At 38.5% G+C, this 72,089-nt stretch overlaps 2 protein-coding genes, 1 long non-coding RNA gene and 1 pseudogene across 6 annotated transcripts; 1 reads left to right on the plus strand and 3 right to left on the minus strand.

The window, feature by feature from the left end:
- Positions 1-32,267: 32,267 nt before the first annotated feature.
- LOC149218528 (alpha-galactosidase 3-like) lies at positions 32,268-37,476 on the minus strand. Of its 4 annotated transcripts, XM_089384084.1 has the most exons (6): positions 37,348-37,476; positions 37,195-37,260; positions 36,971-37,054; positions 35,401-35,483; positions 35,001-35,314; positions 34,643-34,876 (listed from the first exon to the last, which is right to left on the minus strand). In XM_089384084.1, the coding sequence occupies exons 1-4, from the start codon at positions 37,419-37,421 to the stop codon at positions 35,438-35,440; spliced, it is 270 nt and encodes an 89-aa protein (XP_089240210.1). In that variant the 5' UTR covers positions 37,422-37,476; the 3' UTR covers positions 34,643-34,876; positions 35,001-35,314; positions 35,401-35,437. The 4 variants fall into 4 exon arrangements, with proteins under 4 accessions (XP_089240209.1, XP_089240208.1, XP_089240207.1 ...); XM_089384083.1 differs by lacking the exons at positions 36,971-37,054; positions 37,195-37,260; positions 37,348-37,476 and adding exons at positions 32,268-33,807; positions 35,952-36,006 and having other exon boundaries at positions 34,600-34,876; positions 35,001-35,483; XM_089384082.1 differs by lacking the exons at positions 36,971-37,054; positions 37,195-37,260; positions 37,348-37,476 and adding an exon at positions 32,268-33,807 and having other exon boundaries at positions 34,600-34,876; positions 35,401-35,943.
- Positions 37,477-37,518: 42 nt separating this feature from the next.
- LOC149218529 (uncharacterized) lies at positions 37,519-38,949 on the minus strand. Its single transcript, XR_016249180.1, has 3 exons — positions 38,243-38,949; positions 37,718-37,821; positions 37,519-37,576 (listed from the first exon to the last, which is right to left on the minus strand). It is a non-coding gene; the product is annotated as an uncharacterized LOC149218529 (long non-coding RNA).
- Positions 38,950-47,056: 8,107 nt separating this feature from the next.
- On the minus strand, positions 47,057-47,782 carry LOC149218530 (deoxyuridine 5'-triphosphate nucleotidohydrolase pseudogene; annotated as a pseudogene).
- Positions 47,783-51,808: 4,026 nt separating this feature from the next.
- Positions 51,809-55,767, plus strand: LOC149218531 (mannitol dehydrogenase-like). Its single transcript, XM_089382408.1, has 5 exons — positions 51,809-52,040; positions 53,938-54,051; positions 54,163-54,393; positions 54,828-55,267; positions 55,462-55,767. Exons 1-5 carry the CDS (start codon positions 51,952-51,954, stop codon positions 55,677-55,679), a joined length of 1,092 nt encoding a protein of 363 aa, XP_089238534.1. The 5' UTR covers positions 51,809-51,951; the 3' UTR covers positions 55,680-55,767.
- The last annotated feature ends 16,322 nt before the right edge of the window (positions 55,768-72,089 follow it).

The raw sequence follows: 72,089 nt of genomic DNA on the forward strand, positions 1-72,089 counted from the left end.
TCACTAAGCTCCATCATCTTGTTGCAATCTCAACACTCCCTCTCGACAAGATATGGATTATCAGCAACCCCTATCCTACCTCGGTGGTACTCGAATTTGCTCCTGGTGTGAGCCTTCATCAGAATATCAGCATCCTGATCCTCCGTTGGAATGTACGAAAGTAACATGATCCTCCGCTGCACACAATCTCTGATATGATGGTACCTGATGTCAATATGTTTAGATCTATCATGAAATACAGGATTAGCCGAGAGTTTAATGCAACTCTGGTTATCACAGTAAATCACAGTAGGATCCAAATGAGAACCGAACAAACTAACTAGGATCTTCCTCATCCATATAGCCTCGCATGCAGCCAAACTTGCTGCCATATACTCGGCCTCCGCTGAACTAAGTGCCACGGATCTCTGTTTCCTGCTGTACCAAGAAACTGTTGTCGATCCAATACTGAAGACCCCTCCTGATGTGCTCTTTCTGTCTGTTGGGCTCCCTGCCCAATCTGCATCCGTGAAGCCACATAGCTTCACCTCATCCTCCTGTCTGTACCACAAACCATATCCCGATGTGCCTCTCAAGTAGCACAATACATGCTTGCCCGCCTTCCAGAAGAGCTTGGTAGGCTTAACCATAGCTTGTGAAAGCTGGTTAACTGCATAGCATATATCAGGTCGTGTATTGACCAAATACATCAGCGACCCCACCAACTGTCGATAAACAGTGGCATTCACTTCTTCTCCCGAAGTGGCATCCTCCTTCCTCCAACCTCCAGGAAGAGGAGTATCAACAGGCTTGCAGCCATGCATGTTGAACTTCTCCAGTATCTCACGAGTATACTTTCCCTGAGAAACAAACAGTCCACCACTGCGCTGCCATATTTCCAATCCCAGGAAATAGTGAAGGAGGCCCAAATCCTTCATCTCAAACTCTGTAGCAAGATCCTTCTTGCATGACAGTATCAACAGCTCATCACCCGTTAGAATCAAATCATCAACATACAGTACATTGATAAGCAACTTACCCTCCACCACAATCTGGTATAGGTTCGGATCCGCCTCGCTCTTGGAGAATCCAAGTCCTGTGAAATAGCTGTCTATCCGTGTGTACCAAGCACGTGGTGCTTGCTTCAACCCATACAACGCTCTCTTGAGCCTGCACACATGCGACTCGCTGCTGAAGACTTCAAAGCCTTCGGGTTGCTCAATGTACACCTCCTCCTCAATGACTCCGTTGAGGAACACAATCTTCAAATCCATCTGATGAATGTGCCATCCCATCTGCGCTGAGAGAGCAAGAATCGTCCGTATGGAAGAATACCTTGCGACAGGTGCAAAGGTCTCCTCATAATCGATCCCCTCAATCTGTGAAAAGCCTCGGGCAACAAATCTTGCCTTGTACTTCTCCACACTCCCGTCAACTGCCTGCTTAACTTTGTAGATCCATCTCGAACCCACCACTGATTTCCCTTCCGGTCTAGGAACAATCTCCCATGCACTGTTTCTGACAATAGAATCATACTCTTCCACCATGGCGTCTACCCATGCGGGATCCTCCACAGCTTCCTCAAAAGAGGATGGCTCAGTCACAACAGACTTGCTCATAAGAGCCATGTATCCAGTGTACCGATCAGGTGACTGTCTCTGCCTGCGTTGGGCTGTAGGTGGTCCTACAATTTTCTCTGCATCTTGAGCCAGTCGCTCAGCTTCTGTCAAGCACTTTCGCCCTCTGATGGTTGGCGCTGCATGAGTGGTCTCTTCCACTTCATGAACCTCGTCCTGTGGCTGATCCACGTCCTGAAGCTCATCCTTAGGAACTAATAGCTCCTCATCTGCATGCAAGTGTAGCTCCCTCTCAAGCGAACACTTCATGGCTTTCTCCTCCTGAAATTTTATATCCCGTCGCACAACAGTTTTACCACTGTCTGGAAAATACACACGATAGTTGTGGGGCGTATCAGTGTACCCCACAAATATCCCAACCTCTATGGTCGGCTCCAACTTCTTCCTGGCATCCTTCGTCACATGCATGTAAATGTTAGCACCAAAAATCCTCAAATGAGAAAGATCAGGCTTCTTACCAGAATAAGTCTCCTCAGGTGTACTCATGCCAAGTATCCTATGAGGACAATGGTTCTGCACATAAACTGTTGTATTGCATGCTTCCGCCCACAAGTGAAGGGGTAGGCCCTGATCATGCAACATTGCCCGTGCAGCACCCACAATCGTTCTGTTCTTTCGCTCAGCTACCTCGTTCTGCTGTGGGTTATGGGGAGCTATGAGCTCTCTACGAATCCCTTCTGTCTTGCAAAAATCCTTGAACTCGTCCGAGATGTATTCACCACCATTATCGCTCCTAAGAGCCTTCACCTTCTTCCCCGACTCCTTCTCGACCAGTGCTTTGAATTCACAGAACTTTGAATATGTCTCGCTCTTCTTCTGCATGAAGAAGATCCAGCACTTACGAGAGAAATCATCAACAAAAATCACATAAGACCTGTGTTTTGTTGTCGAAGCAACTGAGAAAGGTCCACACACGTCTGTGTGAATTCTCTCAAGGATCGTCGTGGCGCGACTATCCTTCTCGTGAAAGGTGGCTTTCACAAACTTCCCCAAAGTACACCCCTTGCACTGATCTGACTGCGCAAGTGTGCCTTTAGGAAGCCCTGTAGTGATCTGCTGCAGTATCTTCAAGGCTCCATGGTGAAGGTGACCCAATCTCCTGTGCCACAACTCGCCATCATCCCGGCTCACCAATCCTTCTGCCTTGCTTGCCATTGCTGCGCATCCATCTACATGCAACTGATAAAGGTTCCTCACTCGAACCCCTATCTTCCCGGTCTCACCAGTTGTCTTGCTGCGCAGGAAGGCCTTTCCCTCGCTGAAAACAACATCATACCCCTTGTCTTCTAACATCGCCACTGAGATGAGATTCTTCTTCAATCCTGGAACATGCATGACTTCCTTCAATACAAAGGGTTTACCAGACTCCCTCTCAAAGGAAATGGTACCGATACCGGTCGCACTGTATCTACCATTATCGCCCATCTCGATGTGCACTCCAAGATCTTTGTCCTCCAGATCAGAGAACAAATCTCTATCTCCCATCATGTGAAAAGACGCACCACTGTCCAAGAACCACACTGATCCCATCACACTTGAAACCAAGCATGCGATCAATGAAAAATCAAGCTCAAACTGAGAAGCTAAGGCCTCTCCCCCTGCAGATCCAGCAGCTTGCTTGTTCTTCTTCTTCTGCGGACAATTTGTGGCATAATGTCCGTGCTGGTGACAGTGAAAACACTTCACCTTGGACATATCCTGCTTCTTGCCTTTCGCACCAGACTGAGAATCTTTCTTGCTCTTCCCTTTCTTTGCTTTGGTAGCCAAAGCACAATTCTCTTCATCAGCTACCTTAGATGAAGATCCATTCTCACCTTTATTGTTTCTGAGTTTATCCTTGAGCGCCAGGTCGCTCTTGCTTTGGAATAACATTTGCAATCCGTTGAAAGACATTGCTGTGTTGTCACCAAGAAAACACTGCTGCAAATTCGAATTCCACCAGCAACCAACTCAACTGCTTCCGATCTAGAATTCGTGAGAACAAAATATTTCTCGTACAGAGATTGACTGTATGGGCTTTTACCGGATATCTCACCTTCCAAAGGAAGGATGAATCCAGAGGTTACCTGGCCTGATTACAGACTCTGCTTGAAGAAATAGAATGTAAACACTTCCTGAATAGTAGATCTGATGATCAATCCTCGCTTGATATCCTGTAAAAATATCTTCTACAAATCAAGCAGCTCTGATACCATGTAGAAACTTTTTCTACAATTATCTAGCTTGCTCTGATACCATGTAGAAATTTTGAATAATTTAACACATATTCAACAGAGATTATCCTGATCATGTACTATTGCGGAAAACATACACAATACATAAGCTCCTCTACGTTGATCATCAATATAGCAGCATCAATAACAATAAAACATCAAGAGCATTCACACATTAACACAGTATGTATCCCGGGGAAAGCATCTCGCTAAAAACCCCAACTATATGTATATTAATGATTGAGTCATCTAACATTACACAGCATAATACTTCTCACAAGTATCTCCACCTCTGTTACACACAATACAGCTCAGATCTGATCTCCAAATCTCTTCCACTGCTTGCCTGCCTCCACTGCTCAATACCTGCTCAAGAACTGATGAGAATGGTTCACCAAACTCGTTTTTCACCTGCAAAATAGTCACTCACACTTTTTTGGACGTGAGCACAAGCTATAATGTGGGCAAATACGTGAGCAAACTCATTGGCATACTCAATCCCTTGATTGTGCAAGATCTAGTGCACAACTATAGTCACAACTTATAGCAATCTGATTCTCTACCACCTGTCCCTGTTGAACTGAACATGCACTGACATGCAACTGAGTTAACTGATGTATTCATTAGTTGTATTATGAGTTAATAACTTATGAATTAATTAATAACTAATTCACCCAACTCATCTCTAGTCTATTTGCCAGTTAGACTAAATACAACCAGTTTAACAAAGCTAAACTGAACACAACTCCATCAACTCCACAATCAACTCCACCAAACTCAACTGATTGAGTTCTAACTGAAGTCATGCATGCAACAACTCAACTGACTCATAAGAAAAGCGTATTTCCTTCTGACAGCTGCATGTGCCACCTCTGTAGCTCAAACTGAAGTGCTCCAAGAGAATAAGATTAAGTTTATAGTCCAAATATTATTGTGAGATAATAATATTTGACTTTTCTATTTTTGACAGCCAGTCTAAAAATAGACTTTGATCACTCACACTGTGATCACTCACACTTTCATCAAAAATAGAAGTCCATCTATTTTTTCCCAACTTGATCAATCATCCATAAACAGCAACCTGCAATCCATAGACATGATCCATATGTCTAAAAATAGACATAGTCTAAAAATAGACTTGCGCCAAAAATAGCCTGCGGGCCCACTTAGTGAAGGCGACTCTTTTCACTAAGCTCCATCATCTTGTTGCAATCTCAACATAGTGAGGGTGGGAGGATGTGATAGTTGAATAGACGTGTGTGCATGTTCTTCCATATCCCTCTGCAATGGTGGAGGAATTTGATGAGGGGAAGACAGACAATCACTTGTGATAGTGACTGTGTCCGCTTGTGATTTTGCAGCTCCATCACCGAAGTATGCCGAGCGAGGTTTTAACTTCAACTTCATCTTGGGACAAAGTGATTTGGTAAGGCAATATTCAAATATATCCATGAGATGGTGGAATTTCATCTAACTTTTTGGAGCTTCAAACATGAATAGACGGAAGCATTACGAAAAATCCATAGACGATTCATGCAGGGCCTTCCGTTGTTTTAACAATTTTTTATCAAGTGCTTCAAGATCAAATGGTGAAAAATAGATTCAATCAGATCATTGAACTGCTTGAATGAGTGCACAAAGTTATCAGGTAGTATGCTACATCATCACAATGGGTGGTCGCGAAGTGTGTGTGCGAGTAGTGAAAAAACCTTTGTTTCATTAAAACCTTCCACATTCTCCATGAGTGCATGGAAGTCATCTAAGTGCTTAGTCCAGGCCACTTCACCTTCACCATCATACGTGATTTGTGACAAGTAATCCCAGAACTCCCTCTCAACGTGAAAGATATGTCCATTGGATAGACATTTTGGAGGGTGAACTATAACAAACTCCATGATAGATGTGTGAAGATTCAACACATAGCGTGAGGACTTAACTTGTCATTTGGCCCTCCTTCTAGTGCCAAAATGTTGACGGTGTTGGACCCACCAACATTAGGGGATCTCCTCGGTATGAAGTCCCAACTAGACCTCACACCATTTGGTGTAGGAGTCCCATCCGGTACGATGGCCCAGTTGCCATTATCTTAAAGATATGCCTTAGCTCTTACTTGTCATCACGTGAGAGTGGTCTGCTTTGTCTTTGAAACAACAAGGTTTGCGTGCTTGGTGAATTCTAGTGTTACTTCTGTCAAGGTTCTTTCACCGCAGAGAGAGAGGGTGGGAGTGAGTCTCCAGTCGAGAGGGAGGAAGTCCCAACTCTGTCGGAGACACACAACACAACAGGACATGCACAACTTCCAGAGCAGCATTCCACACGGATGTGGCAGTCACAACACACAAGGGAAGATAGCACGTATAATACCGAGTGGGACAACCCGCACGAGTGCGACACTCATTATAACAAGTTTACGTGAAAGGTTATGTCTAATGTCAGAGAGATAACCAACATGGGTAGGACAATGTTAACAACTTATACAACACATTTTCATAAATATATGCCTTAGAATAACAAAATGAGTTCAATTGTTTAACACAGGTTAAAGAAACATGTATTACAAGTGTTCAAGGTTAATCTTGCAAATAGTTACAACACATGTGTGAAAATGTGTTGGCTTGTTATCAGGCTTCTGAACTAAGTGACAGTTTCAAGACACATCGATACACCATACATCACTAACCCCGTAGGCGAGGCGTTGGAGCCACTGTTCACTCTTGAAAGAAAATATTACAAACTCTCAAGGCTTTGTGGGAGGAGCCAACGTGAAAATTCCTTTGCATGTACAAATGAGGGGGTATTTATAGCCAAGGGTAAAGCTAGCCCTTATGATTGTGCAACTTCCCTCGTGACTATTTGACTTATTTGATTGTTTAGCTTTACATGACCCTTCGTATGGCAAGTGGGTCTCTTGGACTTTCACATTACATTACATTAATTTACAAAAGTATGGCCCACAGTAGTGATGTGGCCGACACGAATTGACATGACAGTGCTCATACGTTCATGCTGGTGGTGGTGTGCATGTCGAGCTACATTGCTGCAGAGTGATGGATGTCCTCTTCGTATATCACAGCTTCACCTCCACATGGAAAGGTGTGAGGAGTCCTCGATGGTCATTAGGTTCGCTTGATATTGCATGTCAATGTTGCTTCTTGCTTTTACCTTCGCATGCTTGACATGTTCATTCGTTCGCGAAAATATCTCCTTGCATGTTCATTCGTTCGTCTGTCCATGAACACGTCCTCGCATGTTCATCCATTCATCCATTCGCGAACAAATCTTCGCATGTTCTTCCATTCGTGAAAATTTATTCTTGCATGTTCGTTCCTTCGCTCATCCGTGAACACATCTCCTTGCATGCATTGTTCATTCATCCATTCGCAAACACGTCCTTTTGCATGTACTCTCCTTGTTCATCCCATATGTCGTCATGTCATGTTTATTCATGTACCTATGTCTGCAATCACTCATGATGAGACGACGTCAAATCCATAAACCTCCTAGTCTACCATGATGCATAGTCGTTGTCTTTCAGACGCAGGTGACCAAGAGAAAGGACAAGGCTACAAAAATGTGCGAGGCAAGTTTCAAGCTGGGATGCGAGTTTCAGGCACTGCTGGTGAAAATTGCGCAGAGGTCACTAGGAGACTAAAAAGGACAATCTAGATCAGCAGTGACTGTCTGCGAGAACTAGCTCTGCTGGAGGACAGATCTGCGCAATTTTTGGAGGGAAGCAGTGCAGGCAGCAGAGGGCCTTCGCAGAAAAATATGCACAATTTCTAGAGGGAGATGGCTACCAGCTGCAGGAGGCTTGGTAGAAAAAACTGTGCAATTCCTAAAGGGAGCTAGCAGTGGGTTGTGGGATTGCTGGAGACAAAAACTACGCAATTGCTGGTAGGCTGACTTGGTGAACACCTCTATGCAATTTCTGAGTTGAGCAGGATGTTGGGTAGCTGAGGGGCTTGCTCACGAAATCTGCACAGTTTTCTGGGTGAGCAACCAACCGACTGTTTGGGTGGTTGGCTGGAAAAACTGCATAATTTCTAGAGGGAGATTGGGATGGGCACTAGGTGTCTGTCTGACTTATCTGCACAATTTTCTGATTCAGCAGAGCGAGCAAGGTCTACAGCTTCTGCGCAATTTTTTAGGGGAGTAATTCGTGGGCTGACTTCCCAGTTAATCTCTTTGGTTGACCAGTAGGAGGGTTGGTTGATTTGCTTGCGGGAAACACAGATTGAGATGGCTTGTTGAGGAACTTTTGCGCTATTCTGGATGAGCTTCGGTTCGGTTGATTTCAGTATTGCGCAGTGCAGGGTGCTCAGGAGACAACCTCAAGCTCTACATAATTCTGGGTAGAAGGACATGTTCACTGAGGGCTAAAACTACGCAATGCAGCTCAGTGAAGGTCTAGTTGTTGGAAGGTGATCTCGCCGTCAGAATTTCAGCAAAATGACTAAGTGTGTGAGCGACTGAGCTTGTGCATACATGACCTTGTGAACACACACTCAACATGACTCAATTACAAAAAACCTCAAACTGTCAAGACAACATATACTTAGTGTGACTAACTGATGGTGCGAGGGACAAGCATGACACTTATGATAGATAGTTGAATGACCACGACGACGCTTGCGCAATAGTGCATACAACATCGTGTGTGAGTGTGATAGATGTTTACATAGAGAACACAACTCAAACACAACCTTCAACATCACCAGAATGAGGTTGCAAGCATGACATAAAAATGCAGAAGACGACAATTGGTCAAACAAGTGAAAAATAAGCAAGACATGTAGAAGAATTAAATAAGATGACTTTTCATGTTTGCACACATGCATGTTACTGAGGACATTATGATATGATAATGACAAGCAGTCCTGCAAACTCAACTAAGAAGTGTACTTCTAAAGGTGTTCCGTATTTACCATACTTACCCTCAAGATGATCATGCATCCGACAGAGTTTGCATGCGGTCCTGATCTTTTCCATTACTCGGTTCCTTGGTCTTTCTCCTCAACTCCTTGGATGCGATTTCAACATGTCACCTTTTCCTGTAGTCACTGAGAGGTAGATTTGCGCAATTTCAGCAGGTAGTGACTACTGTCGGAATGAGGCCCTCGGAGGCCCATCTACACAATTTCTACATGCAATACTGATAAGACAACTTGGACAACATTGCTTAGTTTTGAGGCTCAAAGCACTGTTGTGGGACAGGGGTCTCGGGGGACACCTCTATACAATTTCTGAGTGAAGTTCAGCTAGATTTCTCTGTGCATTTCTGGAGAGTATTGCTGGCTAGGTCCTTTGCGGGCTACATGGTTTTAGTAGGCAAGGGAGGTTAGTGTCTCTACGCACTACGGGGTTTCAACAAGTGTTGTAGTGGCTACAACCACCCTCCCAAATTTTGCCTTCGCCAGTTTTGGAGCCTCCCTACCAACATTCACAGTAGCTTTCCTTGCTTCGTCAAGTCCTCAAGCTTCATCGTCTTTCTTGCTCAAAGGAAACATGTCTATCACAATTTGATCTTTTCCCTTCACATGCTACTTACCCAGACTTGGTCCAGTTGTACGCTGAGCAGCTTCCCCTTGAAATTGTGCATTTCTGGAGGGAAACCAGCCTTCCCTCCAAAAATTGCACAATCCTCTCTGATAGCTTGTTGGGCTCCAGGATTGTGCAATCCTACCAGCTAACCCTCCTAGCAGGCTTTGCACAAATTTTCCCAGCAACAGGTTGTTCAGCCCAAGATTTTGAAAATCTGGGCAATAGTCAATTGCTCTATCCAAAAATTGCATAAATCACCTAGGCATCCAGCCCAGCTCCCAGCCAGAAATGCGCATTCTTCTCCAGCAATCGAGCAGTCTCTTGCATATGCAGCTGAGTTAATCGGTTCCCTCTAGGATTGAGCAAAACAAACTTGCATGCATGGGTTGCTTCTTCCAAGACAACATGCAAAGGCATCCCTTATTCCAAGGATCTTTTTTTAGCAGTTGGAGGTTACATGCAAGGAGTAATTCCAAAGCCTCCCACCAAGTGTCGCTTCCCCTAGATTCGTGGCATGCATGTCACATCCTCGATGTGATAAAAACTCATCAACCGGGCGCTGGAGATCTCATTCCTCACATCAACCTTGTAGCTCTGACATCCCACATCACATCTAGGAGCAATCGGCACATTCAGCTCAATGGTTTTGGGGTAAGCCCACTTCCCATGCCTTGTGTTGCATTTTTGTTGCTTTTTGTGTTTTCGCTTGTGTGAGTACTATTTGCTTTATTTCTTTGAACACTTTCTGTCACTTACATGTATTCTAGCTTTTCCTAGCTCTATTTCAGTTTTTGTTGCTATCTCACTGATGTTGCATGCATGAAACTGTTTTTCACGGACGTTCACCCAACCGGCTAACTCCCTCACCCACATGTATGTTGATCTGTTTACTGAATCGTTCATTCATGTTTTCCATGCATTGTAAATCACTTATGATATCACTTAGTTTTGCCATGAATTTCATCGACTTACTTCCTTTTAGTTGCCCTTCGACGACTCGGGCCAATCTTGGCTTGGTCTCTGCCTTCACCAAGGCTGCATTGCGTAATATGGAGAAGGAAGGCTCACCTTCCTCTCCATATTTGCACATTCTGGCCCAGCATTGGCCTCCTGGACTGAATTGCACATTTTTGGAGGTCAATGGCTGCTTGGCCCAAAAATTTGCGTAAATCTGTCCCTGGGCCAACAATCTTTCCCAGTTGGAATCATGCACTGCGTAATCCAAGTAGCCAACTACTCAACTGGATTATGCATTTCACAGTTCCAGTAGTTGGCCAGTCTCCCAGCAGCCCAGATTGTGCCTTGAATATTCTTGGCAGTCGGTCTCCTGACCTCTCGGCCGAAATTGCGCAACCTTCATGATCATTCACCTAGGTATGTTGTAAGTCAGTTCTGATGTTCATTTTGGTTTTCAACTAACAAATTGCTTGCTAAGAGTGTTTCCATGTCTCCAAGTATCACATGTATTCATATGCCTTTCAACAGTACAGGTACAATGGTTTCTAGGAGAGCAGAGACGAGGACACCATTCAAAGCATGCTTGGGAATCCAGTCGATCAAGTGTCTATGAGCTTGCCTACTCACAAAGACATCAAATTTTCCATGGACAAGGACATTAAGCAACATCATCACAACGAGCACTATCATGAATATTCGCTAAAGGCAGCATGCCGAATGCAGCGAACACATTGAATGCAAGAGGAAGGTTGTTGACAATATAGAGGCAGAGCAAAGATGAAATATCAAGAAGATCCATTGATAATGAAAGAAAATTTGGAGACTCAGGCTATGAAGTGACAACGCGACATGACGATTGCGCGAAGGCAGAAGATGGAACAAATAAGGAGTTTCATGTGTTGAAGTAGCAACTCAGGAAGAACATGAAGCTGCATAGACAGTCCAATGAGTTGCAGTAGGAACAGGAACAACAGTGGGCGCAACATGCACTCACGGATGAAACTGCACCAGTACAAGTTAAGGATCCATCCCAACAGCTAACACAGAGCAAACATGGTGAGCAATGTTGTTGATCACATGCAAAGGATCAAATAGCATGCATTTCGTTGAGCGCACGCATGTAATCCAACCCATTCAACACACTCACCAAGGCGAAGATAAGAAGCAAGTCCAACTGGGGCTGAACATGAACTTCAGCAAGTTGATGAGCATGACCACCAGTACACACTTGAAAATCAGCATAGACACTATGCATCAGTTTGTTGCCAGTTCAACCATACCCAAGAAGACCATGCGCATATTGGCATAAAAGTTTGATGAAGGGGCCGAACCCATGCACTGGTTGCAATGGAGACAAGAGTTCACTTCAGCAAGATGTCACCATGAGGTACATGCACACCATCATGGATGACCAAGCTTGACATCAGCTCACTAGCTTCACCATCACAAGCATGTCAAAGAGTTGGTTTTACCATAGTGGACCGAGTGTCAGTGATGTCTTGTAAGGCTTTCTCAAGCCATGTTGTCTCACATGAGTACATGTGCATTGTAATGTTGAATCATGTGAAGTGTAAGTTGAGTGTAAACAGTTGGATGTAACAATCATAGAGTAGTTGAAGAGTCATGAGAGTAGTTGAACTATCACAAAGGGGAATGTCAAGGGTCACCCCACCCTTTGCTATAAATAGTCCCTCATAATCATTGTATAGGATTTTGGTCAGCCAAGCTTCTACTAAGACTATCTTGAAGAAGGCTTGGATAGTGTTGTAACGCGCCTTAGCTTCTCCATTACACAGAGCTAGTACATCTCTTTGGAGGAGCAGGTGGATGTGGTTGTAACGTTCCACTGTTGGGGCTAGCAGGTTTACATGGTGTATTATATGATTGTGACTTACACTTCTTTAATAATAAGAGCCAACACATTTTCATGCATATGTTGTTATTGTAGTTGGACTGATCTAGTTTCCTTAATGATATATGTTGTTTAACTTACGTACTTGTATATGAACTAATTTTTATGCAATTATATGAATCTTGTTGTTAATGTTGTCATCGTTCGTGTTGACTGCTCTACCGGACATCAAACAAACCTTTCTCATGAACCTTGCTATATCAACCGTTACACTTGTCTCAGACTAATCCATGAGTGGTGTTCGTGTTATCTTACCTTGTATGTTGTGGCTGTCACATCTGAGTGGAATGCTCCGTCAAAAGTTTTGCATGTCCTTTGTGTGGTGTGTTCCTAGCCGAGTTGGACTGATCCCTTTCAACCTAGAACTCACCTTCACCTTCCTCTCCCTTCGAAGTGTTGGAACCTCTCATACACACTCCTTAACTCTCTGCATCAGTCACACCCTTTCTACTCACAGAGTTATCTTACTTGCCTCTATGTGAGATCACGGTCAAGGCATTACCTTACGACCCATTGCTGGGACTCCTACACCAAACAATCTGAGGTCTAATTGGGACTTCTTACCAGCGAGATCCCCTTGACATGTTGGCGGGTCCAGCACCATCAACATTTTTGGCACTAGAAGGAGGTCTTGATGACAAGCAGTGTTCTCTCATCCAGTTTTGAATCTTTGCATATCTTTCATGGATTCTTGCATTCTTCTTCCCCAGAGGTGTTTTTCGAATCATGAAGATGTCTCCAGCTCAGGGAAGCTTTTCTATCTCTGGTCCACTCACACGTATGATGGTGAAGGTGAAGTGGCCTAGCCCGAGCACTTACATAACTTTCTTTCCATGATTTATGAGGAAGATGAGTTTATTGATGAACCGACCAGGTTGTTGTTCGCATACAAACTTCGCGTATATCCATTTCGTTGGGTGCTCAGCCTACCGGCTGACACCATGCACTCATGTGAGCACTTGTATGATCTTATTGAAGACACATTCTATCATTTTGATCCATACCATCTTGACCGAAAACTATTATAACAACGGAGAGCTCCGCATGAATACGTTATTGATTTTTGGTAGCGCTTCCGAGACTTACAGTTTCAAGCTCCGAGGAGCTAGAAGAAGTTTTCTTATCTCTGGGACCGGTTCGAGATTTGCCTTAAGAAATTTTCCCGTCCCAAGAGAAAGCTTGATATCAAGCCTCGCTCAACCATATTCATTGATGGAACTATGCAATCTCATGTGGGAGTAGGCACTGTCTCAATGGACTATCCACCTCCCTCTCATTCAACAATTACACCATCGCCCTATGATGTTGAGGATCATGTTCACACACTTGTTCAACCTTCACACCCTCCCAACATCACTCCACACAATTTTCACACAGATTTGGTTGTGATTCCTTCAAGTTCTCATATGCATTCTTATTTTCGATCTCCATCATCGCACCCAGGTGTTCCTTCGGATGATGTTGTTTTGTGTTCGTCCATTCTAAACTCTTCACTTGTTGTGAATGAGGAACAATTGACTGACAGAGTCGATGTTGCACAACCAACATGCATTGTCATTCATGAAGCGTATGAATAGGAGCTTGAGCATCAACAATCGGTGAGGGATGACTCCCTTCCATCCGAGCCCCCTCCGTTCTTTCCTAACATCATTGGTGAACCTACCATCCATGATTTTTCATGTGTGTCTTCATCCACAGATGCACTCATTGTTGATCTTTTGTAGGACACACAGTATGTTAGCCCATCATCCAACAATGGGGAGGACCAATCATTCATTTAAAATACACTTGATCTTTCATCTACTATTTCCGGAAACGTAGAGGGTAAACATCCTTCCTTCTTATCTACCCCTTTATGTGATTCGTCAAATCATGAGGATGCCAATCAACATCATGAATTTTCTGATCTTGGTTGTCGTGATCTCTTCACCTCATCATCCGATCATGATGTTGATTCACTAATTTTTAATTTGTCTAATCCATTGGTCTATGAAGATCCATCTATCAATGAAGTCGAAACCCCATAGATCGTCGAGGCACTTCAGCCCGAGTTGATGGTTATGCCAGGCCCTTTCTGTCCTGAGGTTGGTTTCACTTCCAATCAGGAAATTGTTTAAACACTCAAGGCTCCTCATCACTCATTTGTATGCACTCAAGATAAATCTAACGCTCATATCACACTTCTTCCACTTGAACTGCACGATCCCATTGTTCATGCATTGGAGGAGTCTTATATTGCAAGCACTCATGCATGATGCAAGTTATATTTGTTTCTTTCATTTGCTTGCATGTCACAATCAAGAGTGTGCTTGTGCTTCAAAGTTGCACGTATTGTCAGACAACACCATGATAAGTCCACAGACTGCCCGTCATGCACATGCACTCACTTATGTCCTGTGGGCACTTTGAAACGCGAAGTGTGGTTGTCTTCATTGTTTTATCTGTCATGTTTGCCTATTCACACAACTGGGTTACTCGCGGACCAAGCCTTCACCCACATGGGTCTACCAATGCATCGGTGGATGCATTGGAAGTATCACTTCATGTGATCAGGCCCATGCATCGTTAGTGTAGGAGTAGGAGTAGTTTTTGCTTTCAGTTGTTTGCTTACATGCTTGTTTGCTTACATGCTTGTTTGCTTACATTATTTGTTTGTTTATTTGCTTGTTTTTTTACTCGTTTCGTTGTCATTTTTTCTTCTGCTCTTGCTTTGCTTTGTTGATTGTTATTTCGTTCACTTGTTTTGTTTGTAGGTTGGTTTGCATGAAATCATGTGTGATTCATGAAATGCGCTGGGTGAAGTACAAGAGAGCTTGTACAGCTATCACTACTTGGTTATCTGTTATCTTGCCTATGTATGAAGAACTTGTTACTTTCATTCCATGATACATTGAAGGAAAATACCTACTGTTCAAAGTGAACCTTGGTGAAAACACAAAGCTTGTGCGCTAACTAGTGTCACCTTCTCTAGTCAGTTGTTTTTTGGGATAACCCTTATCAGCCTAGTCAAGTAAAGTAACGTGAAGGGGAAACCTTAACAGGCACGTTAGAGATATAATAAACTACTTCTATGTTGGAACAACCTCTTCTGCTCTCAATAAGTTGGGATCCCTCTTTTGCCTCTGAAATGAATAAGTGATATGCACAGTGAAAATGAAAAAATGAAAAGTAAAAAAAAATAATCAAAAATCAAAATGAATAAGGCGAAAGAAGAGAAAGGCTTCCTATGCAGGGAGGTGATGCAAGTGACTATGCCAAGGTACTGGCCAGGCTCATTGGCAGCGAAGCCATGCTTGTGTTCCTATGTGACTCCACCGGGGTATTGTGCAGGCCTGTTGTTATAGACATTTTTGTGCCTTACAGCTATAAGCATGAAATGTCCATAATCCAAGGGATCCAAAGTCCCTAAACATGTTGTTCCTACCCCTAGAGGAACAAGGCTAACAAACCACAGCAATTCACAGAAGTTCTCCACCAGAAACTGCTCAAAAACAAGTCAATTCAGGATCAATTCAGAAGCTCCACTAGCTGCCTGCGTTGAAATGTAGAGGCTACACTGGCTAGTTGCATTGCAACGCAGGTGGAAGCACTACCAGGGTGCGCTGAGTGGGAAATGACAAATGTCAGGGTCTCTTGTGAGAGGTGTCAAGAGTGTGGAAGCTTCCAGAATCTTCCTCCATGACACTTGCCTTGCTGAGTTCGACTAAGTGATGAGTAAGAGGCTCTTAGTCTCCAAGTGGAAGTAAGAACTGACAGAGAGAGAGGACACTAGTCAGATCACAAGCTGACTCATCCTCACTCCAAACATCTATATATGGATCTCTTCTCCATGAGATCTAGAGGTTGGAATTTTGTTATTGCAAAGAATTGTTGTTGGTTTGAGATTGGAATCATTGGGTGCTTAATGCTTTGAAGGGAGGTGAAGATAGAAATTTCATTTGCTGGGAAGGAGATGCTGGATTGGAACTCTCTTGGTTGTATCTCCTCCTGAACCTTGTTATTCATCAATAAAGCTATCTTGGTTTCTCCTATATGCTGATGTATCTTTGATGTATGATTGCATTAGTGTATTTTGGTTTATTTCTAATCCTGAACTAGTTATGAATATGAATCTATGTCTTTGTGTAGTGTTCCCTTCTTGTGATCTTGCAGGAACCTGTTGAAGCTGGGCGAGCGAGAAGGCGAGTAGCTGGGAACTCCCAAAGAGAAGAGAGTACTGGATCGAGGGACAAACGGAAGACACCGGTTAGTCCATCTATCTCTCTTCATTCTCAATTCATAAAGGAAGAATGCTAGAATAGCTGTCTCTGTTTGTTGCTAAGGCACTGTCACACCTTAGGTGGATAGGATCGTCCTGCATAGGCATTTTTCCCCACAACAAATTGGCGACTCCACTAGGGAGATCTATTTAGTAATTTTATTTGTGTTTCTATCATTGTTTGTTTCATAGACTCAACAGCAGCAATCGAACTGCATATGCTATTCTCAGATGCAAAGTAGACAGCTGCTGCTTTGATCCAATCACTGGATTTGTCTATGATCTGAACAGGACTCACAAATGATTTGATGATCCTTTGTGATAGATCTTAGTCCTCTTTCAAAGCATCCCTTTGATTGTACCTTTCTTGTTGCTTTGATTTGGCCTGAAACTGTAGATTAAATAGCAAACCGTGACCCAAAACCCAGTGAGAAACTCTCGTTTCTCCTTCAGCGCAGGCTCTGTGAAGAGACTCTGCATTTCAACGCAGTTCCCGTGAAGGCTACCTGCGTTGAAATTCAGTTTCCCTATTATACAGGTGCGCTGATCCAGTTAGGCCTTGTGCAGCTGGGGTTCTCTGCTCTGTTTTGCCTTGTTTTGATCTCTGATTTTTGCAGCCTGTAACCAGCATAGGTACCTGTCTGATAGCCCCTTTTCTCTGCTTAAATTCCGCCTCCTTTTGTACAAAAGACTGTGAGTGTTTTTATGTGTTTGTGGCATCATTTACAGTTTCCATTTGCAAGAGTGAAATAGTCATCCTGTAGCCCTTGATTCAGATCTGTTGATTGTAATCTTAGGAGAGAGTTCATTGGCTGTTTACAGTTGGTTATACATTCATTTTTGCTTTTGGTTTGAGTTTGTCTCTTTTGAGTGTCAAAACAAGTATTCATTTCGAAAATCGTTAAGTGTTGTAATCTCTTCTACCCTTTCTGATTTCGGAAAAGTAAACTTGTTTGTATTTGTCATTTAAAAGCAAATTCAAAGTTGTGCAAAAAGCTTTCTTTTTAGGCATCAATATTAAGAAAGCGGAAAACAAACACTTTCATTGTGCATTTACATCTTGATAGTTTGCATGATTGATTTAGGGAAAGTGCATTTAGAGTGTGTTGATTGCTCTCTGAGAAAAGATGGTGTCTTTCTTTTCCCTTTGTAGCTAGGATTTTCATTGTTGAAAAAGAGATAAAATTTGCTTATCATCTTTTAGATTGCATTTAGGAAGTTGTCTATACATCTCGTGGTGAACCTCAAAAGGCAAACTTCTAAGAAAGATCAACATAAAATAAACTCAATGAACTTAATAACGCTTTGTAACATAACGCACAACATAGAGGTCTAGGCTAGAGACGTGTTCCTGCGTCGTAAAGCCTGGTGACTGTCGATCTCGCTGATGGTGGGTGATTCCTCCTGAGGGACGATAGCGCCAGTACGGATTGTGCTCCCACGTACCGTCGCATATATATTGGGAGACCCCTATAGGCATAAAACCTTTATCCTTAGGAAGCCGTGTCGACCGCCCTACTGATCGCAATGCACTGAACACAGCATTCAGGAAGATTGACTGCCCGTACCTTAAAAAGTATTCTGCGGTTTTGCGAAAAGTTTGGCACACCCTCTACCTAGAACTCCAGAGCAGTTCCTTTTGGCCTTTTTCAGACTCTATAACGGAAAAAGTCCATCCGAGCATTTGTCACTTCGGGCTCGTTAAAACATCGAAGGAGACTAGAGTCATCTTTAGCTTTTTCTCGACTCTTTAAAATTGAAAAAGCAAGTTGTGTCTAAAGCGTCATTAAAACTTATTTTAAACGGAATAATAAATCACCCTTATTCCCGCGTTGATCTTTCAGTTGAGAAAATGGAGCCCTCCAACCAAGGAATTCCTCTTGGTGGAAGTCCTAGTCCCTTCTCCTCTTGGGGAGATGTTGGAGCACCCCATATGGCCACATTGTCGCTTCCAGGACTGACAATCGGTTTGCCTGTCTAGCTCTTCTCAACTAATGTTGTTCAAAACACCATTATTCCTGAACAATCGAATCAGCAGTTAGACCAGTCCAGAGCTGCCCACCAGCCTTCCACTTCCTCTAACTCTTCCTCTCCTCCTTCCTCTTCGCTTGATGGAGCTGGCAAAGCCAAAAGCCAAGCTCCTAAGGAGAAGAAGGAGAAGAAGAAGAAGGAGCCAAAAGCGACTGGGGGCAAGCGAATGGCGTCTAATGAAAATCCACACACTGCACTGACTAGGCCTAAATCACCATGTGTCATATGCAAGGGAGACCACTTTCACAGAGATTGTCCTTGCATCCCTCGGATACTAAGGGACTGGTCTCCCCGCTTGCACAATTCGGTGGCGTCAACCTCTGATAACCATGTTGACAGCACACCGTCAACTAGTGAAAGTGAAGCCACAGGACAGAGAGGGAAAGCTAGATTTCCCTGCAAACTGTGTGAAGACGACCATGCCATCCACCGTTGTCCCTTCTTAGACGAGGCTAAAAGAGTTCTGGAAGATCGCCCGGTTTTACCAGTGCAACTTCCTCCTAGATATCAAAAACTCCTACCAAGTCCTTCACCAGTTGAGAACCCGGCTGGCCCGCTCAGGTGGTCAGCCGAAGCACCTATCATTGAAGATGAACCGTCTGAATCCATGCCTGACGAAAGTCAAAAGGTTGAGGCGGCAGTTGACCCGGTTTTGCCTTCAGAGGCTCTATCTTCGAATGATACCATCACAAAGGAGAATAAAGACGACACCGTCCAAATTCTCTTCATCAACACAGACTCCGACGAACAAGGGGGCAATTCGCCCATTCCTTTATCGCAGGAAGGAACTTCGTCAGAGTCGTACCCGGCCGTCTATTCGGTCCCACCACCAAGCAACCTAGTTGTATCCTTCGACTGGAACCAACTAGGCAGACCCCGGTTGCCAGCAAGCATACCATTCAGAATTATCGTTCAAATATACAGAATGGTAATGGCTGGCACCATCATTGATGAGGGAGCATCTGTGAGTATCCTTTCCTCTATTTCTTGGAAAGCGCTTGGTTCGCCAGCGCTTTTTCCTGAAATGAGAAATCTGACAGGCTTCGATAAAGGAACCAGTCGACCGTTAGGGATTCTTCCCAATGTGCCAATCACATTGAAAAGGAAGACCGTTCAAATGAACGTGATGGTCGTTCAAGGACCCTTGGATTATAACCTACTCCTTAGACGAGACTATATATATTGCATGGGAGCCATCGTCTCCTCACTCTTTAGAGTAATGTGTTTTCCGCATGAAGGAAGAATGGTCAAGCTCGTGGACCAACTTTCATTCCCCGGATCACGCATCGCAAATAGTCATATACCATCCCTAAATGGTCCTTTCACTCAAGAAATGTCTCAACCCACGGTCCGTCCTCCTGATGAGCGCGAGTAATCCGGGAGGATATGACTGGAACCCAGGGGGCATGCGTCCTGGTCTGCTTCGGCAGGAAAAAATTTGGGTATAGGGTAGGTTTCCGCGGGAGAATATGACTAGTCTGTACCCCATCCGTGGTTGGAAGAGGGGTTATTCTAGAATATGATTCTCTTGTCAAAGCTACGTGTTTGGAGCCTCACCTTTGTCTATCTCGGTAGACACCGCCGAAGAAATGTTTTGTTGAAAGAATAACAAAACAATCTTTGGGTAGCCTGAAAGAGGTAGGCCTCTCTCGGTAAAACAATTGTTTTGGCGGAAGTGAAGTAGAGGTAACCTTGAAACTCTGTTTTATATCTGGGGGCATGCAAACCTTTTGGAGTGCAAGCAAGGGCGGCTATTTATTTTTTAAATTTTTAGGTCCTTCCCTTTAAACCTGTAGGTCTAACCCTTTAAACTCGTAGGATTAGTCGTTTCCGAACTTGCATAAAGAAAGGATGTGGGGCAAAATCTAAATGTTGTTGTTTTACATGAGACATTCTTATCATATGGCTGGATAATCGAGCAGTTTTAGCACACAGTTCATGCTCGTTAAAAAATAAACGCAAGATCCGAGCAGTTTTAGCGCATAGTTCATGCTCGTTAAAAAATAAACATAAGATCGAGCAAATGTTTCCACTCGCGTTTAAGCTCGTTAAAAAAAGAACTATTCCGATAAATAACCACCGTGAATGTAATATCATCAGCCATTAAAGCCTTGGTCGTGTTTGCCCACCACCTCCACTTTTCCATTGGCCGATCATTCACCTCCATATGATTGTTTACCCATTTTGAGGAACAGCAGCGAAGAGTGATTTCACTAGCCATCCTTGTGACACTGCCGTGATTTGGAAATTCCAATCCTTCCCTGGAATCAACTGCTACCCCTTTTTATCACTCGTTCCTCAAAAGACGAGTCTTCTTTAAGCTCTTTTCATCTGACTCGTAAAATATGAAAAGATTGCCGAGTTTTGGCCTTCCAGCTCGTTAAAGTGACCGGAAGAGTTATCCCTCCACTAGATTTTAATCTTTTTGGACCTGAGGGTTTATTGCACAAAAAGATCGAGCGCTTGTTTTATTCGGCTCGTTAAAACTACCGAAAATTCATCCCTTCTGTATTGTTTTATACTTTTTCGGACTTAAGGGACTAGATGACGAAAAAGGACTTTTGGAGTTAACTTTATGTATCTTTTTAGACTCTCTAAAAATGAAAAGGACCGAGTTATCCTTGTCGTTAGACTCGTTAAATGCATTAAATAGCGACAAACTTGTCTTTAGACGAGAACGAGTTTCCCTATCACTAGGCTCGTTAAAACATAGCGATGGGCTTGCCCGAAGGGAAAGTTATAGAACAAGCATATGTTATCCTCCTCAAGCTTGACAAAAATAAAGAGGTACTGGTCAGCAGTGACTGGGGAAAAATTGGGAGAAACTCAAGAAAACTTTGATGGTAGCAAGTCGCTCTTGAACATGACACTTTTCCTCCGTACCACAATCGGGTTGGGTTGTTTCATTCACCGGTCACATCACCATGGTCTCGCCATACCATCCATACTTGGGGTAATGCTACCAATCCATCGCATCAGTGTCGCCATATGTTCAAGAGAAGTCGTTCAGAGAAGTCACCTGTGTCCCATCCACTACCATACATTATACTCTTTCATGACCGCCACCCTGAATCATATGTCATCAGATCGTTTTCACCTCCATCAAAATCATTAGCTCCGTTCCGTGTCATCGATGTGGGATTCATTAAGGCCCTCCTTTGACGGATCGCTTCTTGTCGACATCAGCTCATTATCCAAGAAGTTGATCTAGGAACACCCCCTTCAGTACTTTGAAGCTTGCATGCCTCAATGGCAAGTTTCTCACTTCCAGCGACAGGTATACATCAATGACCTTTGACTGAAAGATTTTGCGTGGTGTTCGATGCCAATTCCTCTATTCACACCACGTGAATTGTACTGCAGTCCCTTGAGGGTCATCTTCATTATCGGTGATTCCTCTCGCGCTTGTTAACAGTTTACATCATTGACTGGTAATCAAGCGATGTCTTTCCATGTTCGACTTCAGAGCAATTCTCACATGGATCGACTTGTACTTAGAGTGAAGATCGGACGAGATTGAAGACCCCGGATCTAGTTTCATCCATCCGGGCTGCGATATATATTCAGAAAATAAAGACATGAAATGTACAGCTTTGCAGCACAGATAATCATCCTACCAAAAGGATGATGGCTCTTTCATAATCATCGGTCTATCATCAGACGATTGTCTGTTATATGTACATGAAAATGAATTTATAAAGCTGAGCATGGGAATGCCCGCCTCAGCTAGATCATAAAAAAAAGTATGAAAATAATGTATTGTATTGTATTATATTACAGGTCTCCTCCCAGAAATGAAAGAACTTCGGATCCTCCCAATAAAGCATTTCACCCAATCAACGACCTCATACTTTAGGGGGCAACTGTTATATACATTTTTGTGCCTTACAGCTATAAGCATGAAATGTCCATAATCCAAGGGATCCAAAGTCCCTAAACATGTTGTTCCTACCCCTAGAGGAACAAGGCTAACAAACCACAGCAATTCACAGAAGTTCTCCACCAGAAACTGCTCAAAAACAAGTCAATTCAGGATCAATTCAGAAGCTCCACTAGCTGCCTACGTTGAAATGTAGAGGCTACACTGGCTAGTTGCATTGCAACGCAGGTGGAAGCACTACCAGGGTGCGCTGAGCGGGAAATGACAAATGTCAGGGTCTCTTGTGAGAGGTGTCAAGACTGTGGAAGCTTCTAGAATCTTCCTCCATGACACTTGCCTTGCTGAGTTCGACTAAGTGATGAGTAAGAGGCTCTTAGTCTCCAAGTGGAAGTAAGAACTGACAGAGAGAGAGGACACTAGTCAGATCACAAGCTGACTCATCCTCACTCCAAACATCTATATATGGATCTCTTCTCCATGAGATCTAGAGGCTGGAATTTTGTTATTGCAAAGAATTGCTGTTGGTTTGAGATTGGAATCATTGAGTGCTTAATGCTTTGAAGGGAGGTGAAGATAGGAATTTCATTTGCTGGGAAGGAGATGCTGGATTGGAACTCTCTTGGTTGTATCTCCTCCTGAACCTTGTTATTCATCAATAAAGCTATCTTGGTTTCTCCTATATGCTGATGTGTCTTTGATGTATGATTGCATTAGTGTATTTGGTTTATTTCTAATCCTGAACTAGTTATGAATATGAATCTATGTCTTTGTGTAGTGTTCCCTTCTTGTGATCTTGCAGGAACCTGTTGAAGCTGGGCGATCGAGAAGGCGAGTAGCTGGGAACTCCCAAAGAGAAGAGAGTACTGGATCGAGGGACAAATGGAAGACACCAGTTAGTCCATCTATCTCTCTTCATTCTCAATTCATAAAGGAAGAATGCTAGAATAACTGTCTCTGTTTGTTGCTAAGGCACTGTCACACCTTAGGTGGATAGGATCGTCCTGCATAGGCATTTTTCCCCACAAGACCTGTTGGCAGTGGAGCAACATGAGAGATGAAACTAAGACTCTGACGATTATACTGCTTGTGCACCTCTATACCCCTCAACTCCAATAAAAAAAACTATGTTGCCTTGGCTTGGAATGTGTGTCAATCGACCAAGGGTCTGACAGATGCTACCTCTTACAATCAAACTAGTGTGAAGCCAAGATGAGCTGAGAGCTGAAAAATACTTCCGCGGGTGTTAGACTTTCTTTTCAAGAACAAGGTCCATTCAGAGAGCTGGAGTTCTACCAGTGTGTCACCAAGTTTTGTAGCAACTACAACAACCCTCCCAAATTTTGCCTTAGCTAGTTTTGGAGCCTCCCTACCAACCTTCACAACAGCTTGCCTTGCTTCATCAAGTCCTCAAGCTTTAGTGTCTTTCTTGCTCAAAGGTGGCCTGTCGATCACAGTTTGATCTTTTCCCTTCACAGGCTTCTCACCGGACTTGGTCCAGCTATAGGCTAAGTAACTTCCCCTTGAAAATTGTGCATTTCTTGAGGGAAACCAACCTTCCCTCCAGAAATTGCACAATCCTCTTTGATAGCCTATAGGGCTCCAGGATTGCACAATCTTGCTAGCCAACCCTCCTTGTAGGATTTGCACAAATTTCCCTAGTAGCAGGTTGTTCAGCCCAGGATTTGTGAAAATCTAGGCAGCAGTAAGCTGCTCTACCCAGAAATTGTGCAAATATCCTAGGCAGCTAGCTGAGCTCCTAGTAAGAAATGTGCATTTTTCTCCAGCAGTCGAGCAGTCTCTTGCATGTGTAGCTGAGTTGACCGGTTCCCTTCGGGACTGAGCAAAACAGAATTGCATGCATGGGCTGCTTCTTCCAAGATAGCATGCAAAGGCATCCCTTGTTGTAGGGATCTATGTTTAACAGTTGTAGGTTACATGCAAGGAGAAATTCCGAAGCCTCCCACCAAGTGTCACTTCCCCTAGATTCGCGGCATGTGCGTCACAACCTTGATGTGATCAAAACTCATCAACTGGATGTTACAGAGCTCATTCCTCACATCAACCTTGTAGCTCTGACATCCCACATCACATCTAGGAGCAGTCAACACATTCAGCTCAATTGTTTTAAGGTAAGCCCGCTTCCCATGCCATGTGCAAAATTTCTGTCTCTTTTTGTGTTTTGCTTGTGTGAGTACTATTTACTTGATTTCTTTGAATTATTTCTTTCGTTTACATGTATTCTAGCTTTTCATAGCTCTATTTTAGTTTTCATTGCTATCTCATTGTTGTCGCATGCATGAAACTATTTTGCACACACGTTCGCCCAACCAACGAACTGCCTCACCCACATGCATGTTTATATGTTTACTGAATCGTTCATTCATGTTTTGAAAGCATTGTCAATAACTTCTGCTATCACTTAGTGTTGCCATGCATTTCATCGACTTACTTGCTTTTAGTTGCCCGTCGGCGAGTCGGGCCAATCTTGGCCCGATCTCTGCCTTCACCAAGGCTACATTGCGCAATCTGGAGAAGGAAGGCTCACCTTCCTCTCCAAATTTGTATATTTTGGCCCAGAACTGGCCTCCCGGAATGAATTGCTCATTTTTGGAGGTTAGTGGCTGCATGGCCCAAAAATTTGCGCAAATTTGTCCCTAGGCCAATAGTCTTTCCCAGCTAGAATTGCGCATTGTGCAATCCCAGTAGTGAATTGCCCATATGGATTGTGCATTTCACCGTTCCAATAGTTAGCCAGTCTCCCACGAGCCCAGACTGTGCCTTGGGAAGTCTTGGCAGTCGGTCTCCTGACCTCTCGACCGAAATTGCACAACCTTCATGATCATTCACTCAGGTATGGAGCAAGTCATTTCTCATGTTCATTTTGGTTTTTGATTGACAGATTCCTCTCTATGAGTGTTGCCATGTATCCACATATCACAGTTGTTCATATTCCTCTCACCAGTACAGGTATAATGGTTTCCAGGAGAGTAGAGACGAGGACACCATTCAGAGCATGTTTGGGGATGCAGTCGATCAACTGTCTATGAGCTTGCCTACTCACAAAGACATCAAGTTTTTCGTGGACAAGGACATCAAGCAGTAGGATCACAGTGAGAAAAATCATGAACAATAGCTGAAGGCAGCATACCAAATGCAGTCAATGCAAGAGGAAGGTTGTTGACAACATAGAGGTGGAGCAAAGATGCAAGATCAAGCAGATCCACTGATAATGAAAGAAAATTTGGAGACTCAGGCTGTGAAGTGACAGTGCGACTGTTGTGGGGAAAAGTATCCGACTCGGATGACCCTATCCCTACTCTAAAGGTGACAGTCTTTAGCAACAACTGAAAGTAAAGCTTTAATGTTTTCCTTTATGAAAGTACAGAGAGAAGGAAGAAAAGATTAACCAACCGGTGTCTTTCGCTTTTGTCGATCCTTATCCTCTCTCTTTGTCTCTTGTTCCTAGCTCCTTGCTCCCTTTGCCGGTCCAGCTACACACAGATCCTGCACAACAGAGAGAAGAAAACTACAAGATACATGTACTCATAACTGATGCATGGATTAGAGTGAATCAAATATACAAGTAAATACAATACATCAATGCAATACAAGTATATAGGAGAACATTCAAAGCTTTATTGATAAAAGTAACAGGGTTCTGAGAAGGTTACAACCATCAATGGCTCCAATCCAGCAGCACCTCCCCAGCAGCAAGAAATCTCCTCTTCACCTCTATAAAAGCAATCACCCAATAGCTCTAACTGTAAACCAACAACACTTCCTTGCTTTGCACAAAATTCCAGCCTCCTTAGACCTCATAGAAGAGCTCTATATATAGGAGAGAAGAAGAAAGGATGAGTCAGCTTGAGACTGACATAAAGCTGCCTTGTGTCCTCTCCCTCTTCAGTTAAACTTCAGTTCTTGAGTCCACTTGGAGATCCTTGCTTACACATGGAGATCAAGTACCTCTTACTCATCACAGGGCGAATCCCATGAACCAAGTGTCAGTTTGGAAGCTTCCTGGGAAATTGACACCTTGCAGAATGACTGTGCCACTTGGCCAATCTCGCCCAGCGCAGGTAGCCTTCATTAGATTTGACTTTCAGTGCAGGTACAAGGAGGAGCAGTTGCATTCCAGCGCAGATGCTCAGTGGAGCAGCTGACATGATCCAAAAATAGCCTGTTTTTGAGTGTTTTCAGGTGGAGAACTGATGGGAAGTGCTGTGGTTTGCTGACCTTGTTCTTCTAGGGGTAAGAACAACATGTTTAGGGACTGAGGATCCCTGTAATTATTGACATTTCATGCTCCATGCTGCGAGGCACAAAAATGTCTATAACAGCGACATGAAGATTGCGCGAAGGCAGAATATGGAACAAATAAGGAGTTGCATGTGCTGAATCAGTAATGCAGGAAGATCATGAAGCTACACAGACAATCCAATGAGTTGCAGTAAGAACATGAACAACAATGGGCGCAACATGCACTCACGGATGAAACTGCATCAGTACAGGTTAAGGATCCATCCCAGCAGCTAAAAGAGAGAAAACATGGTGAGTAGTGTTGTTGATCACATGCAAAGGATCCAGTAACATGCATGTCGTTGAGTGCACACATGCAATCCAACCCATTCAAGACACTCACCAAGGCAAAGATAAGAAGCAAGTCCAACTGGATTTGAACATGCACTTCGGTAAGTTGATGCGCATGACCACCAACACACACTTGAAGATCAACACAGACATTATGGATCAGTGTGTTACCAGTTCAACTGTACCCAAGAAGACCATGCGCATATTAGCAGATGAGTTGGATGAAGGGGCCAAACCAATGCACCGGTTGCAACGAAGGCAAGAGTTTGCTTTAGCAAGATGTCACCATGAGGTACATGCACACCATCACGGACGACCAAGCTTGGCATTAGCTCACCAACTTCACCATCACAAGAATGTCAAAGAATTGGTCTCACCACAACGGACTGAGTGTCAGTGATGTCTTGTAGGGCTTGCTCAAGTCATGTTGTCTCACATGAGTGCATGTGCATTGTAATGTTGAGTCATGTCAAGTGTAAGTCGAGTGTCAACAGTTGGATGTAACAGTCATAGAGTAGGTGAAGGGTCATGAGGGTAGTTGAATTGTCACAAAGGGGAATGTCAAGGGTCACCCCATCCTTTGCTATAAATAGTCCCTCATAACTCATTGTATAGGCTTTTGGTCAGCCAAGCATCTACTAAGACTATCTTGAAGAAGGCTTGGACAGTATTGTAACGCACCTTGGCTTCTCCACTGCACTGAGCTAGTACATCTGTTTGGAGGAGCAAGTAGATGTGGCTATAATGTTGCACTGTTGGGTCTAGTAGGTTTACATGGTGTATTGTATGATTGTGACTTACACTTCTTTAATAATAAGAGCCAGCACATTTTCATGAATATGTTGTTATTGTAGTTGGATTGATCTAGTTTTTTTAATGATATATGTTGTTTAACTTACGTACTTGTATATGAACTGATTTGTATGCATTTATGTGAATCTTGTTGTTAATGTGTTGCATATGTTGTTAATGTTGTCACCGTCTGTGTTGAATGCTCTGTTCGACCTCAGACATACCTTTCTCATGAACCTTGCTATATCAACCGTCACATTCGTCTCGAACTGATCCGTGAGTGTTGTTCGCGTTATCTTACCTTGTATGTTGTGACTGTCGCATCCGAGTGGACTGCTTCGTCGGAAGTTGTGCATGTCCTTTGTGTGGTGTGTTCCTAGCCGAGTTGGGACTGATCCCTTTCAACCTAGAACTCACCTTCACCTTCCCCTCCCTTCGAAGTGTTGGAACCTCTCGTACACATTCCTTGACTCTCTGCATCAGTCACACCCTTGCTACTGACATAGTTATCTTACTTGCCTCTGTGTGACATCGCAGTCAAGGCATTACCTTAAGACCCATCGCTGGGACTCCTACACCAAACAGTCTGAGGTCTAATTGGGACTTCTTACCGGGGAGATCCCCTTGACATGTTGGCGGGTCCAGCACCATCAACAGTAAGAAAGGGAGGAAGCTTAATGGTTGCAGAAAAAAAGCGCATAGTTTCGGGAAGTTGGATGAGGTTAGGTTGGTTGGGAAAGATAAGTGTGAGACCAGTGAAACATATGCAAACATTGATAGGACTCGACTGTGATCACACACAGACACTTAGTGACACAATTTATACCATCCAAAATACATAAGACATACTTTTCTTGATGCAACAACCTTGTGACGTGAGTGCATGAGGTGAGTGTGAAACATGTCTATGTCATGACAACCACTAATACGCACACAATTCCCTTGAAGCAAGACAACAAATCCTTTGCATGATAAAAAAAAACCCCTATGCCCAAATATGACACATGATGCATGAAGATGAGAACACAGAAAACTCTTAAGATCAAGGAGGGGAGCTTGAAATCATCAGCTTACCAATCAAGCAACCAAGGATAATTGGTCGCAGGATACGAGGTAGGTCTGAAATTTACATGCGAGCCAAAAATTTGGAGGGTGGTTGTAGCCGCTACAACATGACAATTATCAAAATTTATATGGAAAGTTAAATTGTAGTAATTAGATATAATGGTAAGGGATGAGAGGCATGTGTGAATTCTCATTTGGGAGTAACAATTAATCCTGTCCCATGTAAGTGGAGGACGTTAATTACAAATCTTTAAAATGGTTAGGTGGTTTAATGTGATGACCTCCACATTATGAAATCATCATTCTATACTAAATATACTAAGTCTGAATCAATTTCATGGCTATGAAAGGGGTACAAACATGGGATCTTCGAACTTTGTGGAGGTACATGGCAAGCAATCCACACGATTTCTCATTAATTGGTGGTTTGTATATATTTTTGGGTAGTTCGTTTGAATATGAGATTGTGCTAATTAAATTATACTTTTGATTGCATCAATTAAGTTTGCGTCCTTAAAAAAACACAAAAAAAACCTAAAAACCACACTTAAACACCTAGATTCTACATACAATTTCAACCTATGTCACAAGGTTCTTCGAACATTAACCTTGAGGTTCGAATTTTGGCAAACCTTAAAAAAAAGTTGAGGTTTGACAAACCTCATCGAACCTCATACCCATTGACCAAGTCCATAGATCAAAACCCATAACCTCATGTCACAACAAAAGCTTGTAATTTATCCTTGCAGTTTTCATGTCTGTGATAACATTTTTTATAGTTACTGATGTTGATTTCTTACTATATATATATATATATATATATATATATATAGATAAACCTAATGGCGAACCTCATCTGAACCTCATTAAAAATTCAAACTTAAACTGAACCTAATCATTGCCGAACACAAACTCGAACCCGAACCATGTGACATTGATTTCAACAAATCTCCACCAATTTTGAACAAAATTTAGCAAAAAATATACCCATAAAAAAGTATAACATAAAAGAAGTATAACAATTAGATTAATTGGTTAGTTAATGTGAGTATATCTTCATATTACTTTATAAGAAACACTCTAAAAGTGACCACAATATCAATAACTTGGGATGCTTTCAATGGTGAATCATGAAGATGGGTTACACTTTTGGGCCAAATGTAGTGACAAAATTTCAAGTTTTTCCTCTTTTATCAAATTGAAGTCCTCAAAATTCATATGAGCACTATGAATTTTGATTCGGAGTAAAAATACAAATTGTGGAGAATTATTTTGTTGTCCTAATGATATTTTTTGCAAAAATATTTAGTGTAGTATAATATGTCAATTTTCTATTAAATGAAATACTTATCCTTGCAAATTTCCACATATCTTAAGAGGTATGCATGTGTTCACGTATTATAACTTAGTCTAAAATGTGTAATTTTAATATATATATATATATATATATATATATATATATATATATGAGCATGATCTACACAAAAAAAACTTAACTTTTTCATATTAAAAAAATATTTTTTTGATATAAAATTATATTTTTTAAGTTAGAAATTAAATATGAATGGTAATCTACAATTTTTTTAAATATATTATTATTGTAAAAATTTCTGGAAAGTCAAAATTTCATTTATATTTATATGATACGAACTTTGTCAATAAAACTTTAACAAGTTTTAATATATTGTTAAAAAGGAGGTGAAACTTTGCAAAACAAAATTTATTGCAAATTTGGGATTTACTTCCTCTTGACCGTTATTAACTTCAAAAATTGTTTTCAAACTCTTACCTAAAATGGATTTCAAAACAAAAGGAAATCAATGCTGAGGAAACATAATGTTGGAAGTTAAAAAGTACATAAAAATTCGATTCAAAATTATAGTGTTCTCGAGAGCCGAAATTACTTAACTTGTGACAATTTGTTATTGGATTTTGTTAGTGGAAGAAATTAATAGAGGAAGGTGGCTTTAAATCTGCAATGAAAACAACTGAGTAGGTTCTGAGCCATGGAAGTATTGTTCTATTTCTTTTCAGTATTTACTGTGGCGTTGGTTCTTCATAAGGAGTTTTCTTTCCTGCAAAGAGTCGACCCTTGAGACACGAGTTCAGATCATCTTCTCTTCTTGGCGAGAATGGATTGCTTCAGCAAGTTGGGCCACCAAGGCTTTCCCATGCCATTGAAGGTTTCTACACATCAATGATCAAAATGGTTCTTGGCCTCCTTTAACTCTCTTCTATATCCATTCTTGCACAGAGAAGAAAAGAAAAAGAGTTGCTGATCCCTTCTCTTGGCAAAGCGCCCAGGCTTTGTTCGTTGAATGAACTTGCTCTTATAAAAAAAAATAAACTAGCAATTGTCCCAAAAGGTACAAAGAGAGGCCGATAGGATTATTAAATTAGAATTGTTGAATTTCTCTAGAAGAGATGTTGGTTCAAGCCTACAAGGAGCAAAGAGATTTGATGTTTGGAGTTCTATGCTTTTTGGACACCATATTCCTTTAAATACAACTTAATTTTTTAGAAAAGTTCAAGCCCAATGCAGTTCTGCCGTGCGGGAGTGCAAAAGCAATCTCCTATAAAAATGGACCTCTATATCTAAAAACAAGATCTTAGCCATGAGGAAAAAGAATAGAAAGATCTGAGGACCATAAAGCCACAACCATGAGGATATCATAGCCTACTGGTGCTGTCTGATGAATGAACCGTGAAGGGGGAAAGCTCTGGTCCGTGACAACTGCTTTCTTTCACACAACTACCGAAGGGAGAAGAGAAGCAAACAAAACATCTAGAATAAGGCTGGAAAGAAGAACTCAGATCAGCTCTGTGTATTAAGACAGCGGCAAAATCTTACTACCAAAACCTGGTAACAGAGCCTTTTGATATCTCAAATCCCGATAGCAGACTAAACATGGGTCTTCATCCAGGAAGAACTAAGATCAGTTGTGTACTCAAAGGAAATAGGGCCTGTTGGTTTCCCTATTGATTTCTACCAAAAACTGTGGCACATTATTAGTAGGGACCTTTTAGCAGCTGCTGAGGAATCTAGGGTGTGTGGAAAGATACTGAAGGATATCAATTCACCTTTTTCTACACACTCAAAAGTAAAGTAGAAATGGGGAAAGATTTTATTTAGGTTCATCCAAAAATAAAATAACAAAGGGGATTCAAGCAAGAACCCTCCATACAAAACAGTACCCAGAAGAACAAATGTGTCAGGAAAACAGTGAAGGTTTTGAATTCAGTTTCAAATTTTAGAATAGAGAAAACAAAATAACTTATGAGTTCACTTGACCTTCACTGCCAATTTTGGTTAAGAAGTAATTGAGCACCCAAAGATCATCCAATTGTACACAGTCTCTCATATAATTGTCTACAACCTCTAAAGTTCTCCTAATTGGATAGTGGTACCAGTGTCTAAGAAGAGTGACACCCTTGCATTTCTCATGAAAATGATCAAGCTGTCCTAACATAGAGAAAAACTACAAAACAACCATCATGTGACTTGCTTAACAGACATGAAACTTACATCAAAGATTGATGGGTTTTCACATATTACTTTCACTGAAATAGAGAAGAGATGATGAGAAAGACTTGATATTATGTATTATTCTGTTTTTCAATAAGTATGGTCAGCCTTTTTTCCCTTAGTTAATGTCCATGTGGATAACAATACTAAACTTCACTGTGGCTATCCTATTATGTATCATTTTTTACTTCATTTCATGTTATCTTAGATTGAACTTTGGCATTTTCTAAGAGTTGCGTTTGCACTTTCTTAGGGAGCATTTTCTTCTGACTTACTGTGGATTCTTGTACATCACTCCTCGAGTTCAAAGAATTTCCAACCACCAGCTAATTTAAATGGGATCATTTTTCATAGTTGTAGCTTTTTGCTTGATTCGCATGATCAGTGTCATGCCAGTTTCATTGAAATTAGTTACAGCGTGAAGCTCAACATGAAAAAAAGGAGATACGTCCCACTAAATAAACTGATACAACAGAACAAACATGGTAAATAGTAATACAATGAGACCTCATGCATGCAGAATTACAAGAGGACTGGAAGGCTCTCACTTGTAACTGCCAAGCCAAGTAGATGCCATTTAATTTTCATGTGAGTCATATATATGATGAAAAGAATAAATTAAAAAGATAGTTTACCCATAAAGATATGCAGAAACCTAATTCCCAAATGGGTTAACCATCACATACATCATCCAGCTGCGAACTCCGGCATGGCATATCACCAACAGAAACCCATAAATGAATGAAATTTATCTTGTGTTGTTGAAAAAATGACAACTTGTACAAACTGCAAGTAACCATGCACTAGTCTGAAGGACAGCGCATAAATTTTCAGTAAATTATGGAATGATTTCAATTAAACGTTTTAAGTATTTCTTGTAATGCATTGGTCTCAGATACAATTGAGATTCTGAGACATTATCAGAACGCTACCTCCTACAGTTTTGCAGATTGTATTTGCGCCACAGAACAAGAAAGGTAGAGAATACAGCCGCTCATCATCAGGAGAGAACCGAGAACAGGAATCTTTGGTTATGTACCAAAACACCATGCATTCCTTGATAGGGTCATCAAACTCCACCACTGTAACAGGGAAATGCTGGTACACCCTTTCATTCAATATTTTGTGGGGTGCATCTGCCTTCAAAAGAAGTGCTTCTGACACTACCTTTGATGCACACACATTATCCAAGTCATCGCAAGAAAGAACATCTTTCAGTTTGGGAGTGGTCATGTTTGGAAAACGTATCAGTTTGCAAAGGTTACTGCCCAAGATTTCTCTCCTTTGTTCAGGACTTGGATAATGTTTTCTGGCCCAACTTATGACAAAATCATACAGTGCATCTTCTGATTGAACTCTCAATTCATCACTTGACAGCACAACCTCGATGCCGGCCAAAGGAAGATCCAAAAGCTCTTCAGAATGCCTGAAAATCATGATCAGGACATAACAGATTGATTAGTTTGAAGTACATCAGGGATGAATGAGAAATCTTCCACGAGAGAGTCATATCAGCAATGCAAATTTTGTTTCATATATATATATATATATATATATATATATATATATATATATATATATATATATATATATATATATATATATATATATATATATATATATATATATAGATATATTCTCTTCAGAATTTTCAGAATTTTCAGAATTCTGTCAAATTTGGATAAAGATAATTTTAGCCAAATTTGAAATTAATCTTATTTTATAGTATTTATTTTTTAAAAGTTATATAATAAATTCACTATTATTTGCACGGAATTTGTGCATAAAAGTTTTTTCTAGAAAAAATCTAGTGACAAAAAATACTTTCTTTTTAACAAAAGTTAAATTGATATTTTCTGAAAAACTTAAATAACCAATTAAATCATCTATTCTATTCTATAAAACAATATTAATAAACTGTATCAAAAAATTTATAAATAAACTATATCAAAAATTTTATAGCTTCTCTCTAATTCTATTAACAAATTGTGTTATGTAATAAGAAAAATAAAATAGTTAATTCTTCAAATGACAGTAGGTATAAAATTACAAACAGAAAAGAGTCCCAGTTTTTAAAAATCATATAAAATAAAAAATGCAAAATCTAGAAGTCAGGAGAAATTAGAAAGTCAAAGGCAACTTACTTTTCATATAACCTAATCCTGATGATACTTCTTAGAAAAAAAAAAATTAAAAAACATTGTAATAAGAAACTTACTTTTCAATATAACCTAAATGTTCGACAAGAAACTTCTCTGCAGACTCTTTTAATGACTGCACTCTGTGATTTGTAAGCATATTTTGTGGGAGCTGTAAATAATGCAATGCAGAGTCTGTTGTCATTGATGACTGCAACTCCCTGAGGCAATAATCAACACATCTTGTGACATCCATCTTGAGCGCAAGAATCAACACATCCAACACCTCAGCAGTACAAGGCAGTTGAAGTGTTCCCTGATGCATAAACCTCAATACATTCATGAAAGCCTCTTCCTCTGCAATTTTAAATACAGCACCACAACAATTCTTCAGAGACTAAATTGAAACCTAATCTGAAGAACCAATTTAAAACCGTATTCCAAATTGTATAATAGTTTTGGCAAGTACGATTGGACATACCTGAACAACGTATATGAAAAGTGAGATGTCGATTCTCTAGTTCCAGCTTGTCATCTGTGAAAAGCTTAAACTGGGACAGAAGTATGGTATTCAATCATTTCCAAGCTTCTGCTGCATGAAGCCCATGTAGATCTAAATTCCAAATGTCCTTATGTTTTTCATTTCTAAGTTGAAGAATTTCTGCAGCTGCCTTAGCATTTAGTTTATCTGCAGCCAAATGTTCCTCTTTTGATTTTAGAGAAATATTCCTAGCAGTGCTGTGATCGCCTCGCAAATAAGCTCTTTCAGCTTCCCTTGAATGTCGATTTGCAGCCCTGCTTGAAAACAAGCGATGATAATATATGTTCATGCCTTCCTAATTATCAGTAATGATCACCTAAGACATTGGCATGTTGAATACCTTCATAAGAGCCCAAATGCTGAAATGTGAGCGGTCCTCATCTGCAGTCATGTTGCCATTCCCAACCTCTAACATGTCCGGATCTGAAGATATGGGAAAACATACAAGGTGTCCAAAGAAATTAACAGAGGACAACATTTATAAATCGTTTCATTTCCTTTAGTCAGATACAACGTTTCAAATAATGCTTGTAATGATCTGGAATCGGTTGATGGTATTTATAGCGGTTGTTGAAGTAAGAAGTGTATGATAAAAAGATAAAGCTACTAATAATTCTCTGATCTAGATGTTGTTGAGCCTATATGGCAAAAGCATAACATGCTAGGTCTCTGTAGGGAGAGGGAATTTGTGTGATTGCGTCTTCTTGATATGCATTTATCTTGATTCATGATGAAATAACAGCAACTAAAGTCATGACCAAACGATGGTAAACATTTGATTGGAGCATATCTTACCCAATATAAACAAAAGCCCAAAATAAAAAAGAAAAACAAAGACCTAAATTTCAAAGACATCGCACAGTAAATTTTAGTAGCAAGAAAGGTCGTTACCATTCCATCCACCAGGTCCTGCATAGTCGGCCCAAATGTTGTTTTGGTCTGCCCGAGATGTTATACTGGACCAGAGCAAGTCATAAAGTGAGTACAAAACTCTCCAAACTTGCTAAAAAAAAATTATGAATCTTTGCTTTCGATTTGCAAATAAAATGAATTATAAATAGTGCATTTCAATCCCTTCCACCATGTACAATGGCCGACACCATACTATTCATGGTCATGCATTTCAATCCCTGGTTTTCACACCATTCAGTGGAAGTTGAAGCCAAAAAAGAAAACATAGCAGCAAAATTCGGTCATATTGGACTTTGTTGTATGGAAATTTAGCAAGTAGTAAAAATCCGGCAAATTTTCCATACAATATGGATACAATGTGATCATCTTACTTTTGATTGTCTTTTTGATAATATACCTCATGTATTTCATCCCGATCATTCCATAAACCCAAAAAAAAAACAACCCAAAAAGCTCTAAAATATTGAAAGAAAATCTCTAATACATCTTATAGATATAATCTAAAGACAAAATTTTCAAGAAGTGAATTTTTTTTTTTTCCTTTTTCTTATTTATGAAGTGTTCTCAAAGCTGAAATTCTTCTAAAATTTGGAACAAAATGCATATTTTATTAGCTATGAGAAGTATAATTCTGTTCTGGAGCTGTAATGGATCTTTTTGTTACATAATTTTTCTGTATCAAATTGTATTCAAATTCAAACTTATATACGAATGTTTCTTTTATGCTAGAAAGACATGACCTAAATAGAGCTACAAACTACTTATGTATGAAATCTTGTAATCTATGAGTGAAATTATAACCAAATTGAACGTGATATCAAAGATTTGTAAGCAGATGGTGCAGACCTCTCAAGCCACAAGTGAAAATGTGTAAGCCTCATAGTATATGGACTTATGTTTCAGTGTTGAGCTTCGCAGGCTCAAGAAAATTGTAATTTTAAATCTGAAATCATGGATCTTTGATAATAAGAACAATTTGCAAAGGTCCAGTAAATTACCTCTCCCATTTATTCTGTATGTCTAGTGTTGTTCTCCAGCTATTTCCTACATTGCGAGCCCAAGTAGCCGGATTATCGACACCCCTGCAAAAATACCAAAAAAAATTGGAAGTCGCCAACAAAATACTTCTAAAACTCAATGATTTGAATGTTAATCAGTATACACTTTTAACAACATCCAGTGGTATACAAGTGTCCACAGAAAGTAGAGAAGTCTTGCATACCACTCACACAAAGAATAGAATATTGGATGGTCTGTCTTAAGAAGTGCATCCCTCATCCTTGGGTACCTGCTATGCATACAAAGATAAACCCTTCTAACAACTGAAAGTATGAATCTACTCCAAAGATGAAACCCTGATGGAGAAGAACTTCACCTGACTTCAGGTTTTGAACCATCATCGAAACAGTTATCATACTTGAGATAGTCGATACCCTGTTGATGCAACATTGTTGATATTGTAGCATTTAATTTTTCTTCACAATTTACCAAATCTTAACTTCATACACACTAAATAATATTTCTGACATACCCATTCAGTGAATGTTCGGGCATCTTCTTCCTCAAATCCTAATGAGCCAGGTTGCTTTTGACATGTGTATTGCCTAAAGCCAAAACCCCAAGTCAGTAAGTGGTTTTACAAATGGAAGAAAGAAAAACAGGATCTTACCTGAGATCAGGTAAGCTCACGTAAGGTCCCGAATGGGTTATGGTTTTCAAGAATAGGAAAGTCTTGCTGAGCTTACCCTGCATCTGAATATATGCCAATCTTCAGACCCTTCTCATGCACATAGTCAGCAAGGGCCTTGATGCCGAATGGAAATGTCAAAGCACGAGGAATCAACTTTCCCTGTAAGCAAACACAGTTTATATTATATTCTCTCATTGTTTGTGTTTAACATGAAACAAAAATGGCAATTATCACTTGAAGCAGTTTTGTGACAGTTACCTATAAACATGTCTTATATTAATCAATACTAAAAAAAATTAATTAAAATATCGAAAAGGCATAGTGAACGCCCTATGACACCCTTTGGGGAAGGAACTGCAGTGTGAAAACCCTATTATACCCCACACATATATATATATATATATGAAAAACAAAAAACCAGAGAGACGTAGCACTGTAAGAGTAAGTAAACAAAAGAAAATGTATCATGAATCCCCTGAAAAACAAAAAACCAGAGAGACGTAGCACTGTAGGAGTAAGTAAACAAAAGCAAACAGGATGGGAAAAAAAGCCATTTAGGAAGGGTTTCAGGTTTTCGTACGGCGGGAAGATGCTGACGCGATAATCTTCCTGTGGCTGGCTTTCCCCAGCCCTCCCATGTCACTTGAAAATTTTACCATTTTCAGGCCAAACAACTCCCCTGTTGTTGCCTTCTTGAACGAAAGTAAATGATCTGAAACAAAGAAACTTGCATTGTAGCTGCCGCTGCCATGGCTCTGTATAGAACAACTGCGAGCCGAGATGAAGAAGTACTGATTATTCCGAAAGAAAGAAATAATGAAGTTGTCACAGTACTGAGAACAGCCGAAGAAGAGGAGAAGAAGATGAGGATGTCGATGTCATTAATTAGTCAATTCTAGTGGAAATACAAGTGAGCAGGATATCCTCTCAGAACTGTTAGATTCCTGTGCTTCACTGGTTTCTCTCAGTCGCCGTCTCTTGCGCTCCATTTTCACAAAACAAATCACCAGGCTGTGGCGCTGACAAGAAACAGTGCCCCGCATGCCACAGTTATGGGGATTAACAGTATAGCCCGATTTCCATGCCGATGATGGTGATGCTCATAATGACGATGTTGGCCAGTGGTGTTGAGAGGCATGCCACAGAGCAAAGGATTGAAAGCAAACGAAGACGCATTGAAGCGTGCTGCGAGGGTTGCAACAGAAATCACGACAGATACCCGCCAAATATGGATGCCAGGTGTTAACCTGGGAATGAAAAGGACGACGAAAGCTTGTTTCATAGGAAGGCCTATCGGCCTAAAAATTCAAAGTTAAAATTAATATTGTAAGATTTTGCAATCTCGCAACTTTTGAATATTAAATATATCATGGGACAAATAAATGGTGCAAACCTACCTCATTTGGCAATAATATGATTTGGTCGTAAACTTGAAGAATTGAGCAACCAGTCTCGTGGCTACTTCCTAGGCTCAACTGATCATTTCTCAATCACAAGCTTCAAAACCCAAAATAACAAAAATAACATCATAAAGAAGTTAATTAATTGATCAGATGAATTGTTTATAAATTGAACTTTAATTTTCTAATGAAAGGTGAAGAATTGAATACAATATTCTACCCGAACCACAATTTCAATGTTTTCCATCAATTCACCGTAATATACCTTTGCATGTGGACGAAGATTTCCTAGAATTATAAGAGGTCTGGTTCCAGCTTTAAGGAAAGCATGGTGAAATACTCCCGAACATGCAGTCTGATCGTTCTTATTCGCAACCACGGTGCCGGAGCCGTGGGAACCAAAAGCGACGGAGTCTCAACATCCAGTACCAATTAAGAAGGGATGATGCCCTGAGAGCGAGGGCAGGCATTGAAAAGGCACTGCGAGTGTGCAGCGGGCGCTCTTGAGGTTGGTGGGAACCATCAGCATTTGGGGGAGCTTCAAGGTAAACTGTTCAAAGTGAAAGAGTTTGGAGTTGTTTTTAGTTTGATTTTTTGGAATTTTTGGTTCTGGAATTTGGTCGAAAATTTTGAGATGAAAATTTGATTTGTGTTATTTAAACTAGTCTTTTGACTTTATATATGGATTCAACACCCTGAAAAACTATTAAGGCACTTTGATTTTGCAAGGGTTACCCATCAAGCTTGTGATTTCAATAAATTTCTACAAGATTTTAAAGAAATTAAACCGGAAAAAACCCACCCGAAAAGCTTCCAAAAATCTCACTAAAAACAACTCGAAAAGTTTACCTATAATAGCGCAAATAAATTTCTCATTCAGGTAGAGCTCTCTGCCCAGGGTTCTCATTCGGCCAAAGCTCTCCACCCATAACTGAAATGCCCACTCTGCCCGTGTCTGAAAATCGTGACGCAATACATTAAACAAGTGGAATATATGTCAGAGCCATTGTTCAAATTTGAACACGTCACAGTCCTTTCGAAGCCCTCTAGCACATTAGAGAAGTGCTCAACGAAATTTACCAGTCAAAAGAAATTTAAATTTTGATTTTTATAGGTTTTAGGTTTTTTTTTTTAAATAATATTATAAAATTTCCTATGAAGGTTTCCGTGTCCATATGAAATTTCAAAAATTCTAGTTCTCTGATGTAACACTCTAAAGTCTATAGGAGGTTCTGGAAACACTCAAGAAAGTGCAATGGGACGTAATGGAGATTGTTCATCAATTCCTAGGCCATCAGTCATAATGACAACACTGATAGAGTTAGCAGTCATGATATGAGGTTTATGTTCACATTCTTTGATAACAAAGGTTTCTTTTCACATTCATTGATAGCAGAGGAGAAATAGCTATGTATTGGTATCTGTGTACAAGAAATATTTTGAAGGTATTGGAGATTTATAAGAAACAAATGACAAAATACAGAATCACGATGAATGAGGTAGATTATTCTGAGCTTGTGAATCTTGCCTACATTGATTTTTTCAATCCCAACCTTACGACGAGTGCAACACAAGTTCCCAAGGTATTTTTAACTCTCAGTTTTAATTTTCAACTTTCATTTCCCTGGCCTTTCATTCAGTTCATTGATTTAGGCGGAATCGATTAAAATTATTATGTATGGAATGGTTGATTGATTTTTATATAGTCATGTGTAGACTCTGGAATTTTTTTTATATCGTCCATCATGTCATCGACGAAGATTTTTTGGACTAAGTCTTTGAGCAAAGTCGACTTCTTTTTTCCCTTCTTGAGGAGGAAATGATGAAATTGCTATGGAATGAGAATCATCAAGGTTACACTTCGTATCAAGTAGAATCTCTTAATATTTCCATTCAACCCGAAGGTTTGATGTGGATTTGTGTCTTCTTATATTTACTTCTGCTTGTAACTACATCTTTCTCTGCTCAGCTATGAAAAATATATCCATTGAAGTATTTCACTTCATATTTTTTCATATATACGTTTTTCCAGGGGATTGGAAGGGGAGTTATGAAGCTTTTGAAGCGTCGATAAAGGCAAGCGATTTCACAACCCCAATCAATGGCCTTCAACAGGTATGCAGTTCAGCGTTTGAAATGATATTTTTTATACTTGTCCAACGCTTAAAAATAGATTAAAGTGACAATATTGACATTTTTACATCATAACCACATACTACATTTTATGTGGTATTTCCATTTTCCTTCCTTAATTTGTAAAATTTTATTCTTTCTTGTCAACCCACCATTAACACAAAATTGTTCAATTATGAGATTACCCCATTAGATGGTGATAACAATGCCTATTGATTCAAAAACCTTTTTTTTTCATCTTGTAAATAACTACTACCATCTAACCGTTATGAAAACATCTTCCATCCTACCTTTATGAGGACATATTCATGACATTACTTTGATGTTCCACATAGATATCTTGACATAGTATAATAAGGCTCATAGGGTTCCTTACATTTTCCAATATCATTGAATGCATCATTACTTTGAAACTTTGATGTTTGACATGGAAATCTTGAGATAGCATAATAAGACCAACAGGGTTCTTTCTTTAGGGTTTCTTTTTAGCAAAGATAGAGTAATATCTTTATTAATTTGAATTCTTATTTTATAGTAATAAATGAATACATTTTGATTTTATAGTAATAAATGAATAATTTTTCATTTTATAGTAATAAATGAAATAAATTAGTTAAAGATGTAATTTTGTCGTGTTTAAAAATAGACTAAAGTGATAATATTGACATTTTTACATCATAACCACATTTTCTGTTGTATCTTCATCTTCTTTCTTAATTTGCAAAATTTTGTTTCTTTCTTGTCAACCAACCATTCATACAAGATTGTTCAATTATAAAATTACCCCATTAGATGGTGGTAACTACACTTAGTGATTCGAACGTTTTTACGCCGTAAGGCATTTCCCTATGAAAACAAATCCCTTAACTGCCACTGTGTCCTGACCTGCACCATTCAATTACATGTTAGACGATTGAACATTTTTAAACCGTCGGATTAATAATTAGTTGGAAAAAGGAAAAAAAAGCTAATAGTGAAGGCACAGAAGGCACAAAATAGTTATGTCAAGCACAGATGGGAAAAATTGTATACGGTCGCGGTTTCTACCTTTTCCTAGCACACTCATCGTGCATTGTATAGGTAAATATTCATTTTTTTTTCCAACATACCCATGGTGCATTGTACAAGTAATTTTTTTTTTGTTGTTCCCAGCACACCCATTAACGCACTGTATAGGTAAGTATTCATTTTTTTCTTCGGCACACCCATGGCGCATTGTACATGTAAATTTTTTTTGGTTCCCAGTACATCCATTAACGCACTATACAGGTAAATGTACGGGTAGATATTCATTTTTGTGTTCTCTTTTTTTGTTTTCTCTAGCATTTGGGTTTTACAGTCTTGTTCTCTTTTTCTCCAACATTTTTTTACATCATTCTCTTCAGGGTTTTCGGACCTTGGTGACAAAGAAAAAGTTTGATAGTCTCATTTTTTTTTCCAACGTTTTTACTGCATTTTGAAGTTTTTTATAGCATTCTGAAGTTTTTTACAACATTCTCTTCAAGTTTTCTCGACTTCGGTCTTGGTGACAAGGAAAAACAGGGTTTTCAACTTTCAACTTCACTTTGAGGAGGTAGGGTTACCTGTTGAAGATGCAGGGTTGCCTTTAGGTGGTTAACCCTCGCTTTAACAACTGTCAGGTCTATCGAGTGCTTCGAAGCAAAGGCCAGACCTAGGATCTATATGAAATATGTGCCTTTAGGTATGGCAATGGACAAATCTGTTGGCACTAGGGCCTTTCGTCGGGCAGACACCACACACGAAGTCGCACTAGATAGATCATACCCAGCGGCCGAAGCACAACCTCTAAATGACAAAATAACATTAGGCGAAAGCTTCTTTGCATGCAATGCCAACTTTCATGCCATTTTTATTCAAATATGTAGTGTTCCCATTTAGCTCCATGCCCCCTGGGTAGCCTGTCCAATAATTCTTTTACTGCTCTTTCTCTGAACATTCTACTATTCCAGGGACCCAAAAATATATTTCTATTGTTCTTCATTGTAAATACCACATATCTTCTGAAGCATATTCACTATATTCATCCTATATAAATCAACAATGAATATATCTTTGAATGTGGTTGGTAATACCAATTGCACGTGTCTTATGATGCATATTCACTATATTCATCCTGTATAAATCAACAATGTGTATATATTTTAATGTGTTTGCTTTTCATATAAGAAAATTCATCATGCATAAATCAACTCCTCTAGACTTTGATAGCTTGTGGGATGGTCATGGAGGAAAGCAATTGAGACCCATCATAGTTGTTGAAACTCATCATGGCCACTATCAGTTAGTTTAGAAAAAGTATTAGATCCTGGTCAAATAAAAACAGGTCAATTGTTGTACCATATGTAAAGAGTTACTTCACTGAGTGACTTTTGTGAGAGCGATGACCTCCCATCAGAGAGTCTGACATACCGTTTTGATAGTTTATGTTTTTACAACCAATTCATTAGCAATGGGTTTTAACATATTTTTTTAACATAATCAATTTATTTTAATGAATATAATATATGTTTTAAATATATCTTGATATTTATTTATTTTTCGTTTAAATAATGATTTCTTAAATATCCCTATCCAAATCAATATAGATACCCAGTTGTTGTTCGTGTAGATTCATTTGTTTACCTTCACCTTGAATTAAGCAATATTTATCCAGATACGAGAGTGTGTAAACAACTTCAATGGCTATTTATGGCTATTTTTATTGCATTTTATAGCCACTTTAACCCCCGAATATGGTTTCCTTAATTGATGTCTTCATGGTGAATTCTGGTCATGATTTTTTGAGATATGGTGATATTTCATAGTTTGCCTTGTAGTAGTATTTTATAGGTAGTTGGCCAGTTAAGGAAGGAGTGAAATTCAAGAAACAAAGAGTGAAACAGAGTCAACCTTGGATGATGGAGAAAATTGTCAGGCTTCAGGTTCCTTAATCACAATTTGATAGAAAGCAAAGGTAATGGTTTTTCTAATCCCAATTTGATAGAAATCAAAAGTAATGGTTTTTCTAAGTATATGGTGCCTTTTGCTACAATAATGTTGGGATAAATGGAAATATATTGAGATAATCAATTTTAAATTAACTTTAGTAATGAAGTCATTCATTTTCACCTTTTGTTACAAGTATTTCAAAGATGCTTGCTTGAGTGTTACAATTTGCATAGATAAGAAAGTAAGTCCCTTTGCAGCTGCCATCCATTAATTGATATGCTTATTGGTAAGATCAGTGAGGTGTGCCATGATGCTACCAAAACCCTTGACAAACTTCCTATATAAATTGCATATTCTATTAAGTTCTCTCAAGTGAGTCACATTCTTGGGAGTTGGCCAGTCAATTAAGGAGTAAAATTCAAGAAATAATATTCAGGAATAGGGTTTTAGGCGTGGATTCCTCCATTGATGTCGACGGGATTCGTTTCAGTCTTCATTAAGAGGAACTCTCAGCCAATTGGATTTTCCTGTAGACAAGAATTTTGGTCATGATTTCTTAAGATGGTGATACTTCATAGTAATAGTATTTTATAGGCAAGGATTTTCATTTGATGACACTTTCAATACCTCGATAGCAAGGATTTCAATTTGATAACACTTCCAATACCTCGATAGCAATTTAAATTCGTTTTCAGTAAAAAATAAAATGATAGTCATATTTATTTACAGGTCTATTTTGAAACTTGAAATGCTTTAATAAGAGATGGGATGATATTTCAAAACATCCGGTTGTTTAATTAGTTTACTTTAGCGTACTGGGTACCCTAGAAAATATAATGTAGATATTGTTTTTGTAATTTATTGCTATTATATATAATAGTTATTTGACTAGGAATGATAGTTAATTATTGTTTTTGGTTTTTATTATTTAATAATAAATTTGTGATCAAAATTTTGTTTTCCCATCTTATCAAACAGGTGTTAAACAAGTGGATGGGGAGATGGGCTCCACTGACCATCAGTAAGAGTCGTTTCCCACCTGCAAAACAAAACCAATGAAGATCAATGCGCAGGAAAAGTGTGAGCTTGGACTACCTCTAAACTCTCCAAATTTGCCAGATTTATTGATAAGGAGGATGATGAAAGGAAAGAGAGGCTCAAGAGAAAGCGAACAGAGAAGAAAATGGATCTGGAGTCTGAGATATGTCAGCTTGAAGGCTGAGTCCCTGACCTCCCTTAGTCAGACCTTGGACTGATGCTTTATTGTTAATGTGATGCTAGGACTTTCAAATGGTTAGATGAACTTGTGTACTTATAAGAATTTGTCAATTATTAAAATTTTTTTTTTTTTATATACAATGAAATATGATGTTTCATATTAGGATAATAATATCTTTGTATTAATTTGTGTTTTTGATAAATTATTTCTACAATATTTTAAAGTTTTATATTAATAAATTAATTTTTTCATTTTCTTATCAAGTTTTTAGAGGGATCAAATCTTTCTTTCGAGATGCAATTTTTTTTTATAGTGAAAAGAGATTTGATCCTTATCGATGTTTAAAAAATGTTAACAAATATCAAGTTAACATAATAAATTAATTTTCTCATTTTCTTGTTATTTTGAAGCCTCAAGAGAAAACGAACGGAGAAGAAAATGGATTTGGATGTGTCAACCTAAAGGCTGAGCCCCTTACCTCCCTTAGTCAGACCTTGGACTGATGCTTTATTGTTAATGTGATGCTAGGACTTTGAAATAGTTAAATGAACTTGTGTACTTATAGGAATTTGTCAATTATTAAAAGAAAATTATTCAATGTAGATTAAGAATAAGAAGAACTCTAAGCCAATTGGATTTTCCCATAGTTTTCCTTGGTAGCATAGTGGATATATTCATAGTGAATTCTGGTCATGATTTCTTAAGATATGGTGATATTTCATAGTTAAATGCCTTGTAGTAGTATTTTATAGGAAGTTGGCCAGTTAAGGAAGGAGTGAAATTCCTGAAATAAAGAGTGAAACAGAGCCAACCTTGGATGATGGAGAAAATTGTCAGGCTTTAGGTTCCTTAATCACATCTCTTCAATGTACTGAATGCATTCATGTTTTTTTCTCTCTATGAGAGCTTGAAAAGGTTTCCTTGAAGCGGACTGAAGCTTGGGGTATCTTTCTGTTTGAATATCTATCACATGACATATGACTTTGTCCAGATACTCGCAAACATCGACGTTTAAGTTTCTGCTTATCTCAAAGACATAGTCTATCTGTTTCTTCACAGAGTCATGAAAGCAGGATGAGGTAAAAAGTTTGAAGTATTATGCCTTGTGCCTCTTCCAATAACACTAATTCCTCATACACGAAATGATTTCCTGATGCTTCTCTCTCTTTAACCAGATCGCAAAAATAACTCTTGAATTTCCAGCTTAGGCAAGGAGTGCAATGCATTTTAGGCTCATCCTCGAAATCCTCAAATTCACCCATCAAAATAATCGTGTTCAAGATACCTTTAATGGCATCCATCACTTTCATAAACTAAACCATTCCCTCAGCAGAATTATAAAAATGTCGAGGCAATGCATCCAACTGTGACTAACTATTGGAAAATGTTAAGTTTCTGTTTATCTTAAAGAAGAAGTCTATCTGTTTCTTGAAAAGAGTTATGAAAGCCGGATGAGGTAAAAACTTCAAAAGTGTTATGCCCTGTGCCTCTTCCAAAAACACTAATTCCTCTTACATAAATCATTTTCCAGATTTATTGATGAAGAAATAATAAAGAGTTTCTCACAGGTTTTCCAATTGCCATCCATTTTACAAAAATGAGATAATATGGAAGCAATTTTCACCTATACATGACCTTCTAAGCAGGCATGAAGAGTTTAAAACCATAAACGAGCGTCATCAAAAAATTACATTTAAAGCCCCGTAGGCCCAAACCCACAAACGCCCCTGAAAGTGGAATCCAAATCCTCCACTTCCAGAACCTGCGGGGTGAGAATTTTCTCAATAATTAACTGAGCAATATGATCTCCAGCCTTAATCTCAAAACCCTGATCAAAGTGATTGAAGAGAACAACACTCACTAGACCACGGTAATCTGCATCTATGACACCAGCACCAACGTCTATCGAGTGCTTCCAAGCAAAGCCCGAACCTAGGAGTTATACGAGCATATGTGCCTTCAGGTATGGCAAAGGACAAATCTATTGGTACCAGGGCCTTCCCTCGTGCGGGCACCACACAAGAATTCGCACTAGATAGATCATACCTAGCGACCAAAGAAGAACTTCTAGACGGTAGAATAAAATTAGGTGAAAGATTCTTTACATGCAACATTGGATCAGAGGCAACTTTCACGCCCTTTTTATTAAAATATGTAGCATTCCCATTCAGCTCCATGCCCCCTGGGTAGCCTGTCCAATAATTCTTTTACTGCTCTTTCTATGTCATCTTTAACTTAAGATTACATGTAAAGTGAACATTCTACTGTTCCAGGGACCCAAAAATATATTTTCATTGCTCTTCATGGTAAATAACACGTCTTCTGATGCATATTCACTATATTCAGTGTCTATAAATCAACAATGAGTATATCTTTGAATGCAGTTGGTAATACCAATTGCACATGTCTTCTGATGCATATTCACTATATTCATCCTGTATAAATCAACAATGAGTATATATTTGAATGTGTTTTCTTTTCATATAAGCAAATTCATCATGCATAAATCAACTCCTCTGGACTTTGATAGCTTGTGGGATGGTCATGGAGGAAAGCAATTGAGACCCATCACAGTTGTTGAAGCCCATCATGGCCGATATTAGTTAGTTTAGAAAAAGTATTGGATCATGGTCAAATAAAAACAGGTCAATTGTTGTACCATATGTAAAGAATTACTTTACTGAGTGATTTCTGTGAGTGCGATGACCTCCCATTGGAGATTCTGGCATACCATTTTGATAGTTTATGTTTTTATAACCAATTCATTATCAATGGGATTTAACATATTTTTTTAACCTAATCAATTTATTTTAGTGAATATAATACATGTTTTGAATATATCTTGATATTTATTTATTTTTAGTTTAAATAATAATTTCTTAGGTATCCCTATCCAAATTGATATAGATAGCTATTCAGTTGTTTACCTTCACCTTGAATTAGGCAATCTTTATCTAGATACAGAAGTGTGTAAAGAGCTTCAGTGTAAACAGCGTCAATGGCTATTTATGGCTATTTTTATTGCATTTTATAGCCACTTTAACCCCCCGAATAGGGTTTTAGGTGTGGCTTCCTCAATTGATGTCTGCAGTATTCGTTTCAATGTACATTAAGAATAAGAACTCTCAGCCAACTAGATTTTCCATAGTTTTCCTTTTAGCATAGTGGATATCTTCATAGTGAATTCTGGTCATGATTTCTTAAGATATGGTGATATTTCATAGTTTTCCTTGTAGTAGTATTTTATAGGAAGTTGGCGAGTTAAGGAAGAAGTGAAATTCAAGAAATAAAGAGTGACACAGAGCCAACCTTGGATGATGGAGAAAAATATATTTCTATTGTTCTTCATGGTAAATAGCACGTCTTCTGATGCATATTCACTATATTCATCCAGTATAAATATGGCTTTTAATATTAGGATAATAATATCTTTGTATTAATTTGTGTCTTTGGTAAATTATTTTATTAATAAATCAATTTTTTCGTTTTCTTACCAAGTTTTTAGGGGATCAAATCTTTCTTTCGAGATGCAATTTTTTTTTTTTTTAGTGAAAAGAGATTTGATCTTTATCTATGTTTAACAAATGTCCAGTTAACACAATAAATTAATTTTCTCATTTTCTTGTTACAAGAGAAAACGAACATAGAAGAAAATGGATCTGGAGTTTGAGATGTGTCAACCTGAAGGATGAGCCCCTTATCTCCCTTAGAAAATGGATCTGGAATTTGAGATGTGTCAACCTGAATGCTGAGCCCCTTATCTCCCTTAGCCAGACCTTCGACTGATGCTTTATTGTTAATGTGATGCTAGGACTTTCAAATGGTTAGATGAATTTGTGTACTTATAGGATTTTGTCAATAATTAAAAGAAAAATATTTTAATTTTTTTTTATACAATGAAATATGACTTTTAATATTATGATAATAATATCTTTGTATTAATTTGTGTTTTTGATAAATTGTTTCTACAATATTTTAAAGTTTTATATTAATAAATTAATTCTTTCATTTTCTTACCAAGCTTTTAGAGAGATCAAATTTGAGATGCAATTTTTTTATGAGATTTGATCCTTATCGATGTTTAACAAATATTAACAAGTGTCGAGTAATGAGATAGAAATAAATGTGTTTTATAATACATGATAACACAAACAATTAAAAATACATGAACACCATATTTTACCCTAGAATCCTTTACGAGAAAATTGAATAATATATCTACTATTTCTAATGGCTTAAAAGAAGCCAAACCAGCGAAAGTGAGCCCTCCACTCAATTCAGGAATATTACAATAGAAAATCCTCAAGATTTTAACAACTTCATCACATATAATCAACACGCTCTAAGACCATGGGCCAAAACAGTCATGTGCCCACATTTATGATTTCCTTTTAAATTTATTATTACTTAGTATACAAGCAAATGATGTAATCACGAGTCAAAAACATAGTAAATTACTCCATAATGGCTTCCCTCATCATTTTTAATACTAATAAAAATCTTTGCTATATCTCTCATAACTTTGTAAAAATATTCTTTTCGTAAGAAGTAAAAAAAACTTCATATGAATGATCCAATTAAATAATTTCTTTTCAATATTTATCTAGTTTCTAAAATTTCTTATAACATACTACAGCCTTACAACGTTTCCATTGCAACATGTGGTGCAATTGCTAGTTTATATTCTTGTAAGTAACTACTACCATCTCTTTTCTATTTTTAGATGATGATGATTCAATGACTAACAACCATAATGCTTACAAAAGCCTAACATTGTTGCCATTCGAACTTACTGTAATCAAGTTTCCTATTAAGCCTAGCATTTGTAAAATCAAACTTTATTTAAAATCTCGTATTTCTTTTCTTATCATAAAAAGCTTTTTTCTTTATTAACTCTCTAGTTTTTGAAAACATGGAGATTAATGCTATAAAAAAAAATTTGAGAAATAATAAGTGTGTTTCTCATAAATTTATGTAGAGTTTTGAATGAGGGAGAAGTGTTAAAATGAAACTCCAGGGCTCTTCTAATAACCACACAACCGAAGATTGGTCTGCTACAGGGCTACAACTTAATTTTATTTTTCCGGTTGGTCTTCCCAAAAGATATAGAATGCCAATAGCTATCCATACAACTTCTATTGTGTCTCTGGCTTCATTCTCTCCATTCAGCATCTAGGAAATAAGTTGTGCGTGTGGGTGTCCATGTAGCTGCTGCTATAAAGGGCTTTTAAGCAGATGTTGAAATCATAGAAAAATTAAACAACATTGTTAATGAAAAGAAACTATATTATTAAAAAAAGACATCAACGAAAAGAAACGGCATTATTAGAAAAAAATATCAACCAAACTTGAATTCATTGTAAGGACCAAATTTGAAAACCATTCTTAAACAAACAAACAAAAAATGACCAACCAAGCCATACAACAACAACATTGCAGATGTATATTACATATTACAATATTTCACTATTAGATATGGAAAACTTTCCTTTTAATTACATAAATTTTTGAATCTATAGGGTTGGAAGTTTTTAATGGAGATGAAAGGCTGTTGATAATGTTCTTTGATTGAGCAATGTTAAGATAAAAATTCAATTCCCTTGGTTGTTGAAAGTATATATTTGCTTTTTTGGTTTGCTTTAAATTGTTTTATGCTGAACAAAACAGATAGTATAAATTAGAAACAAATGAAAACTAAAGAAAAATTTTCCATTGTGCAAATAGATTTATATTTTCAATGATGTAAATTCAAATACTTTTGAAGATTATTTGATGAATAGAAGAAACATATGTTTACCTTTTTCTAATAAAATTTGAGAAAAATGTTGGACTATTTATTAAATTCTATGAGATTTTATAGTGTTTTAATGTAGCCACTTTTTAAATTTTAAAGATTTAGAACACCATTTCATTTTGGCAATTTTTTTTATAAAGAGTTTATTTAATATACACTTGTTAATAGAAGTACAATTTTTTTTATAACTTTTCATCTTTGAAGAGTTAGATAAATATATGTCATTCCAAATAAAATTAAGACCAACCCTTCAAATTTGATCACTGGTCAGAGCACCATCTATTTGTCTCATTCCACCGATATTAAGAGACAATTGTCAAATTACGAGAAACCGTAACCGTCTTCAAGAGACATGTGTCAAATTACATGGAAAAGTGTATACTAAATTGAGCGCTGCACGGATGTAAAAGAAGGCCTGCCGGCTTAAAAATGTTATCTGTGTTTATGGTTGTTTGAACGGGATCCTAATTAATCGCACACCGTGAAAAGTGGAGGGTGGCCGGTGGCCTTGCGGTCTCTTCGGGAGGTGAAGTGGTTGTCTCCCAAAAGAAACGGACCACCTCTTCTTGCCTGTGCCTTTTATTCCACACATTAAGTGTTGACGTTAGTGTTTCCACCCATTTTTAAACAAGGCCTGAAGTTTTTCTACACCAAATCTACGGACCATATTTGCCCTTTTAAATACCCATCCCAACTCTCGCCTCCGCAAATTTGATCTTTCTACATACATCTGCGCACAGCTGCTTCTTCTAAGTGAATCAAATTTATTTCCAAAATCTTGTGAAGAAGAGAAGATGGTGAAGGAAGTAGGTCGGTTTAATGTTCAAGGATGGGCTGCCAGGAACGAGACTGGCATTCTCTCGCCTTTCAATTTCACTCGCAGGTTCTTCCTCTCTTCACTTTCATAACTACTTCTATTCATACCCATTTGCTGCAAATTTTGGCCCCTTTTTCTCACTTTCGAAATAATGGCAGCCTAAAGATGTGACAAGGGTTTTCCAGGGACTTTAGAGTGCGGATTTTTCGAAGTTCATGCCTAAATTCTTCTGTTCGTTCCCTGTTTCTTATCTATCCTAGTCGTTCGCTGAAGGAAGGAATTATTTAAGGTTTTACGGTGTTCGACAGTCAATAGTCAATGGTTTGTATGTTTTCCATTTTGTATACACTACATCTTATTATTTCTCGAGTATCTGCATCCAATGATTGGTTTCTTTAGTTAAGACTGTACGTCCCTCTACCTATCTTTTCGCTTTATTTTTTCCGCTTTTGATTCACGCTGAAGATCCCGGCGTTGTTTGCTAGTTATTGTTTTTATTTTAAAAATGTATTGAACTGTTAACTTTTCAATGTGTTTGGATCGGCGGGGATTGTTCGACAGAACAGGGCGGTTCCTGTACATTATCAAGAAATTGTCCTGTCCATTATCAAGAAATTGCTTTAAACTTTGCTCTGTACTTGATATGTTATTATTAGGTTCTTTGTTAGGATATTCTGTCCAAATTTACTGGAGTCCTTTTCTGGCCTTCTATCATTAAAATACATCATACCGTTTCTTTTCTTCTTTACCGTAAATGACCAGAGTGAGGTTGTTCTTCGACATTTTTTTTTACAACAATAAATCATCAAAGTCATTCTATTTACTTTTTAAACCTGCAAACAGCCTAGGCTTAAAGATTACTTCATTACATTAGCATTAGCAACACAAAAAAGAAAATCTGATCTTTGTTTCAGCCAGCACTTCCAACGTCTGGAATCATTTCTAACTGAGGATTATTATGAATCTATGATTCATGATTCATATGCCCGGCAGATCCCTTCCATTCTTTTACACCAATTTTCAAAATTCTTTACCTGCTCTGTTCTCTTCTCATCCTGCAAACTGATATTCAGCATTTCTTACATCTGAAGTGTACCAATTTTGAAAAGCTTGCAATATGGGCCTAATGAAAAGAAAAATCAAAGACGTCTGCTCGTCCTGGCAGAAAGCGATTTTTCCAATATGGCCAAAATATACATTTCCTTCAATTGGATCCCTCTGTCCAACTTATGCCCAATAGACCACTTGAGCTTGTTAAATCCAATCCTTTCCAGCAAGGGCACATACAGTTCCTCGAGCTGAGGCTCCAGACAGAAGAAATGGCGTAGCCAGAGCAGTTCCACCAGGGTTGAGGACCCTGTAGATGTCGAACAGTACAAATTCCAGCATCGTGATCGGTATCCATTTGCTGAGGACGTGCATTGATTGAAGGCGATCGAGCGTGCTGTCAAAGACGGGCAAGCGCTGAGAAATTGTGACGAACATGGGCACCACGCCCTTGGAGGCTATGAAATTGTTGAAGGGCCCGTCGAAATTCATAGAAGTGGTCACTATCGTCACATTTCTCTCGCGCATTCTCACCGCGAAGGTTGCTGTCCCCCCGCCGATGTCCAGGCCGATGCGAATGGTGCCTTTCTTCATCCCCAACACTTCGTCTATGGCGAAGTTCAAATCGTTGCTGGTAGTATTTAGCCATCTGTGCTTCTCACGGAACTCAAGATCGAAACAATCTTATACTCCCTGTTTTGAGCCCAATCTTATATAGATAATCATAGATTCATCTCGAATTTCATTAAGTGGGACGGAAAAATACCCCAAATTTTAGCTCCAATTTTGTAGTGTAAATCACTTAGCATTTAATAAGTAATAATCTGGGTTGAAGATCGGATGTATGCGAGTTGTGGCTTTTCAAATGTTTAATTAAAACTTACAATTAAACTTACATTTTAAATTGCCTTGACAGGAAAACTGGGCCGCATGACGTTACTTTCAAGATCGTATATTGTGGAATCTGTCATTCTGATCTGCACGAAATTCGTAACGAATGGAAAGGCTCCCTATACCCAATGGTTCCTGGGTAATGCTTTATATTCTTCGAACAGCATTTCCATTTAGATAGCGAGACAGGGGGATATATGCCTAGAAATTCATGGTCAATTTTAATTTACTCGTAATTCTATTTTTGCAGCCATGAAATGGTAGGTACAGTAGTTGAAGTTGGTTCAGAAGTGAAGAATTTTGCTGCTGGAGATCGAGTGGGCGTGGGCTGTATGGTTGGGAGCTGCCATCATTGCGATTCTTGTAGCAAAGGGCAAGAACAGTACTGTGAGAAGAAGGTCATTTGGACATATGGCAGCATTGATGTTGATGGTTCTGTCACCTTTGGAGGTTACTCATCCTTGATGGTTTGTAACCAGAGGTAATTAATCATTATCCCAGTTCTTGCAACCATTTTTTGGGGCATAGGCTAACCTTTCGACAAATAGCCTCGTTTTCCGTTGATCTATTCCGGCTGAAATCATGGTTCTGCTCATGTTTTCAACTGGATCAAGGCGTTTTGGAGCACTTTTGGAGTTTCCAAATGGACCCAAAGTCTCAAAAAATATTCAATTGTGTCAATATATTACGGGTGAAAGCATGGCGATGTTCACGTTTTCAAACGGATTAAGGGGTTTTGAAACTCCGAATTGACCTAAAACTTGAACAAATTTAATTGTGCCAAATTCCAGCATAGGTCGACTAACACGGCCGGTTTATGCCTTTTTGGTTACAGAGCCTGAGACAATGCCATTGTTTTTTCAAATTGGTTAACTAGGGTTTTCATAAATTGGGTGGTGTGTGGTTTGTAAGCAGTTTTGTGTTGAAGATTCCAGAGAATCTGCCCTTGGATGCCTCTGCACCATTGTTATGTGCGGGAATAACGGTGTACAGCCCAATGCAATACTTCCAAATGACAGAGCATGGAAAAAGCCTTGGCGTGGTGGGCTTGGGTGGTTTGGGACACATGGCTGTCAAATTTGGCAAAGCTTTTGGGTTGCAAGTAACGGTCATAAGTACATCGCCTAACAAGGAAAAGGAAGCCAGAGAAGTTTTAGGGGCAGATCGTTTCCTTATCAGCAAAGATGAGAAACAGATGCAGGCTGCAGTCAAGTCTGTTGACTATATTATTGACACAGTTTCTGCCAATCATTCTGTGGAGTCCCTCCTTAGTTTGTTAAAGGTGAATGGGAAGTTGGTCATAGTTGGTTTACCAGAAAAGCCTGTTCAATTTGCTGCTCCGGCTGTTGTAATGGGTAAGTCTTTTCTGCCCTTTCCTATAGAAGACAAATATAAAAGACGTTATAACACTGAGAGTGTCAAAGGCATTGGGAGTTTAGGTAGATATATTATTTCTGGATCTTGGATTCCTTTACTCAAATTTGGGATTTTATTTTAATTTTGGAAAATTTGGAAAGTTGGGATTTTAATTTAACTTTGGTGTGTGCAGGTCGTCGATTTGTAGCGGGGAGTTCGATTGGAGGAGTGAAGGAAACTCAGGAAATGCTAGACTTTTGTGGAGAGCATAACATCTGTTGCATGATAGAGAAGATTTCAATGGAGAATGTAAACACAGCAATGCACAGATTGGTGAATGGAGATGTTAAGTATCGTTTTGTGATTGATGTTGCCCAAAGTTTCAAGTCCGATGGCATATCTGATGAGTGACGTGTCATTTTTTTTTTTCATTGAAGAAAGATAGCGAAGACCAGTGTGTATGAATGGGTTCAATGTCTTTGTGACAGTGATCTTTTTAAATGAAATAGAAATGATTAGCATATCTGACTGGGTCGTTCGCCATGGAGACACAGCATTATAACCTAAGGTCTTTAGAGGTGGAATGCTTGTTTGGTGTATTATTAATTAAAATGGATGAATTTTTTTCAACATTTTTTAAAAAGGTTGTAAATTTCCAATGTTACAATTTTGTTCAGAAGTTTAATTTTTTAATTTGAAAGTCTAATTTTATAATTTTATATCAATTTTATTTTTAATTTTATAATTTAAAGTCTGGTGTAATTTTATAACTTTATATCAATTTTATTTTTAATTTTATAATTTAAAGTCTGGTGTAATTTTATAACTTTATATCAATTTTATATAAAAAAAAATTAATAAAAAATATTTTGTTATAATTTTTTTAATATATATATATATTTTATTACTTAATATAAATTTGAAATAAAATTTGAATATTTTCCATATAAATAAAATATAGATACTAAGTATTTTCATTCATATATATATATAATTATAATATTTATTTTAAGGTAAATTTTTAAAATTCACCTTAGATCTAACAGAATTGAATATTTTCAATATATATATATATATATATATAATACTTATTTTAAGGTAAATTTTTAAAATTCAATATATACTTAATATTGAGTATGGAATTAATATATTGAGTATGGAATTAATACATGATATTGAAAAATAGGAATTTAATTTAATTGATAAATATTATTAAAATATACATATCAAGTAAAATATGTTAATATCAATTTATAATTGAGTATGAGGGAAATGTTGTAGTGTTTAAATGAGTGTAAATATTTAAATGTTATTTCAATATGGAAGAGATGTGGTAATTGTAAATACGTCTAAATATTTAATTGTCATTGTAAATACATCTAAATATTTAATTGTCAACTTAATATGTGAGATGTTATAATGTCCATAAAATGAAGTATTAAATAAATAAAAAATATTAATAAAAAAATCCAATAAATTCAATTTGTTATATTTAATTGTCAACTTAATACGTGAGATGTTATAATGTCCATAAAATGAAGCATTAAATAAAAAAATAATATTAATATTAAAGCATAATAGGGACTCAAATAAAAAATAATAAAAAAATTAAAAAAATCCAATAAATTCAATTTGTTATATTTAATTGTCAACTTAATATGTCAGATGTTATAATGTCCATAAAATGAAGTATTAAATAAAAAAATAATATTAAAGCATAATATGGACTTAAATAAAAAATAATGAAAAATAAAAAATCCAATAAATCCAATTTGTTATATTGTAATTTAATTTTATTGATCAATTACACACATACACATTAAAATAGATTTAAATAATAATGAATTCATAACGATTTATATTTCAAAACATGTAATTAATAAACATAAAAAATTAATAACTATATCATGTAAGAGTAAATCAACATACTAACTACTAAGCTCTAACATAAAACATTAAAATAAAACATTTGATATTAAAATACCATGAGAATACTCCAAAATGGAGCACTCTCCTACATCTCACACTAAAGATTCTTTGGACAGCATCTTAGCCAAAACATTATTTTCTATATAGGAATGTAAAAGTTGCAGGTCATCAAATTATTCCTATAATTGACAAATTTTCCTCTGCCATGCCTAAGATGTAGAATTCTAAGTTATGCCTTCCATGGAACCAATCTACGAATACTTTAGAGTCTCCAACCTACTTAAAAACTTTATTCTTATTCCAAATTGTTAGCCATAAAACACACCACTTTGCAAAAAATTATGTAATAAAATTTGTCCCTTGACCACCCTTTGACCCAATCCCACCTTACACTTAACAACTCAATTTTGTTGAAGAAATATAACAACACTAACACCACATTTTTCCTTATGACATGCTCCATAAAAAAACCCAGAAAAAACCATCATTAATATCCAATTCTGGGACAACTCACTTCCTTTTCTCCTTAAGAGGCCTCACCCATTCAATGAAAGAGACTCTAATTTAATGAGCTATATCAACAACATTGACCATATAATCCTCAATCAACACCTTGTTTCTTCCCAATCATATGCCCCAAATAAAAAACATAGGAATACATTCTAAAAGTTAGGACTTATAGCATTGAACCCACATCTAAAGACACTCTTCTACACATTTCCCAAATCGCCACCCAAAATTGTTGAAAAAAAAAATGAATTCTAGACAATTCTCGAAAAGGGGCAATCTACAAAAAGATGACACAATGACTCAACATTTTCACAACAAATAACATGAAGACTGAGGCCATCCTTAACCTCTTTTAATACAATTTTCCCATGTGATAACTCTCCCTTCCAGCAACAACCATAAAAACAACCTACATTTCAGTGAACTTTGACCTTTCCATATATAGTGATGCTACCATTTAACAAAACACTGAATTTCCCTTTATCAGAGGCTTGTATACTTCCCTAACTATAATAGTTCTATCTTATTTATTTTCAGACCAACAAATTTTATCCTCATCATTGATGATTAATATCCTTGTCTTCTTTGAAATCTAAAGATAATGGTTCCATTCCACTGTTTAAAGCATTGAAATACCAAGATTTTTAGAAGAGAAACAGTTCTATTTACCCGTCTCATTTACACCATTAGCAAGCGAGAAGAACCCCCTTGTATTTAATCCTTGAACTAAACCTTTTGGTAATATGTATCTACCATCGCAACCTAACCATGGGTCCCACCCAATTGAAACCCTTTGATCATTACCAATCTGCCACAACATCCACTTTCAACATTAGAGAAACCCCTTACCAAATGTCTCCACATGATTGACACCCCTAATATCTCCTTCAGGGTCAATCTCAACTAGTCCTCAATAGATAATAATTTCAAATATGTAGTCTTCATTAATCTACTCCACAAACTTTAGCTAAACAAACAATGCCAACAATTCTTGGTAGCTTGAGCAAAGGTGGACAAATTGCACAGATCCTAACCACCAAGCAGTTTTAGTAAGGTAATCTTATGATAATAGATCATAAAAACACCTCTTTTTTAATCCTTACCCTTCCATAGGAAAACAAAATCATAGCTTTTTAATAATGTTTAAAATGCCTTTTACGATTTCAGCTAAGGTTGACCAAAAACAAGAATGCTTTCATTAATAGATTTAATCAAAATCAAGCAACCTCCCATTGAAAGCCACTGATTGCACCATAAGTTTATGCGCCTTTCCACCTTTCTTATCAACCATTTCCAATCATTGACTAGGTAATCGTTTTGTTTTAAGAAGAAACCAAGCTATTTTAGCCCTTCATTGAGATGGCCAAAAGTTAATGGGAAAATATTCTTCAAAGGTATTAAGCTATCTTATTCCATATTGTTTCTTAGACAACATTATTTCTCCATGTTCACTTCCATACCAGACGTTGCACAAAAACAATCCAATTTGTCCTTATAGCTTTGCCACTCCTCAACATAAACCATTCCAAATAGTAAAACAATGATCAACAAAATGGATGTGAGTAATGGACATATCATTGCCCACCGTCACAGCCTGAATCCTCCCTTCTTCCTTTTATTTTTGGATTATCCTTATTAACCCTAATATCATAAGAAGAAACAAGAAGGGAAATAGGGGACACCCTTGTCTAATTCCCCTCAACACTCTAAAAATATCAAAAGGTTCTCCATTCATCAAAACAACAAATTATGTTGATCTACTAACACAAATAATTCCAAGTGGTAGGGCATGTATATCTTCGCATCAGACCAAGGAAGAGTTCATTGAGAGTGGCATAAGCACCCAGATTTTGTGGACCATTTCAGATTTTGGAAAGAGTAGGGCTAATGGCTTATCAATTGGATTTACCGCCCATAATGAAGGCACATGATGCTTTTAACATTTCTTTTTTTAAGAAGTATCTACATGACACTAATCATGTTTTGGATTGTTTTATGATTAAAGTGGAATCGGAGGGAGAATTCCAACTAGAACCAATGTGCATCTTGGATCGCAGGTAGACCACACTTCAGAATTGTGTAATAATGCAGGTTAAGGTGCAATGGGAGCATTTTGGACTAGATTAAGTTGTCTAGGAAATAACAAATCAAATGAGGGTACTCTATTTGTTTTTGTTTAATGTATAAACAAATGTAAGCGTTGTGACTATAAAGGTCAATATTTTTAATTTTATTTCATGTTTATAGAACACCGAGGATGATGTTCCCTTAAGGTGGTGGGGTCTATAACAACCCTTTTTGTTGCACCCCGTAAATGTAAATATACTTATGTGAATTTTTGAAACATTTGTAAATTTATGTGATAACATATTGATTGCTAGCTGAAGGGAGGGACACAGATAAAGTGATATGAGGGGGTTGCGTGGATTGTTTGAATTTCTTTTGGTGTGCCGTGAGAAAACCATACCCACCTCATTTATTTCCATTAATTAGTAACTTAACCATTGTGCTTCCTATGTTTACAACAATTGAAGATTTGGAGTGGGTAGCAAGGGTAAGGTACAACACCCATTCTCATTCCTTCCTCGTGGATTGAGACTATGAGTGGCTTTCTCGGGAGGAAAATGAGAGGATTCAATAGTTGTAGAGAGGAGAGACAACACAAGAGAATAGAAGACAAGATACATGAGAATAGAAGACACAACAAATAGTGAATACGAAGACATAAACAGAAGAGGCAGGTGAGCACATGTAGTAAACAACAAGAAATTAGAAAAACACGCTTGGGGAGAGAAGTCTGAAAGTCTATGGAAAGATGAGAATTTGGTAGGGAAGCGACCTAGTAAAAAACCTTGCAGAGAAGGAGTAGTTGAAACGTTGGTTGAAGGATTAAAATGGACTAGACTATCCTTGAGCTTGTACTCAAAGATTTGGGGTGTTATCCCCTACATTGTTGTGTGGAGCCCACCGGAATGTGGGTCTAAGAATAAATGGTCAGAGGGAGACTCAATGTATTATGGATCCCCATGGTTATTGTTATATAGTTGTTAAACAACTTGGAAAAGGAAATATGAGCCATTGTGGTGCTTATTGGAGAGTTGTTAAACTACTAAGGCAATGGATTGTAGATCCTTGTAGTGGTTGCTATGAAAATATAGGTGTTAAACCACCAAAACAATGGATTCAATCTCTTTGAACTAAACAATAATCCCTTATTGGCCTTGGGTGAAGCCTTGTGATTGAACTCAGAGAGTAATTGGGCCATTTTGGTGGCTGTTGTATAGCTATTAAACCACTTGGAAAGAGAAATTTAAGCCATTGTGGTGCTTGCTAAAGAGTTATTAAACCACCTTGATAATAGATTGCAAAGCCCTGTAATGCTTGCTAAAGAGCTATTAAATCACCTTGATAGTGGATTGCAAAGCCCTATAGTGCTTTCTATGAAAATATGTTGTTAAACCACCTAGACAGTGGATTTCATCTCCTGAGTGTTTGACCAAGACTAGGTGTGAAATTATCCTCTGTAAGGATCCCCTCAGACTCTAGATCTGGCTCGGGGGTGGTCACTTGTAAGAGATATTGCAATGTGGCTCGCCCATTGTTGGGTGGAGAATTGAAGTCCCTCTTTACATTTTCGGCCATTTCAATTTATTCAGATAACTATAATGGTTTATACATATTTTGATTATGGATTATGATATTCTTTGTTATGTTAATCTCGAATATGTGGTTTTGTATTACTCATGAAAAAATACACGAAATCATTGTCATAAAGATGGTGGATGAGTTATCTTATATATCTATGGTGATAATGAATTGCTTGAACTGTGTAGTGACTGCCATTTTCATAAATTACAGGTTATCTTATAGGTGATTGCCTTGAAATTGACTTAGGATTAACCAGTTATAGTATAAGTTCTCAATTGTATTAATTGTTGGAACCAGGCAAGTCACTGCCTTACTCATGACCATGTTGGAAGGTTCGTATCCTAAATTCATTGTAAGTTGTGATCTATGCAAGTTTCCTTATTATTGCCTAGCTCATAAATCCAATGATTTACTCGAAATTCGCTATGTTATTGAATGCATGTTAAACTTCTAAAGAGTGAGTAGTAGACCTATGTAAATTAATTGCAAACCCATGTGAGTGGATTGTAGACTAATGTTATTGACTAGAGTTCAAGGATTAGCCTCATCCAACGCCTTCCAAGAAGTTGGGTTTGAGCTATTTCCCAGAGGAAAAATGAAATTACAGGTTCGGGAGGCAAATTGGGGTAAATACCTGTTTTTAGAGGCGAACAGTGCAATTGCAGGTTGACCGACGAGCTGCGGAGCAGGATGCTGGACCTTGTTTGGCCGGGTGGCGAACTGTATGCTCGAGTAGTTGCTTGGACGTAGTTTGCATGAAACAGTTTTGCAGAGAAAAATGAATGAAAATGGGCGAAAATGACATTTTCTCAACCTTTTAACCAAATTTGGCTTTCGCGGGGGCTTTTTGGCGCTTTTTGGTCGGATGACGTCATCGGGATGTGACGTCTTGTCATGACACGGGGGTATGGGAGGATGATGTGGCAGTGACGTCAACGGGCGGGGCCAGCAGGAGGGCAGTAAGCGGTTTTGACCTGCATCGCTTATCGGCCACAGTGGTTTGGGGTGGGGAGGCAGCGAGCATGGCGGGATGGCGACGCGTGTCCCCGGTACGGGTGCGATATCGCCGACTCCTCAGGAGTTAAAGTACAGTAGCAGAGTGGCTTGCGATACGATCGTGGGCCGTCTGATGAGCGGGCCCAGATCTAACGGTCGACGGCATTGGGATATGGCGGATGGTTACGACGGGGGACCCATACATTTAAATAATGACTTTTAATAATATCGGGGCGGGTTTGATTGACTGTCGGGGTTTGTTTAAGTTTTTAATTAACTCTTGGGTTTTTGCATGGCGGGTTAGGTTATTTAAAGATTTCAAATAAACCTTTAAATCCCTATTTAAATAGAAATATGGTCGTAATCGACCAGGGGCGGGATTATTACATATTGGGGTTTTTATGTGATATATACACAATATGGGTAGGGGTATTTACCAGGGATTTAATGTTATAATATTAATAGTTAATATGAGTAATGATGTGAGAATAAGCGCTAAGTTGTAAAGTTTTAACAACTTAGGCTTAAGGGGATAAGTTTATATGTGATTTTTCACAATCTCCTAAGTAAAAGGGTTTTACTTAGGGTTTTATGAAATGAAATGGAGTGATTTGGGAATATTGAGCAGATATCAACACCCTGGGGGAGATTAGTGAGTGATTTAAGGAGAAGTGTGAAGGGAAGTTAGTCATGCCTCACTTGATTTGTAACCAGATAGTTGCCATGGTACTTATGATAAAATAAGATGAACATCTTTGAGAGACAAAATTAATCATAAACATGCTTCTGCAACACCAAAACTGCCTACCCAGCCTATTATACCTAACATTTTTTGTTCTTCTTCCATGGGTGCACTTGGACTGGCAAACCCTTTTTCAATTTTTCTTTTCTTTACATGATAAAGCTATCTAAATCAGCACTTATTTCTTCCAAGGGCTCAGATTTAGCAGTTGAGCTCCTTGACTTCTCTACCTATCTATTTATCTGCCAAGTTTAAACATTTTTGACATATTTTATTCTCTGTCTCTAAAACAGGAAATTGAAACATGAATTAGCCAAGATTAAGCTGTTTGGCCATTCATCAACTGTGACAAAGAGTTTCACAAGCTGTACATGAAACTTTATTTACTGAACATGAAATGGTAGTGGCATTTGGACTTGCACACTTTCCTGGTCCTTTTTATTTGGGGTTCATTTCTTTCATTTTTTCTTTTTGACCACTTATCTTTTCACCCTTTGATTTTTCTTTCAGGGCATACCTTCTTTTCATTTTTTTATTTTTTGATTTTTTCAAAATATGGAAAACCTTTGCAGCAGGGAAAGGATGAACATATTAGGGATTTTAACCAATCAATCATGAAATATGACACCTATTGGTATAGGAGCATAACAGGTATGAAAAATGTTTTCATAATTTGAACAAATCATATACACAAAGACAGACCTTTGAAACCATTAGAATAGGCTTTCAAACAATGAGTGACAACCAAACATGCCAAAAGATGACAATTAATCCAACATGCAAAAGGGAACAAAGCACTACAAGAAAGCTCATGAGGTAAGCTTCAATGTTTGTGACAATAATGTACAAGACTAAGGAAAGCTCCGAAATTAAGTGTAATCTAAAAATTGGAGAGTGTTGCAGTAGTTACAACACTTGGTGACACACTGGTTGAACTCCAACTTCTCTATCTTGGTTAACTCATTCTGTGCAGGGCCTTGGTTCTTTAGGGAGTATTGATTCATCGTGCATATTACTTTGGCCTTCCCACTTGCCCCATGGATAGAAATGGTCCCCTCTATACCTTGTCAGTTTAACACAACATAAGATTCAACAAAATTATAATGTTTCGAGTTGGGAAGGGTAGTGTATCTCATGAGCTTAATATTTTCAGAGTATGATTTTTCATCTGTGGTGTTGCTCCACTGCCAACAAGAATGGTGTACCCCAGCGAAGTCACGTAGGAACTAAAACATTACTCTACTACCAGCGAGCATGGGCAGTACCCCAACGAAGTTTCTTACTTCACCTCTATGTGCAAGAAGCCTTCCTCTTATTTTTCTTTTATTTTTTATTTTTATTTTAAAGAGAATTGTACATCGACACTTATTTATTTTGGGGCGGAAGAGGGATCCTGACTTATTGAGAGAATGAGAGGTTTTTCCTTCAGAGAAAGATATAGAGAAATTTGATTTAGGTTTTCTCATTTATATTTTTTCCCCTTCCATGTTTCTACTAGTTGGATAAGCTTGAAGATGCCAAAACATAAAGATTAAGTGTAGGTATGAGGTTTCCAGACTAGACCTGGGTTCATGGTTGGACCAAAAATCTCCTTACAGATGAATTGTATTTTCCATCAGAACTTCATCACCTAAAAGATGTAACCAATATAAGGAACATGGATAGAAAGCTAGCCAAGTGCTAAAGTGTCACAAAATTCTTTATAGTTCGGCTACATACTTACTGAGAAGCCACAACATGTACATGCACAACACTTATTCACATAAAAAAAACCAACACAAAACTCAGGAAAACAAACAAACAACAAAAGAAAATACTATGTACACAGTGTAGGGCACAACCCTAGATCTTCATTGAAAATAATTTTTTAAGTCTTGGCCATTGACAGGGAGAGAGTCAATCTTCCCGTCAAGTGATTGAAGATGGTAAGTGCGCTGGATAAGATTTTCTTGCAGCGTGAATGGCCCAATCCACAAGGGTTGAAACTTAGTGTGTTTTCCTTTATCCTCGTGGGCTTTATCCCACTTTAAGACTAAATCACCCACACTAAAGTTGTTTTTCCCTGTAGACTTCTTATTGAACCACCTCTTGATACAATTCTGGTGAAGTGAAATTTTTTCCTTTGCTTTCGACCTTTCTTCCTGTAGTTTATGAAGGGTATCCATCCTACGATGTACTAACAGACATGGCTTGCCTTGGGATTCTTGTGAGAGTTGGAGAGAAGGAAATTAGATGTTGGGCAGGAGGATGGATTCTTTTACGTACACCAAGAAGTAAGGGGAGGTGTTCAGGGAAGGTTTCAGCGTGACTCGGTCAACCCATAAGGCATTTACCAAAGCAGAGTTCCAGTTTCACTACTCAGAGAATATGGTATTTTTGATAATGCGGATTAGGTTCTTATTCATGGATTAAACAAGACCATTCCCCTACGGATAATAATTAGTTGCATGTTTCAATATAATACCATTTTCTAATGCAAAATCGTAAAGTTTGAGCGATGAGAAGTATGTTGCATTGTCGAAAACAATTGAAGTAGGAATGTTGAACTTAGAAATGATGTTCTGCTAAAGAAAGATAATGACTTCCTGATCATTCACTTGTGTCAGCTGAACTGATTTTGTCGACTGCGTGAAGTAATTTATGGAAGTAAGGATGTAGCGATGCTGCTTTGATGAATGCAAGAAAATTTCCCCAATAATGTTCTTCCACTGCAATGGGCTGCAGTGGGGCCAACACACCTCTGACAGACCAGACACTTGCAGGCCTAAGCATGAGCATCTCATAATAATGTAGGCTATTAAAATTTGATCCACATAACCTTATGCACTATTGTGTTTCCTGTGAAGTGTCCCCTGGCTGGTCCATCGTGGAGATCACACAATACCTTTTCAGAATCTTGTGCTTCCAAACAACTAAGCAGTACTCTGTTGCGGTTATTTTTGAAAAGCACCCCATGCACGAACTGATACGATAATTCTTTAAGTCTGAGTGTCCTCTTCTACCATGTGGAAAAGTGGGATGGAAGTGTGTCATGCTCAAGGTATTGGCAGACATCCACGTACCAAGAGTTTGTGCTAGTAGTGGGGGAGGCTCGCTCAACATTGTACATCTCAATTTCTTGCTCCCATCCTGAAATATCTTCTCATTCTTCCTTTTTGTTTAGTGCTTCTTCCATTAGTCGAAAAATACCATGGCCCTTGATTGTGTGAACTGGCTTGATTTCCAGCTCATATTCTTGCAACACGGTCATCTAGTTTGCTCTCCTTTCACCCAAATCTTGTTGAATGAGTAGTGATCTAACTATTGGGTGCGTGAAAAAAGATAACACAATGATTTTTCAATAGATATGGTAAAAAATTATTTACCTCCTTGTATACCACATAAGCATGTTTATCAATGGTGGGGTAGTTAAGATCTGGTCCTTGCAAACTCGCACTCCTTAACGAGATAGGTCACTCGTTGTTCAGTCCATCTTTTTGAGTGAGTACAACGGCAAGAGAAGTGTCAGAAGCAAAATTGTAGAGAAATAAATCTTTATTTAATTATGAGTTGTACAATGCGGGTGCTTCTTCTACAACCTACTTAATATGAGAAAACACATCCTTTTCCCTTTTGTCCCATTTATAAACTACATCCTTCTTCACCGTCTCATGTATTGGTTTGAAAATATGGGTGTGGTCAAAGATGAACTTGTGGAGGAAATTGATTTTCCCCAAGAAGGACTACATAGCCTTTTTATTCACGAGGAAGGGAGTCTGCGTGATTGTCTTGACCCTGTCTAGGTCTACCTTAGTCCCACTTTTGGCAATAATGTGGCCCAAGAGATTACACTCGGACACTGCAAAGATACGTTTCTTGGGACTTAAGGATATATCGTACTTGCGACATCGCTCAAAAATATTATTTAAGTTGCGTATGTGGTCTGACCTTTGTTTCGAGAACACTACTACATCATCAAGATAGACCACTATGCTCCATCCAATCAGTTTGCAGAAAGTGATGTCCATAACATGTTGAAATTTTATACCAGTGTTGATTAGCCCAAATGGCATTTGTTTGAATACAAATGTGCCCCACTTCATTTAGAAGGGGATATTAAGTATGTTAGGCTCTACAAAGAGAACTTGGTTGTATCTAGAATAACCATATAACCAAGAAAACATTTCAGGCCCCAATATTGTTTGTAATATTTGTTCCATGGATGAGACGAGGTAGTTTTCCTTGTCCGAGGTGTGATTGAGTTTTGGAAATCTACACACAACCGGATTTCCCCAAATGTCTTTCTAATTGGGACAAAATTTGACACCCACATTCAGTGCCACACTCTATATATGATCCATGCATCTAGTAGTTTCCTTAACTCTTTCTTAATAAGAGGCTTAAGTGTTGGATGTACTTTTCTCAACTTCTGTTGGAATGGCTTGGCCCCTTCCTTTATCGGTATCACATGCTGGATGATTCGTGTGTCATATGTTTTAAGATCATCTTACGTCCACATGAACACATCTCGGTACTACTTGAATAAGCAAATAAAGGCTTTCCGCTCTTGTGGTGTACAACAAGTATCGAGATTGACATACTTCAGATCTTTTTCTATTCCCAAGTTAATTTTTTCATGTGGAGCTGTGAATCTTAGCATTGAGAGGTCCCTGGAAGCGATTCTGTAGGTCATACAACCTCTCCAATGACACCACACCCTTTGGGATGAGGTTTCCTTTACTTTCACTGGCGGCATCTTGCAATGCATTTTCGTGCTCGTCCTCATCGATCACTGCATATTTAAACACATCAGCGTTCTCCATGGAGCACAGTATTTGGTGGTCATCATCAAAAATGTGTAAATTAGTGGTATTGTTGGGTATGTAAGGCTTATAAAGAATTTCAATAGAAAAAATGTCCCTCAATGGAGACAACTTAGCAGCAGCATTTTCTAACGCATCTTCAGTTGTGTTACACATTCTTGGAACATAAATAATATTGAAAGCTTGAAAATGTGAAATAAGATGCCATACCTCTTGTTGATAACTTCTAAGATGAGGTGACACACAATGTATGGTATTACGTACCTGTCATACCACAATTTCTAAGTCACCTACCGCTTTCAGGATGGTAACATTGAGGTCAATGGATCTTTTCAAGCCCAAGATGAGTGCTTCATACTCTGCAATGTTGTTCGTGCACTCAAATTCCAAGAAGCTAGAGATCAAATTCTTTCTCTGTAGCGGGTCTATTAAAATGAAACTAGCTCCAAAGCCCTCCTGTGTTTTGGAACCATCAAAGTACAAAGTCCACATATCATATGTACAGGGACTGGGAACTACACTAGTACTACTACTACTACTACTAACTGTACAAAGGTCATTTTCACCAGTTGGACTAGGAAGGAGCTCCAACTATGTATCTGGTGGAACTAGGGATGGTTGCGCAAGATAACACCCTAGTTGGGTTTCCAGGAAGCAATTGCTGAAAATTAGTTTTGCGAAAGCCATCGATTCATTTTGTTCATTCAAGGGAGTGACAATGTGTTTCATATATCTTTTTGAATCCACCCATATCTAATTATTTCTACCCTTATACGGAAGCCATAGATGTGACCAGTCCGTGGAAAAGTACCCTTATAGCTTTCTAGACCAATCTTTGCTCAACAACACTTTGTATGCTTCCAGAATGTCCACAATCACTATGTTGATACATTGGTGGACCCGCTCATTGGATGATAAATAGATGATGACATCTATGAGTTCACCAATCACATGGGCATGATTTCTATCTATCTAAATAATTTTTGCATATTTTTTGTCCCATTTTGCGTCGATTTTCTTAGCAACAGATAATGGCATTACGTTCAACAATGCGCCAAAATAAACCAAGCAATTGTGTACATTGAAATTAAAGATTTCAAATGTTAACAAAAAAGGTGGGAAGAGAGTATTTGCATCCATCGTTAAAGTGTTAAGTACATATTTGAGACAACTAGAATACTTACCAGATACCTTATATGAAGAGGCAGCATTACCTGTGGTGGTCGGCCCAAGTGCCCATAAGAGGATGTTCCGCCAGCTCGTGATCTTTGTTAACTCAAACATTGAAATGTTTGCATGAACCTTCTCCATGCAATCAAATATGTTGTAGTCCATAGCGGTAAGAATGCTCAAATTGTCTGGGGATGTAACTTGGTATGTGACTTCTGGAGTGATGGTTTTGTCCTTATGGCTCAAAGAAGCACTTTTCATTGAGATTGCTTTCCCAGACTTCATCTGAGTGTCCTGCACTGAGTTGACTGGTGAGATGATTTTCCTTAATAGATTTTCTTTAAATTTCTGCTTCGAAAACTCGACTATAGGGGATGGCCCTTAGCTTCTCAAGTTGTATTGGTTGGTCTACTTCTAGGCTAGACCGTCACTCAGACGTTGCTTATCAACAATACTCTTTTGAGCTGTGAGTATACAATTGAACACGTTTACTACATGTGCAACACTTGGAGTTTCATTGACTACAACATCTTGTTCATTTTCTTTTGCAGGCTCAATCTTCTCCTCAACCATCACCGCATCAATAAGATGCGTAGAAAACATTCCCATGGCCTGATTCCATTGTGGGAACGTTTTTTCTGAATGATATTCTTGATGATACAAATAGTATTGATCTGTGCCCGCGTAAACTTTGTCAGTTGGTTGTTGCTATTGCCAGAAGTTGCAATGCTTCTAAACAGGTTGAATCTGGGAGGCTTGCTGCTCACGGTGATCTCGCTTGACCTTTGTTTGAGCTCTTCCATTTCATTCCACATAGTCTTGACAAGACGGGTCAAGCTTTCAAGATCAGATGGTTCTTTCTCTTTGGCCCTGCTCACAGAGGCCTGAGAACCCTTACCCTTGTCTTTGGAGTATTTAGTTGGTTCATTGTTTGAGATGAATCCAATTGCATGTAAGTCATTCTTAAGAAAAATAGTCTCTTCATAATTTTCCATTGGTGTTTGTTTCGAAGTTTTCTTCGCAAACTACGCAATGCTTGTTGGCAAGGTAGAAGTATAGTATCTATTGTGATGGAGTCGTGAGGTTTCATGTTTTCCATAAATTTGTTCAAGATGTGGTTGAACCTGTGATTAAAATCCTTCACTTTCTCCTTTTTCCCATTTTAATATTACCGAACTCTTTCAATAACATGGTGGGGGTCTTATCATTAGCAAATTTTTCAAGGAAGATCTTCTTAAACCCCCTCCATGTATTCTTCTTTGCTATCCTCCACTTCTTTGTTAGAATCTGATGGCTCTTCTTCCTCTTCCTCTTCTCTATCACCACCATGACAGAGTGTATGGTCTTCTTCCCTTTCCACAGAGTCTATTAATTCTTCAAGAGTGGCAAGAACCATGTATGCAAGAGTATAAAACACTATACATGTGGGGGTGGTCTTGTTCTTCTTTGGAGAATATGGAAGACTGATTACTCCTGAGATCAATCCAACAACTTTTGAAAATTGATAAGTTATAGGGTGGATGGACTGAATCTAATCATATGGGATTTCATGTTCAGCCTTCAGTTGAGAAGAGTCACCAACCTCAGAAGCACAAGTAGTGGAGGTGCAATGAACGTTTCTTCCTTGATGAGAAGATGAGATTTTGGGCTCGGTGGGGTTATCAACCAATAAACACTAGCTTCCCTTCTTCTAGCACCAGAAACGTTGACGGTGCTGGACCCACCAACATTCAGGGGATCTCTCCAATGTGAAGTCCCAAATAGACCTCACATTATTTGGTGTATGAGTCCCATCTAGTATAAAGGCCTGGTTTCTGAATTCTTAAAGATTTCCCTTGGCTCTAACTATCAACAAGAGAGAGGGATGTGTTGAAAATAGCAACAAGAAATGCTAAAAATATAAGTGCTAAAAATAGCACTGCTATAAATAGCATTTCGAGATACATTCCAATTTTAGTTAGTCCCTGAACTAAAATTGAGAATTAAAATTCGAATTTGATCTTAGCAGCTGTTTAAAAAATAATTAATTAATTCGTCTTGAGTTAATTAGTTGGACAAAATCAAACATGAAGTCTATGTGAAGACATGCAACAGTTTCCCCTTCGATTGAGGAAGTTATCCCTTGATTAAGGAGATCAGGATGAGTTGTACTTTGAGTTGTAATTAGTTAGCTCAGTTAACAGAGTTAAGTCCAATTAGATTAGTTCCAACAGTTTGTGGAACTAATTGTGAGTTCAATTAGTTAATTCATGCATGCATGTAACTACTGCACTTCAGATAATTGAATATTCTCTCATAAATAACTCGTGCATGTCAGTTCAGTTAGAGACCCAGTTGAGATGAGATGATGGTATAGTGTACTATCAGCTGCAGGAATATTCCATTGAGGATATCTCTTGCATGCAGAAGGAATTCATTATTTGGAGATTCACAGTTACTTCTGAGTTTGGTGAGTTATGTGAGAGGTGAATTCACACAGGTGGCAGCCAAAGGACCCAAGAGAAACTGCGCAAGAAAATAGGAGGTTTGGAGGACTAAGGGAAGGCATATGTTGTGTCTATTCAGTCTATGAGCAACATTGAGGGATTGTATTGAGAGCTGGATAGCTTGTGAGCTAAAGCTTTGTGTAATCTGGACATATTTCTACTTGTATGATAATACAAACATCAGGGTTTTTAGCTGAGGCTTTCCCTAGAGTATTCTTCTGTGTTCATGTGTGATTGATTTCTCATTCTCTGTTATATGTGTTCTATTTGATCTTGCTCAAAATCAATTAAGCTTCCGCAAGTTTGTTTGTAGAAGTAGATCAAGTATTTTGCTTTAGTATATTGCATTATCAGGTGATCTACAGTGAGAATTTCTACATGGTATCAAAGCAAAGGTGATCAAAGCGAAGAAAAGTATACAAAGAAGGGAGAAGTTTGAAGTTTGAAGTTCCTGATTATAGAAATCAAATTCTTGTCACATCTCAAATTTCACCAATGACGTTCAATGGTTTGAGACTCGAGTATGCCCTTGATGGCA

This window comes from Pinus tabuliformis, chromosome Q (genome assembly GCF_031772625.1).
Source record: "Pinus tabuliformis cultivar Carrire ecotype Pingquan chromosome Q, CPIR1, whole genome shotgun sequence".
Taxonomy (NCBI): Eukaryota; Viridiplantae; Streptophyta; class Pinopsida; order Pinales; family Pinaceae; genus Pinus; species Pinus tabuliformis.

Coding starts and splice junctions, on each gene's coding strand:
- LOC149218528 (XM_089384083.1), bottom strand. CDS start 34,862: ATGAATGTATTGAGGTTTATGCATCAGGGAACACTTCAACTGCCTTGT. Junction 33,808..34,599: donor CATTTAGGTTATATTGAAAA/GTAAGTTTCTTA, acceptor CATGATTTTCAG/GCATTCTGAAGAGCTTTTGG.
- LOC149218531 (XM_089382408.1), top strand. CDS start 51,952: ATGGTGAAGGAAGTAGGTCGGTTTAATGTTCAAGGATGGGCTGCCAGG. Junction 52,041..53,937: donor CCTTTCAATTTCACTCGCAG/GTTCTTCCTCTC, acceptor TTGCCTTGACAG/GAAAACTGGGCCGCATGACG. Junction 54,052..54,162: donor CTATACCCAATGGTTCCTGG/GTAATGCTTTAT, acceptor CTATTTTTGCAG/CCATGAAATGGTAGGTACAG.